We start from the raw sequence: 72089 nt of genomic DNA on the forward strand, positions 1-72089 counted from the left end.
ACAGCATTCTTTGTAATTACTCAAATGGGAAAAAGCCTACTTAAAAAATGTATTTTTAGGGGCTGGGAGTATAGCTCAATTGGTAGAGTGCTTGTCTTCCTTGCACAAAGCCTTGGGTTCAATGCCCAGCATCACAAAAGAGAAAATATTCTTGTGAGGGTAGGGGGTGAGGAGCACACTTGTAAACCCAGCAGCTGGGGTGGCTGAGACAGGAGAATTGTGAGTTCAAAGCCAACCTCAGGAAGAGTGAGGCGCTAAGCAACTCATTGAGATCCTGTCTCTAAATAAAATACAAAACAGACCTGGGGATGTGGCTCAGTGGTCAAGTACCCCTAAGTTCAATCCCTGATACCCCCCCCAATAAAAAAGTACTGGGGATGTGGCTCAGGAGGTAAGTGCCCCTGAGTTTAGTCCCAGGTACTAAAACAAACAAACAAACAAACAAACAAAAAGTAATTTTGAGTTTTTCACCCACCTCAGGATAGTGATACCGCTAGTGATCAGTGACAAGTCCTGCTTCCCCACATGTCGAAGCTTGAACATTAGAGAGAAGCCCGCCAAGGCAAGCGTAGAAAGCAGGGTTTATTTAAAAAGGGGTTGTTATACCAGATCCGCGAACCCCAATAGACCTCCAGGAGCCAAGTCCAATGTAATCACAGAAGAGTCTTTATTGCAAGCCTGAGCCTGGACTCACACCATTTCCATCGCAGTGGTCCCAGGGAGTGAGTCCAAGTCCTTTGTTTAGTGAGATTTTATAGGTTATGGGGAATACTCTATGCATCACAACATCACACAGCAAATCATTTCACACAGTGGGAAAATCAAACAACTTTTAACATTGATTAGCAATTCCTTGGCAGGAACAAGTAGGGTAAGGGTGATTGGTGAGTTCAAGTGGTGGATACATTTGAACTGATTGGTTTAGGCCAGCAGGGGTTTCAAGAGTGTATATGGTAAACTGCAGGGTCCTAATCACGTTATCAATCAGGGAAACTACTGGGAGGGCCGCCTGCATTCCAGATATCTTCCTTGTCTCACGCTGATTGGTTGTTGCTTTGGGTCTTTAAGGTCAAAACTTAGGCCTCAAGCATTCTCTGGTCTTTCCAGGAACGTGCATTGCTGAGTCAAGGACCTCTGGCCCTGCAATCAGGGATATCTGGCTCCCCAGGCCTTTCCTGTTATTCACGGACAAATGACTCAGCAGGGTGGCTATGTGCCCAGGAACACTCTGTGGGTCACCTCAGTTTCTCAGGGTAACATAGACTTCTCCCGAGAGGAGAAGGGGGCCATGGCTGGTGTCCTGGTATCCACAGAAGCGAGGTCTTCTGCCATTTTTATATGTCCTAGGCTTCCTTGGTTCTCCTGTCCTCTTCCCCTTATCTCTCTCTTTCCTGCTTATGTGACTAGGTCCAGGAATGCTTGGTGGGGTGGCCAAAAGGAGGGAAACAGTGGGCTAAAGGGGGAAGGGCAGGATGGAGCAGCCAAGGACATTCCCTGTAGGGAGGGGCAATTCTGGGACAGGTTACCTTGGCAACAGGTTGGAGCAGGAGCAGGTTTTGATAAGGGTGCTGGAAAGGCTAGAGGAAGGAATTAACATTTCAGTCCCTCAGGAGACAGTCTCCTACTTCCCAGGACTCAAAATTGGCCTCCTTGATCCCACCTGACTGGATTTACCCATCTATGCTGACTGCCTGTCCAATTCTGGCTTCAATAGGAAGGCACCCTGTATCAGAGATGTCATGGCTGCTGGATGAGCCAGTTCATGTGTCTGCCAATTGTTCTGAGAATTTGTTTAAAGTTGATCTGACCCCTTTCCAGGGTTTGGCACAATGAAGTCCCCCATGGCTTCCATAAGTCTCCAACTGTACTATCTCACAGTCCCCCCACCTCCTTTCCTAACCCGTTCAAACCTGTATCCATGCCTCCTGTCTTGGTTCTGTCCTAGTGTGAGGATGGCCTTCGGCCTGAGCCTCAGCAACTCCATTTTAAAAACTCCAGTTTGAAACCTGCAGAGTCCCCAGGCACACCCTCAGAGCCCTCCAGTGTGGCTTCAGACAAGTCACTTCCCCTCACATGATAAATAGAGTGAAGCTTCTCACAGGCTGTCCTCCCCTGATAAGAGGGAAAGCCAGAAGATCAGGGTGGAGATCACCAGACCAGTTGCTTCTGACCCCAGGGTAAATGATGTCATGGAGCTGATAAGGATTGCATGGAGGGTCAAAAAGCCCCCAAAATTTAGTATAAATAATAAAGCTGATGAACAGGGATTCAGCCCCCTGAAACAAGGATGCCCTCGAGCTGGAGAGCCTGATGAGGACCTCTCCTGATCCTCTGCATGATCCTCACCTCTGTCAAACTCTACCACCTTGTCTGGACCTTGGTGAGATCTGCAACTCCTCCCTACAACACCCTCCTCAATCAATGGTCCACTCCACACCAGGTTCCAGACCTGGTTACCATGGTCTGAGTTGAGTGTGCATCTGCTGGATTTAAAGCCTAAGGTTTAAGACTTCTGAACTGAGAATGCAGAGGGAATGTCTGTCATTAGCCTGTCATGATTAAGAGTATTTTGCAGTGCTTAGAATTAATCTAGAATTGTTTGCTGTGAATTTATTAATCTAGAATTTTTTGCTGTGAATGGATTATGTCTATTGCAGTGCCTAGCACTAAGGATCATCATTTTCTTGATTAAGAACCTATAGAGTGAGTTGTATTGAGTAATTTGAGTGAATAAAGCATAGAAAGATGCAGAAGCATGTGGACATTCTTTATTTCTCCCTTTGACTGCAATTTTGCCCCCTCGTGATACAAGTTCCTATGAAAAATCCCACTGATCTGAGAACATTCTGGGTTGTTGATACTGCTATACATCAGAGTCTGGCATTGGCCACCCAGGATTTTCCTCTGTGGAGTCACTTTCAGGCTCTGCCTTAGCCAACAGCCTGAGTTGAACACAACCACCATCCTGCCCTGTGCTGCCCTTTGATCCTGTGTCTCTTCCTCCAGTTATTCCTCTGCAAGAGAAGTTCCAGGCTCTCATTGCTCAGCTCCCTGCAGGGAAACTGGAGTTAGATTCTTACCTCATGACACCAGTGATCTCCAGGAGAACCTGGGGCCAAGATGAGAACCATAGAGTGGAATTTCAAAGTGTGCATTTCAATCATTTTAGACTCAGGTAAATTAGTTGAAACTATTGCAACCTTTTCCATGGGGGGAAAAAAACACATTTATTTCCAGATAACACACCTAATAATTGCTTCTGCTTTCATTTCCCATTGGAGAAGGAAAATGCATCCTCTCTATCTTGCCAAATTCCACATTATACAAAAGAGGAATTGATACCAACACCCCAGCAGCAAAAATTCCTGCTTGGAGGTGTGAACGTGCTGGGAAACTTCAAAAGCCTAAAAATAATCAATAAGGAACAAAAGATAAGAGGTAGGAAATAGTTTTAAAAGCTGGGGCTTGGTGGTTTTTACAGTCCTGGCAGAAAATGGAAATGCACAATGAAAAAGGCCCAAATTCTTTATTTAAGAGGAAATACAGCAAGAGATTTCAGTGTGGCAGGCTTCTAGAAGAAAACCAGATAAAGACAGGGCTAGGAAGGTCATGCCCACTTCCAGTGGTGCAATGTATAAGCATATGTTTTCCCCCATATCCTCACTAACATTTATTGTAACTTGTATTCTTGATAATTATCATTCTGATTGGAGTGAGATGGAATCTCAGTGTACTTTAATTTGCATTTTATTGATTGGGTTATTTCTGGTTTAGGTGTTAAATTTTTTGAGTTCTTTATATATGATGGGAGTGGCAAAGACTTTTTCCCCATTCTGTAGGCTCTCCCTTCATGTTATTGATTGCTTCTTTTGCTGGGAAGAAGCTTTGTAGTTTGATACCATCCATTTATTGTTTCTTGATTTTACTTCTTGCACTTTCATAGTCTTGTTGAGGAAGCTGACATGATAGAGAGTTGGGCCTACATTTTCTTCTGTTAGGCACAGGGTCTCAGGTTACATTTTTCTAGGAAATTATCTAATTAAATGTTTGAATGCATTAGCCCAAAAAAGAACCAGCCAGGAGCTGTGGTGCATACCTGTAACTCCAGCATCTCAGGAGGCTGAGGCAGGAGGATTGCAAGTTCAAAGCAGGCCTCAGCAACTGCAAGGCACTGAGAAGCTCAGTGAGACCCTGTCTCAAAATAAAATACAAAATAGGGCTGAGATGTGGCTCAGTAGTGGAGTGCCCCTGAGTTCAATTCCTGGTACAAAAAAAAAAAAAAAAGGACAAAACCCAAGTAGAGTCTGATGGCTTTAGAGTGAATTGATTCAGTTGCTTCAAATGATACTAATCAGCCAGGAATGGTGACACACATCTGTAATGCCTGTAACTCAGAAGGCTAAAACAGGAGGATCACAGGTTCAAGGCCAGCCTCAGCAACTAAGTGAGACCCAAAGAAACTTGTGAGACCCTCTCAAAATAAAAATAAATAGGACTGGAGATATGGCTCAGTGGTAAATTGCCCCTGGGGACTTAACCCAATGCCCCTCCCCCTGCAAAAAAAAGGGAGAGAGACATTAATGGTGCATCAACAAGCCTACATTATTTATCGTATAATCACTTTTTATCTGTACTGCCTTTGTCTTCTCTATTATAAAAATATGAACTTATTCAATTATCTTTTATTAATTTTTATACAACTTGCATAATAGTTGGAAAAGAAAGTTAGTGACTCTTTAGTATTCATTGAAATTCACTTCATGGACTCCTAGTAGTAGTGCTAGTTAACTTTTCTAAATGTTCCAGGTACATTTGAAAATAAAATGCAGTGTTAAGTGTTTGGTGTTTTATCTATTAAATCAATTTACTCCATTGTGTTGTTTTAACACACTTTAAGAATATTGTTCTGATATTTGTTATATTTTATGATTACTGAGATTCAGACTAAAATCTTTTACTGTGTGAAACTGGATCTATTTTTTTCTCCTTGAAATTCTGTCAATTTTGTGTTCTATCAGGCTGTGTTATTTAAGGTATTTTTATAATTTACCAGTATATTAGAATCACTATATGATCCCTGCTATGATCTCACTATTCACAACAAAATTCATATGTTGAAACTTAACTCCTGAGGTGATGGTATTAGGAGCTGGAGCCAGAGGGAGATGATTAGTCCCAAGGGCAGAACCTTCATAAATGGAATTAGTAAGCTTAGAAAAGCCACACTCCCAGCCCTAGGTTGCATTTTTCTTAGAGACAGGGTCTCCCTGAGTTGCTAAGTGCCTGGCTTTCCATGAGGCTGGCTTTGAACCCAGGCTTCTCATGTCTCAGCACCCCAAGCCTCTGGGATGACAGGTGGGCAGCACTGCACTTGGCCAAACTGATAGTTTTGAATATTATTTTTAATATTATGCTGGACCTCTTGAAAATAAACCTGTTTGACTCTCAAAGACAAAAAGGAGGCTGACCTTATTTCGGGGCCAGCAGGGCTGCAGCAGGCTGAGGGTCCCTAGCAGAGGCTGGAGAGGGCTGTCCTCCTGATACTTTTTATATCTTGTATCAGATCTTCCCACAGCTTCACCCAGCTATCCCCAAAGGGAGGGAGGGAACATGACACACCCTGTTAACTAAGAGCAGAGCTGAAATGTTTCCTTAAGAAGGCAACTCCATTGGGGCTGTGGCTCAGTGGGAGAGCGGTCATCTAGCAAGTGCAAGGGTCTGGGTTCAATTCTCAGCCCTACAAAAAATAAAGAAATAAAATAAAGTATTGCAATAATTTACTACTAAAAAATAAATATTAAAAAATGCAACCCCATTGGGACTGAGGGAATGGGGAGGACAGTAGGGCGAGACAGAAAGTATGACCCTAGAGATACATGTATGATGATGTGACTCTATGCCATGTAGAGCCAGAGGAATGAGAAGTTGTGCTCCATTTGTGTGCAGTGTGTCCACATGCATTCCACTGCCATCTATAACTAATTAGAACAAATTTTAAAAAATAGAAAGGAGACCTGAAGAATAGAAGGGGGTCAGGGGGAGTGGGGAGGGAAGGGGGAATGAAATTGATTCAATTATGCTGTTTTATTGTTGCCCATATGAGTGTATCATAGCAAGTCTCACTGTCATATAAAATTATAATATGCCATTTAAAAAGGAAAAAAGAAATGCAACCTCAATCTGGGGAGTCCAGGGTCATCCTCAGGAAAAGAGAAAGTTGAGAAGGACCTGAAATAATATGGATTCCTCTTCTCAGTCCACGGGATGATGGGTCTGCAGGAGTTTGAGGCGTAAGTCCAGGTTAGCACAGGAATCCGGGAAGGTCACTCTAGCTCTGGTGTGTAATGTGCACTAGAAATTCCCCCAACACACACACACACACACACACACACACACACACACACACACACACACACACACTTAGCTCCAGAGAAACCCTGCACAAGGAAAGGAAGGAAAACCTAGAAAGGAAGTTGGGCTCCCACTCGCCACGCTGCCTCCATCAACCCCAATTCAGCGGCAGGACCCATCTTCACCCCCTCCACTGGGGCAAGTCAGCACCTGTTCATGGTGTCCACACCAAGACCTGGGGTCTCAGAATGGCAAGAGTGACGCAGCAGAGGTGGCGAGGCTCTGCCAGCTGCAGAGTCGGGCAAGGTTCTCTTTGGGAAGGCTTCTGAAAGGGAGGGGTCAGAAGCCACAACAGTGACAGAGGAGGAACCCTGGATGGATGGCACGAGAGCTCTGAGCGTCAGGGCAGCTGGGAAGGTGGCAGGAGAAGTGACAGGGCCACATGTGCCCACAGAGGTAGAGATGGCCACCAGGTCAGGCTCATGCAGACCAGCGGCATCTCGAGATGGACTGAAGTCAGAGGAAGCAGGTATCCGCAGGTGTCAGGTGCAGAGTGCAGGTGTCTCCCTAGTACTGGGTTCTCCTCCCTCCTCCAAATAAGTCATCTTCATGGCCTGGCCTGGCCTGGTCTCTGGACCACGCTGTAAACCCTAGTGCAGGGGCCCTTTCCTTCCAGATGTTTGTCATCAATATCCTAAGAATACAAGAAAGAGATTTCTCAGAACAGCTTGAGGACAGAGTGGCCCCAGAGAGACCAGAAGACAATCGACGCCCATTAACATGAATAGCTTCAGCCAGGGATGGTGGAACACATGTGTGGTCCCAAGACTTGGGAAGCTGAGGCAGAGGATTGAAGGTTCTAGGCCAGCCTCAGCAAATTAGTGAGACTATGTCCTGAAATTAAAAAAAAAAAAAAAAAACATTAAACCCCTGGGGGATGGGAGGTACTAGGGGTAAGCGCAGAAGTGCTTTACCACTGAGCCACATCCCCAGTTTTTTATTTATTTTTTTGAGACAGGATCTCACTACTTTGTTTAGGGCCTCACTAAATTGCTAAGCCTAGCCTCCAACTTGTGATCATCCTGCCTCAGCCTCCCAAGTCACTGGGATTCCAGGCTTGTGCCACCAACAAAGAAAATACAAACTATTTTATTTTATTTCATTTTTTTTTTTTGCAGTACTGAGTATTGAACCCAGGGCTTTGTGCATACTAGGAAAAACTCAACCACTGAGTTACACCCCAACTGATTAGTCAGGGTTCTCTAGAGGAACAGAATCAGCAGGAAGTATAATTATAAAAAGGGGCCTATTAAGTTGTCTATTATGACCAGGAGCTGGATAGTTCACAATGGCCGACTCAGGCTGGAGAGCTGGGAGAACCAGTAGCTGCAGTCCAAGAGGCTGAAGCCCCAGAACCAGAGGGATCAATGGTTCTACCCTGGTCTGAGACCTAAGCCTTCTGGAGAACCTCTGTCAGAGTCCACTTGGGAAGAATGAAGAAGCAATAATCAATATCCTATCACAGTAGCAATCCAGAACCCATTCAAGAAGGAGTGAGCTTCATCTGCTGCTGCTTCTTTGTTCTTCCAACTTTTATTCCATCCAAGCCATCTTCCTATTGGTCACTGCTGCCCATACTTAGGAAGGGTCTTCATTTCAGTTAGCTATCCCACATGCCAATCACTCCTAGATACACCCTCATTGACACACTCATAATCCTCTTATTCCTTGGCATCTCTCTCTATTATTCTCCTAAATATATATCTTTTAGTCATAGTTGGACATAATACCTTTATTTATTTATTTATTTATTTATTTATTTATTTATTTATTTATTTATTTATTTATGTGGTACTGAGGATGGAACCCAGTGCCTTGCACTTGCTAAGTGAGCGCTCTACTGCTGAGCCACAATGCCAGCCCCTCCTTAGCATCTCTTAATCCAATCAAGTAAACAATTCAAATTGATCATGACACCAACCCATAAATTTTCTTAATACTCTCATCACAAAAAGAGGTAAAAAGGAAAGAAAAAATACAGTGGAGATAGCACAGCAGATACCTGGCTTTGGGCAGGCAGCCCAGGCCTGGGTGCCATAAGACCTGGCTGGTCACCACTCTCAGCTGTCACCTTCTGCTTGCCCTTCCGAGAATCCCGTTTTATCACCTGTGCATAGACTGCAGCGTCCTTGGCCCTGGGGTCCTCTGGCAATTCCACACCTGAGTCATGACAGACTGGAGCTTGATTCTGTGCCAGGGAAACCTCCAACCCTACACACACACACACACACATACACACACACACACACTTCCACTCACACTCAAACACTCCAACACACTCTCACACTCACACTTACACTCTCACACACAGTCTAACACATACATTCACTCACACTCACACACGCACTCTTACACTAACACACTCACATCCACACATACACTTATACTCATACACACTCTTACACACTCACACACTCTCATACATGCACTTACACTCACACAACTTTTACACACACACTCACACACACTCATATTCTCACAACATTCTCAGACACTCACACATACTCTCACACTCACACACTACAATCAAACACAAACTCTCACACTCTTACACACACACACTCACACACACACTTATTCTCACACTCACACGTGCATTAACACTCATAAACACACACACTCTCACACATGCACTTACATTCACACACTCTTACACACACTCTCACTAACACACTAAAACACACACACTTATACTTGCACTCTCACACTCACACACACTCACACACAAACTCACAATCACACATTCACTCTCACACACACACTGTAATACACACTCACACACATTCACTGTAACACACACTCACACTCACAGACACTCATTCTAAAACATGCACTCACACTCACACATAGTCACACACATGCACTTACACTCATACCACACACTCTCACATGCACTTACACTCACACACTCACACACACACTAACACACACTCATACTTACACTCTCACACTCACACACACTCAGTCACACACACTCACAACCACACACTCACAACTGCAGACTCACACACACTTCCACTTTACACACACATACTCACACATGCACTTAAACTCACACATGCACTTATACTGATACACACCCTCACAAACACACACTCACTCTCTCACACACTCTAATATACTCACACACACTCAGAGTTACACTCTCACACACACTCACTCTCACACACTTACATTCAGCAGACATGCACTTACACTCACACACATGAACTTACACTCATACACACTCTCACACACTAACACACACACACACACACACACTCTCTCTCTCTCTCACACACACACACACTCACACACTCACACACACAGCCAGGAACCCAAGGCCATCGTGGCTACACTCATCATCCCCTCTACAAGGCCACTTCCTGCCATTAAAATGCAGGAGGAAGGAAGCCCAGGATCCAAGGGGAGAGGGAGACATCTGGACCCAGAAAGGTCAGTGCAACCTGCCTCTCTCCATCTCCATCTTCTTCTTCTTCTTCTTCTTCTCTCGTAAGTGCCAAAGGAACAGGAACCCTCCGACTCCCAGGATGAAAAACCCAGCCAGGAAGGCCCCTATGGCGCCTCTCCAGTGGCCAGCTGTGGGCGTTCATTTCCAGAGTTAAGAAAACAAGAGAGTTAAGAGAGGATACTGCAGAAGAGCAGCTGACACACCCATTGCCAGGGGAGGTAGGGAAGGCGCAAGTGTCAGGGGGACCTGGGGCAGAAGCCGCAGAGGGAGGGCGTGGCAGGTCCACTCATTCAAGCAGTGACCCAGGTCCTTCGTGGAGCAGGGGAGATGGGGATGAGCAAGGTGAGGTCTGTGCACAAGTCATCACCAGGAAGAGACAGAAGCTCTCAATCACCAGGTGAAGGATCTCACTGTAGTAGAGGTTGACCCATGTCCAAGGTCTCCAGTGAGACCCCCAGGGACATGCACAGTCACCTGTGTGTGGGGAGTGGCAGGAGTTTCACAGATACTCAGTGTGGCGGGAGCGTCCCCCAGGGGAGGGACAGCACAGGAGGCAGGGCTAGGTGGGGAGGCCGGGAGGCAGCCGTGAGTCCAGGAGGTTTGGTGGGCCATGTTGAACTTCCTCTGAGACTCCAGGGTGGAGGGGGCACATGACCAGGGGTGGGGACTGCACTGACCAGTCAGGCTCCTCCAGCAGCCCCTGGAGGAAGACTGAGAGAGGACGGGTGCACACGGGTCCCAGGCATTCGGGGTCAGTGAAACACCTACTGGGCGCAAACTGCCCAGAGCTGAGCCTGACACCTGGGCTAAGAGGAGAGAAGGATGTGTCCCCTGCCCTCATGGTGTCCCACTCAGGGAGGACTCAGAACCAGAAAGGGATCTTTCCTCTCAGGGGGGATGGCCACGGGCAGCTCCTTAAAGAGGCTGCGCCTTCAGAGCCGGCAGTGGCTTCACACGTTAGGGAAGTCAGCAAGCAGCTGTGTCCCTGTGTGGATGAGGCCACCATCAGGGACACAGGACCTTCTAAGCCCTACATCCTATGGGGACTAGGTGGAGGTTGACCCCAGAGATGACACAGACAAAGGCCACAATCAGATCAGTTTTCCAAAGATGACCCTGGACACAGGGCATGGGGATGGGGTGGGACAGGTCCTGGAAGGCTGCCACTGTTCATAAACACAGCAGCAAAAAAGCCAGGGACCCTCGGGCTCCAGAGCCACCTGACCACTCCCTGTGCCCCTCCCTCCTGCAGCTGCACTCACCTGGGCTACAGAGGTCAACGAGTTGTAAGGTGGCATTTTTCTGGTCCACTGGGTTGCTGAGGACGCAGGTGAGGCTGACATTGGGCTGCCTCAGAGGCAGGCTCAGGGCCAGGGTCCAGGGGTTGGGGGGTCCTGGGGCCCCTCTCTGCTCCAGCTCACTGGGGGGGCCCTGGACCTCCCAGGTTACACTCAGGCCCTCTACAGCCTCTCGGGCCCCACACTCCAGAGTGACATTGCACCAGCTGGGCGTGATGGACGCTGACGTGGTCCGGATCTGGGCAAGGGGCACAGGATCTGAGGAAGGAGGGGACAAAGGAGAGAGCCTCACACATGCCACACATTGTCCTCCAGTGTCTCACTGACCAGAGGCAGGAGCCCTAGGAGGAAGCTGGGAGAACGTTACAATTTCCCCAGAGCTACATGTTGACAAGTGATAGCAGCCACTTTATTAAGCTCATGTGATCTCACTAGATGAAGCAAGTCTAAACTTTTTTTCCCATGAGTACATGATGGCTGAATCCCAGTTTTTAGGGACAATTATTTCTAGAAGATAGGGGTCTTCTGGAAGGGGAGAGGTGTGGGACAGAAGAGCTTGTCTGGAGCCAGGGTCCTGTGTCCTGGGCCTTGAGCTGAGACAGTGCCTGGGACTGCACAGCCCGACTGGGGCAGGACACCAGGCCAGCTCTGGGAGGACCAGAAAGCTCAGGTCAAAACAGGAGACACTGTGGGAGATACTGTGGCTGCAACAGAGAGCACAGCTCTGCAGGCAGTTAGAACGTGACCCTGAATGTGTGCTCCCGACTGGGGCAGAAGGGGCAGATCCACAGGCCAGTCTGGAAATCACACAGGACCTGCACCTGCAGTCCACTCTCTGCAGAGGGACTGCCCTAGGCAGAGATGGACTGTGGGGACCCTAGAGTTGGCAAAATGGATCTTCTGGAACATGGAGTAGCATCACTTCTTCTACCCTATCAAGGCTTGCAGAGCAGGATTTGTGGGGTCTGTGGAAGTGAGGCTGGCTTCTCACTGGCCATACCCTGCAAGGATTGGAGACAGTGAACTACATACATGTGGATTCCAAACGTGGTAGAACATTGTGTCCCCACTGATGTCCACATCTTTATCCTTGGATTCTGTGAATCTGCTAAGTTATGAAAAAAAAAAGCTGAGCTTTAAATAGGATTATCTGCATAATCCCAGAGTCGCCACAAAGACCCTTAAATGTGGAAGCAAGTGTCAGGCATGGTGGTGCACTCCCCCAATCCCAGCAGCAGCTCAGGAGGCTGAGACAGGAGGATCCAAAAATCAAAGCCAGCCTTAACAACCAGGCATGGTGCTAAGCAACTTAGCAGGACACTGTCGCAGAAATGTAGGAAATTTTTTAAAGGCTGGGAGTATGAGTCAGTGGTTAAGCACCCCAGGGTTCAATTATTGATACCAAAAAATAAAAAGTAAGGGTGGAGAAGAAAGGAAAGGAGCAGGTATGAGGGATGCAAGAGAGATCCCCCCTCCCTTTCTAGTTTAGGCAGAGGAGGGGAACACAAGTCCAGGGAGGCTGGCAGCTCTGGAGAGTAGGAAAGGCAGGAAAGGATCCCCTCTAGATCCTGCAGAACAAAATGCAGCCTGCCCACATTTGGATTTTAGCCCAGTGACAACCATGTCTGACCTCAACCTGCAGCATGTTGTGGATACACATTTGTGTTGTTTTAAACCATGATTATGCATTGTTAAAAGAGCAAAGGAAAACTAATGTACAAAATTAGTAAGTTTAGTCTTTCAAAGAGGAGGAAATGTTACTGCAAAAATGGCCAAATTCCCATTTTGTCTCCCAAAACACAGATGTGATTTTCCTCTCTGGTATAAAACCTCAGCTCTACTGTTTGTGATGAATATCTGACATTTAGGTGCCTGAGGAGAATCCTGCAGCATGTGGTCTCAGAGCCTCCTAGTCTCAAGGAAGGAGGCTGGTCCTGGGACTAGGTGAGGCTGTCACTTACCATAAACAGTGAGGTGGAAAACTGCTTTAATTTCTCTCCCCGTCTGAAATATGATCTGGACCCAGTACTGCCCACTGTCCTGTGAGGTCAAATTGTTAATCCTCAGGGATGACATACTGGGCACCTGGACCCTCTGCTTGTACTTGTCCTGGAGACTGAACCACAGTGGATCTTCCTTCCCATTCTGGAGTCTCAGCATGATTGTGGAGTCTGGATCAGAGCCAATGCCCCAGGAGATCTCCTTTATCTTGGGATCCTCTTGCTCCTGGGTCACTTGCAACAAGACGGAACCTCCCCGGATCGCCTTCAGATAAGTGCGGGTTCTGAAACTTTTAATCCCAGAACCATGAGCTCCAGAACTCTTGGCTAAAGTGCTGCCGGCACCTAGGGCATTAGGAAAGAGAACATGGATATTTCCTCAAGGAGAACAAGTTAAACAGAAATTGTCTTCTTAACCAGTTCACCCAGAACCTTCCTTGACCCAGGGAGGCAGCCTTGTATAGTGAATTGGAAGCAATTCTAGGATCAAGTCCTGGTTCTGCTGAAGTTATTTCTGGGTGGGTTACTTCCCTGGACTAACCTTCATTTCCTTATCTGTCTTGACATGGTGACATGAACTAAATGAGACTGTGAATTGAAAGCACCTAGCTCACTGTCTGGTACATGCTACGTGCATAAGTGTAGGAGGTGGCTCCTAAAATGTCACCCAAGGATCCCTCTCTGGTGTTCACACCTATGTGTAACCCTCTCCCACAAAGAGTGTGCACCTAGAAAAAATGATGGGATGTCACTTAATTCAACCATTTTCAACCAGAGCACAGGTTCCTCCTGGCTCACTCCTGCTCCCTGTCCTCGGCCTCTCTCCTGCTCACTCTGGTGAGGCCAGCGGCCATACTGACAGCTGCCCCATGGAGACACCCACGTGGCAAGGTCCTGAGGGCAGCCCCTGGCCAATAGCTAGTGAGGAACTGAGCTTCCAGGCAGCCGCCACAGGGAACTGCGTCCTGTCCACAGTCCCACTGTGATGAGCTCCAAGCAGAAGCTTCCCAGTGGAACCTCGAGATGGTGTCACCCCAGAAAACACCTTGATCTGTTTCTGCAAGACCCTGGGCCAGACGACCCCGCTGTCGAGCAGTGCTGACCCCAGACCCATGAGGGAGAACTCGTGATGTCGCTTTTGGGCAACCAGTCATGGGGCAGCAGGTTGCCCCACAGATTAGAACATTCCTGAAGGTGCGTCCCCTTCCCCTTCTTCTAGAAGGTGAGTCACTCAAGATAGTGTTGGTCGTGCTGTGGAATCGGTTATAAATCTCTGGGACGTGGGACAGGGAAATTCACGTCTCATTCGTAGGACATTGAGAGACAGTGAGGGCGGGGTTCCGCATGAGTGTGGCTCCGCCACCTTAAAGCTGAGCTGAGTCCACCGCATCCTCTCAGCCTCCTAAGGTCCCACACAGGGAAGGGGGACAGAGTCACACCTGGTTTTTCCCTGCAGCAGCTCAAGGATGACCAATGTATTTCACGTTTTGAGACCAGATGATGATGGAAATGTGGAGGAGCAAGTGGAGCAGTTGGTGAACACACGTTCGAGCCACCAAGAGAGAACTTTCTTGGGCAGCCCCTGGAGTCCCCGTCAGTGTTCCTTAGTGGCTGTCCCCTGCATGGCCCTGGACAGCGGCCTCCATGAGCCCTTCCTCTGCCATCAGGCACAGCCCCAGGGAACCTGGAGACCCTCTCTTCTTCCTGGAGACCAGGTAGGTTTAACCTCCAGGGGAAAGCGCAGCCCAACCATCTTGTCCTGGAGGAGGGACAGTTTCTCCTTTCAGAAGCCCAGGCTCCACGGGGTGTGCCACACCCAGGACACACCCCAAATTTGCAGATTTCTCCTTGTGTCACAGCTCTCACTTGTGAGTATCTGTAACATGCCCCAGTGTACAAACGCCACATTTCCTTTTCCCAAGGAACCATCCATTCGCGGGCACTTGGGCTGCTCCCACATCTTAGCTGTTGGGAACAGCGTCTCAGTGAACACACCAGCTTCAATGTTTGGCCCAGAAGTGGGGAGCTGGATGATATAGGAGTTTGGGTTTTAGTTTTGGAGGACCTTCCATTTCTTCAAAATAGCGACATTAATTTACTTTCCCACCAACAGAATCTGAGGATTCACTTTCTGCCTATCTTTGCCAGTGCTTATGAACATCCATCATCAGAATAACAGCCATGGGAACAATGTGACTGATCTCTCCCTGTTTAAAATTCTCATTTCCCTGTTGATCAGAGATGTTGGCTATTCATTTTTATAGGTCCATTGGCTATTCATTTCTCTTCTTTGAGAAGGATCTGTTCAAAACTTTAAATCAAGTCACCTGTTTCCTTCTATCAAGTTACTTAGTTCTTTAAACATTAGGGCTATTGGCCCCATATCAGACGTGTGTTCTGCAGATATTCTCTCCAAGACATGGGCGGTCTCTTCACTCTGTGGTTTCCCTTGCTGTGCAGAAGGTTTTTAATTTGATGCAATATGGTCAATTTTTTTCTTTTGGTGTCTGTGCTTGGGAGTCCTCGTCAAGATATTACCACACAAGCTCATGAAAATTTTCCTTTATGCTTTCTTCTAGAGGTGTTAGAGCTGCAAACCTTATGATTAAGGCTTTTATCCATTTTGAGTTGTTTTTTTCTTTTTTTAAAATTTTTTATTCTAATATTTTATATATATAGCAGCAGAATGCAATTCAATTCATATGACACATATAGAGCACAATTTTTCATGGCTCTGGTTGTACACAAAGTAGAGTCACACCATTCGCGTCTTCATCCATATTCTTAGGGTAATGATGTCCATCTCATTCCACCATCTTTCCTACCCCCATGTCCCCTCCCTCCCCTGTGCCCTGTCTAAAGTTCCTCTATTCCTCCCATCTTCCCATATGCATTTACTGAAGACACTGTCCTTTCCCCATTGTGTATTCTTAGCACATTTGTCAAACATCACATCAACTGACTGAAAACACTGGGTTTATTTATGGAATTTCTTCTTTTTCCATTGGTCAAGGTGTCTGTTTTTGTGCCAGAACCCTGCTGTTTTGATTACAATAACATTGTATTTTCAAATCAGGGAGTGAGATTCAGTTTTATTCTTTTTGCTTTTGCTATTTGGGGTCTTTTCTGATTCCATACAAATTTTTTGGAGAATTTTTTTTCTGTGAAAAATCTCACTGGAATTTTGTAAGAATTCCATTAAATCTATTACAGTTTAATTTTACCCATGGGCCAAAATGTTATTTCATGAAGTCAAAGGTGTCAGAAGTTTTTTTTAGTATTTATTGGTTTCATATCTTGCTTAAAAGGATAGCCCTCCCTTCAAAAGTATGTTTCTCATTTTTTCTAGTTTTTTTCAAGTTCTTATTGTGGTTTCAACATTTATGGTTAGGTTTCAATCAACCAAAGTTAAGTTGGTTTCAGCCTGGTCCCAGAGCTGGGTGGTACAAAAGAGTGGTTACAAGGTTGGACTTCACCTCAGTGAAGTCAGAGTTAATCTAGGTCCCCCATCTTCTGGCTGTGTGAACTTGAACAGTTACTGAACCTCTCTGGCTTCAGTTTTCTCATCTGTGAAATGGGAGTGATGGTGCTTACTTCATTGAATTCTTTGGATTTAAGCAGAAAGAGCTTTGAGCACAGTATTCAATAACTGTGCTGTTCCCATTCGCTGCTGTTGTTATCATGATGGGCATTACTGGACCAGCACCCCCAGGTCAGAACCACACATTCCCAGTTCCAGGTTGGTGTCCCTTCCTCCTGTCTAGCTGCCCCTCTTGGGGGTCTCCTTCTGAGTACAGGAATGGGATGCAGGAGTCACACATCCAGTGGCTTCAATCTCCTTGGTGCCTATAGGTGTAAATGTCCAGCCAGGACTTTCCTGTTTATAAAAGTCAAGTTTAAAAGGAAATTCACTGTGACACAGGCACCATTACCAAGCCCCACAGGACCCCTGTGCATCCAGGAGTCAGGTGGGAAGGTGGAGGGAAGGACTTGTTGTCCCAGGCTTGAATGAAGATTTTAAATTTCATATTATAAACGCTGGTTGCCCATCTTCCCCTTCTTGAGTTGCTCTATAATACAAAAGTATCATATGTTACATTGAAAACAAGTATCCAAGTTGTGAAGTTTTCAAATGAAAGCAAATTGTGCCCCATCCCAAGGTAAGCACTGGAAATGACGTGTGCCCAGAGACACTCCAGCCCTGTGAGCCAGGACATCTATTCATAAATGCTTCTCAACCTTCCCACTGGCCTGAGGTGCCCTTCATTCTTCTTTGGAAGGGGTTGTGACATCCTATGGTCCCCTCTTTAATTAATGAGTAAAATAGAAATATCCTTTAGCACTGTGGTCCAGCCTAATCAGAGTTTAACACATTTAAATATGTAATTCTGGGTGTGAAAATGGGCCATACACCACAACTTCCTTGTTTCTAAAAACTGTTTGCAAGTTGCTTTTTCAGGACGCAGCTTCAGACCTAGAGAGCCAAGAAGAAACAAAAGTCTCCAAGACAAGAAGCTGAGGAACCAAAAGTGGGTCTTGTGGACCTGGGTTAGAAGCCAGGGTACAGCCACAGCTGGAGGAGGGAGCATGGGATCAGAGAGACCAGGGCACTTACATAGAACCCAGAGGTTCCACCAGGCCCAAGATACCTGGTGTGGACCATGCCACCAAGATTCTAGATTCTAGCCAGCTGGCCTTCTGTTTCTCATCCCTGCCTTAAGTCCCTTCCTGCTCCCTGGGGAGACAGAAGTGAGTGTGCCTCCTCTCTCCTTGTTAGCGGAATGACTGTGAAGTTCTTTCTTCTTGCAAAACCTGGTGCCGTGTTGGTTTCTCTGGGCATGGACAGCAGGCACTTGCTGGGTGTCAGTACAGTGGTGCTCAGTAGATTTAAGTGCTCTATTTAATGCAGTACCCAGAGAAACAGCCTGCTATCCCATGGGGAAACAGTGCAATGGGGTGCTCTGACAGCCTGTATTTCAGACCATCCTCAGGGATTTGATGAGGTCATTGTGGTCACCACAGTGTCTGTGTCCCCCTGCCAGCATTGTAAGAGGGTCCCTCAGGGAAGCTAGTGTTTTGTGCTGAACAGGAACCTCAAGGTCTGGCAGAGGCTTTGATCAGCTGGTCTAAAGGGTACAGCTGCAACATGGCCACCTGGGCAAGGTTTGCTGACCACATCTGTAATTACCAAAAAATCCTTATTGTTTTCAATTCTAACTATGTAATTTTTAAAGAATGAATACAATATATACAAGGATCTTATTTTAGCTGCATCACGTGACATCAAATAAGGGTGCACTCCTAGTTAAGAATAAATCAAAATGGATCCAAAATTAGGAACCACATGGTTATATAAAGTTGATGCAATTGTATGTTATGCTCTTATTCTTATTATATATTTTTCTAGATATTTGAGTAACCTATAGTTAATCCATAAAATAATTAACATATGTCTAATTGTTTAATTAATATATTTATCTAGTTGTTTTTCTTCAATAGAAAACACATAATTTATATATTTATTTTACATGCATTTATCTGATACTCTGCCTTTTAGTTACAGATATTTGAAATGAATGTATTTTTCGATAAATTTGCTTTCAAGAGATAAAACAACCATCAAGTAATCTATAACTTTCAAATTATTGTACAAATTTTATAATATAACAAGCGAATATAATTCTGTCTACAGAATTATACGTGGACTTTAAATATAGTTTCATTGAGATATTTCATATCAAGGTACAATAATTTGTTCAGATTCTAAAGTTTTCAAAAATTATTCCAAAGTATAACCAGAAATAATTCTAAAGGGAAAAGAAGATGCTTCAACAGAGAGGAAACACATATTGGAGGTCCTCAGAAGAAAAAAGAAATCATCTTTTGGTAAAACAAGGTCTTTATATTCTAGATTTCCATGATAAAAGAATTTTCCTAAATAGGAAAATCTTCATATTAGTATCTAGACAAGTGATATAGATACGGTACTGACTATAAAAAAATTAGCTGATTAATTCAAGGCTAATTCAGGCTATTTCCCTGATTTTACTGTAGTGATGTGAGCTGAAATTTTGTCCATATTTTGACATGATAAAGACCTATTAAAATATCAAGTTTATTTCCTTAAAGGAAGGTCTTTATTTCCCAATGATTCTTACTGTTTAAGGCAAAGATTAATTTTAGTGAATAAATTCACATCCTTAATTAAACACTAAATATATTAAACTGCTGACTTAGATCTCAATTTTGACAATTCTGTCTGGAGACCAAATTTGATGATTAAAGACACTGCTGATTCTTGCATATAACTTTTGTTTGTTGGATTGTTCTGAGATTTGACAGAATATTTTGTTAGGACTGATGTTCTCCAAATTAAGGTTGTACATGGGTTTTAAACAATGGAAGTTGCAAAACTTGTTGGAAATTCATTGGTAGTATATAAATTATCTGACTGGACTTATTATCCATTAAAAATATGGTGAGATTTATATACTACACCCCACAGAGGGAAGTAACCTTAATCATATTTTCTAAAAGGACAATTGGGACAGCTATTTAAAGGATAATATTCTGAGATATTATGAAACCTTCTCTCAAGAAGAGATTGAGGGCTCCTTATAATTTCCACTAATTAAATTATGATTTATACCAATCTTTTAAATAAAGAAAAGGGGAAAAACAGGACCCTACAGACACATATTAGATCTTACCAAATATTTTAAAATGTTTTCTTAATTGTAATATTGAGAGCTTTACTGTTACTGCACATGATTCAGTACATTAAATCAGATTTTCAAAGACAGAGTTGAAACTTGTCATCATGAAACTGACTGAAAAACCTGACACAGGAAATAAATCTCCCATCTGCAGAGTTTACAACCATGCAGCTCCACCAGCGTGTCAGGTAAGTAAAATCCATGAACAAACTTCTATGGACCCATTTCTCAGGTCCAATTTTAATGTGCATTGCAGGGGACTGGAAAGTCCATCAATGAACCTTGATTAGCTGTACTGACTATAATGGTCAGTTAGACCTACATGTTGATCCTATGGTAAACAGGCTGTCTGGGAGTATCTTTTGAGAAAAAGACCACATATAAGTAACTTAAACCAGCCAATCATGCTGGTCCTTAGAGATGAAGACTATATTGACCTATCTGGACAATTGTCAGAAAGATTATTAAAATAGATTTTTCCTATACAGGCCAGTTATTTATTAAAATATCCACCAATATATTGTTTCCCTAATCATTCTACAGTAGAAATTGACACCTTTGCTAAGAGGATAGATTATGCAAATGTCTTGGCAGTGCAACATAAGATGTCTAGAGATATTGGGTATATTTTAGACTGGCTCCCAGAGTTGACAACCATGATTGTGCAAGGATGCCATAACCCCTGGAGGTTTATTGGTAATAATACCCTCACCCTCAGTGAGATGGCACCCAAAAGGATGTTTTGATGTTTGACTTCTATCTTCAAAATATTTATATTACTGAAAGACCTAATAGACTCCTTAAATGTGAGAATTAAGAAAAAGGATAATGAATATCCTGTAGCCTGTAAGAATACAACTTATCTTACTGTATCACAAGTTATTGCCAGCTAATATTTCAGAGCTATAATATGCTGTAGTTAATGTTCAGGCTTTGAAACAAGTGCATGTCAATTAACCAGACCTAGGCAAGCTTAAATCACTTCCAAGATCCTTCATACTCAGATAAGTGTTAATGAAAGAATTGAAACTAAATTAAAATGCTCTAGAAGCCACTGTCATCAATGTTGTGAATGAGCCCTCTGCATTATGGTTTGTAAAGACTTAAATGCCATGGTAAATAAAAATGTTTATGTTACAATGGCCAAACACAATGTTTCTCATGCAATTTGGAAAAGATAAAGAATCTCCTGATGAGTGTTTCGCACAATAATAATAATAACCTGGAACTTCCAGGTTGATTATGTTATTGAGATAATATGTTTTCTACTAATTCTTTTTGTGTTTCAATAGTGGATCATGATGACCTCGGATCAAGATTCCAGTGTCCAGAAGATATAATTCCCCAATTGCCCTTTTTAAAAATATTAAGAAAGAGGAAATATATCGGGAGCTGACACATAGGAACCAAGTGCCCCTTAGCTTGAGTGATGAGAGTGTGGAGATGTGGCCAGCCAGCCATGGGCTGTGTGTGTGTGAACTGTGGGCACTGAGCACACAAAGTGAACTGAACTGACATTGCCCCTCTGTTTTGGTGTGCCTTGCTCTGATCTTTTTGCTTGCTCTGCCATGATCCCCACATAGGTCATGAGATGAGCATGGCCTCCATAGATGTTGGTCAACCTACTGACAGCAGACACCATGAAGCTAGACTCCATCCCCTGAAGCCTGACCTCTTGCCTCATTTGAATGGCTTCTTCCCAATAAATGTGTTCATCATTATCTCTCTCTCTCTCTCTCTCTCTCTCTCTCTCTCTCTCTCTCTCTCTCTCTCTCCCAGGACCCCTAAGGTCAGAGAACCAAAGAAAAAGGTATATCTCTATCTCTGTGTGGTGATTTCATGTAGCCCAGTTCAACTGGAGTGACCCTGAGTGTTTGGTCAAGGAACACAACAGAATAGTACAAGAAAAATGAACTAAACTATGCCATATGTATGTATGAATGAATATACCACAATGAATTCCACTTTTATGTATGATTGCAATACATTCATACATTAAAATAGGAGTCCAGAATAGTAGAGAAAGTTGGAAGGGGGGAGGGAGAACAAAAAGAGGAAGTACTGGGAAATTATCTGGAACAAATCATGTTATGTACATGATGTTACAATGAATTCCACTAGTAAGTACAATTAGAAAAAGCTAATATCAACATTTTTAAAGCTGTTACCAAAATTCAATTCAGTAGGTCATGTTATGTTTGTTAGCTTTTGGTTTCCTTCTACATACAAACATTCTATTATGTCATAAATGTGATATGTGGCCCACAGTCACCGTCAGTGTATTTTTTCAGTTTCTGTTTTTCAGAATGTATTTTTCAGCCCCTGTTTAACCTCCCATTCTCTCTCCCCTGGCATATTTTCCTACACAATTTTACCCTCTCCTGAAACCTGTGTTACCCTCCATTGTTTTCTTCCACATGTTCAATGTAACCATAGCCACGTGGTCCATAGACACCCTCAGTTTAACAGGCAGCTTGTTCTTTTGGGTGTTGAATAAATATTTGTTTTTTCCTTTTTTTTTTTTTTTAGTTGTAGGTGGACACAATAGCCTCTATTTCATTTTTATGTGGTGCTGAGGATCAAACCCAGTGCCTCACACATGCTAGGCAAGTGGTTTACTGCTGAGCCCCAGCCCCAGCCCCAGCCCCAGCCCCAGCCCCAGCCCCACCCCACTGTTTGTCCTTTTATATAATAAAGACTTCATGGTGCTGGGTTCCCTGGATCTTTCTGAGGAGAATCCAGGCATGTCCCTCATGGAAACTGGACATTCTTCCCAGAACACTGGGGCACTGTTCCTTAGCCTCCATGACATCCCATGCACGGGAGCCCCAGATACTGCTCAGTTTGCTCAATCTTTCCCCAATTGACAGCACCTCCTGTTTTTCCAGGGCTTTGCCAGGAACAGTGATGAGATAAGCAAGGTTCCAGCTGAGGTCTCCGGGGCCATGGGCATTTCAGGGTTTGGAGGAAGGAGCACAGACCAGAGGAGCTTCCTCCAGCTCAGACACCAGGGTTCTGGTTGAGGCCCTGACAGAAGACCTGCAGAGGCCCTGAGGTCCCTGGGAGCCCAGGCTGGGGTGCTGCCTCCTCACCCCTGTGCCCCAGGAACAGGCTCTTGGTCTGTCTCCATCGTCCTCCCCAGGCAGCTCCAGCCCCTCCCTGCTGCTGCAGCCCAGGTGGCCTCAGCTCCCTGGCTATGGTCCCTCATGCAGCCAGGGATGCCCAAGCCCAGGGTCCCAGGTCCTCACCACAAAAAGTCATTTTGCTCTTTCCGTTCATCCTGGGCTCTGCCCACACTGCACTGGTGAATTATAACAGTGCGGCTTTCTCTTTGTTTCCCAAAGGCATCAGAGCCTAACAGCCCCCCAGGACTGAAGGGTCCCAGCTGTCCCAGCACCCCAACTGCCCTCCCTTCCAGGAAACCCAGCTACTCACAGAGCAGGATAATGACTCCCAGGAGCCTGGTGGTCCAGCAGAGGTGGGGGTCTTGTGAACAGTGTCCCATCCCGGATTCCTGCTGGCCTCTTCAGCTGCAGTGGAAACATCAGAAAGGGGAATCCATCAAGAGGAGGAGCTTCCCTACTCTGAGGGTAGAGCTACAGCCAGTGTTAGGAAGCCCATGAGAGTTCCCAGAGGCAACCTCACTCGCTCTAAGAAATTGCAGAATAAATGTACGAATGATGGGAGACTGGATGGACATCTGGTTTTTGACATCTGTTGGCAAGCCCCCTTCTGCAGGCAGAGCCAGCTTGTCTCAGGTAACTACAACTGCCCACACCCACTGAGTGAACAGCTCTTCCCAGACAGCCCTGATCCCAATTCCAGCCTGTGGCCAGCACACAATCTCCCTCTTACAACCAAGCCTGAGCTAAGCCCTCCTGAGTTCCATGACTTTCCTCTGCACTTACTCCATCTATAACTCATAGTTATTTTCTGATATTACAAGAACTGCACCTGTGAGTTGCCTAAGGAAGTAATTGTAGTCAAAAAAACACCAAACTGTAATGGAGAGTGGTAACCACCAATATTTGCACTCAGCTTTGAAGGAGAGGCCTCATGGCTTGTGAGCTCTATTGGTGCTTGGGCAAAGAGAAGCTCTTCCCTCTCTTCTGCAAGCCTCTGGAACTGTTTAGATTTTGGGGTGGGGGCAGAGTTAGGGGATTGGATCCTTCAGAGAGCAGCAGGATAATGGCTGTAAACTATGGGCACAAAAGTCAGTCAATAGATATTCCTTCTGACAGGTGCCAGGGACTTTACAGAACACCACATTTTAATTTTCAATGTGACAGCAATCCTACCATAAGATAAGATGTTGTATCCACAGACACAGAGAGCCCCTGGTTCAATCTCCAGCACCACAAGACAAAAAGCAACAACAAAATATCCTGAACAACAGTGTGTTTGCCACCAAGAGCCAAATAGAAGAGAAACAAAGATCAGGCTCATGGAGCGCTGATGAACCAGCCTACTTCCATGTTAAGATTGGGAGCCATCTCACCACAAAGGCACAAAAGTTTATTTTTGTTTTACTGTAAGATACCAAGACTTCTATTTGGCTTTAAAAAGGAAACAATACAGTAAAGTCGAGGCATTGATTCTACAATTCTGGTTCCCCTTTGTGAGAGCATCTGGTCCCCTCATGGGGACCTCTTGGGTCCACTGGTGTAGGTGTCATGGTTAAATGGGAGTTAGGAACTTAGGAGACTTTTCCACTATCTGGTATATCCATTTTAAAATTTTCTCTGTGTCAGGCATACTTTGGAGATCCTCTCTGTCATTGTGTTTTTGTTTTGTATCTCTTTCTGGCCCTTTAAGACATGGGCAATATGTGTTGGTCTTATAGGTTGTTTCTTGGGAATGATCTTGGCTGAATGGATCACCAATAGTTGTAAATGTCTAAAAAAGATGGTGTTTTACTGTAACAATTTGTTTTTCTAAATGGTTTTCAGAATTATTGTACAATCTTGCCGTTGGAAGTTGATTTGTCAGAGATAACATAATTAATAAGGAGTCTTAACAGTCAAAAACTAAGTTGGATGCACAATATGCTGCCTCTAATGTGTGAGCTCAGCAGGACTCTCAGGAGGATTCCCTCTTACCCCCAACATCCAATCCCTCCTGGGTGCTCCCCTTCCTTTGCCCAACCAGAAACATAGCAATTCTCATTATAGGACTAAAAGACATGAGGTATTTAGTAAGAAAAACATCCAGGTTCTCTCTGTTCACATAGTTAACCTTCACAAGCCAGTTTAAAATCTCCCATTACTATTCTTGTGCTCAGATGTACTCAGTGTTTTTTTATATTGAGATATTTCAGAACTTATAGCCTCAAATGCCCCTGGTATGCTTCTCCTCCTTCTCTGTAGGGAACCAAGAGGTCAGTTTCCCCTTGAATACAAGCACCAGCTTTTCTGTTCTCACCTCTTACTTTAGACCTCTTAGAAATATCTGAACAGCATGTTTCCAAAAAAGCCTTTTGAATAATGAACAGGTTTTGGAGCAAAATTTAACCAGTTTGTCACTTGAGAGAGAAGGAATAAACCTAGGTATGGTCACACAAGGAAGAGGACCAGCTCAACAGTCAGTGGCTTATCTCATAAAGAAACTTAACATCGCTTTGTTCTTAAACACAATAAGTGATTAACTGTGTACTGTAAATAACAAAGTATTTCTTATTAAAATAAAATAATTTGACTAAATTAAAAAATTTACAAAGATTGTTTCATATTAAGAAAAGAGGGTTAACAGATGGAAAAGAGAAATTAAAAACTCTTATATGTGTGAAATAAACAGTCAAGACCCTTTGGGGTTCTTCCTGAGGGTCAAATGTTAATGTGCAAATATAAAACAAGGTTTAATCTATATGTTAAAAGGACAAATATTTCTTAATACACTAATTTACCCATAATGTTGTGTTTACTAAGTTATTTTTGAGTAAATAATCTTGAAGGAATTAAGGATTATATAGCTGTGGTTAAACAAGGACTGTTATTTTAAAATATTGTATTATGTTATTTCTTTAAGAGCTAAATTTGGTGCTATTACTCTGCTTTGTATATTAAATGTGTTTCTATCTTCCAGGTACATAAGTCTTTAAAAAGAAGTTTTAAAAGAACATTATATCAACCTGGTCTTCTCCAAACTAAAGTTGTATGGTAATTTTAGACTTATAAGAATACCACATTTGGGGCCAAGAATATAGCTCAGTTGGTAAAGTGATTGCTCATCTGCACAAGGCCCTGGGTTCAATCCTCAGCATCACACACACACACACACACACACACACACACACACACACACACATACACAGGAAATAAAACAAAACAAAAGAAAAAAACAACAAACAAACAAAAAACAACCAAATTTCTTGGATATTTATTTATATCACTTAATGCTCTACAACTAGCCTGTTATTAATAATATATAAAATTTTATGTTACCATTTACATTGGAGTACAATTTAAATGTTTATAAACTAATGAGACCCTAATCTATGTAAAGGTTAATATTGTAAAACACAAAAGCATTTTGCTACTTTTCTACAAAAGGTTAAAAGTTCTCAGCCTTTCCTTACTTTATGCACTAAATGTTATATCATATTGTGTTAGCTAACATCAGAAAGGGCTCAAGAAATAATATTTGTAAACCTTGTAGAATGGTATATAAAAAAAGAGACAAAGATCAGCTTCAGAACTAGAACACTTCACCTAAAATTTGTGAGGAGCCCTGCCTTACCTGAGATGAGGCTCTGCCTCCCACCATACTACATTCCTGAATGACTCCAAAGTAGGCCAGACTTCAGTTCATTTAAAGTTGTGTTCAAAGGATTGATTTTTGTTGTTAAGATTACTAGGATATCAAACAGGGGATATAATCTATAACTCAGCTAAAATTCAAAATAATTATTATGCAAACTAAATATGTTTTTACTCTTGTGAACTTTATTTTCTATTTTCTTTATAAACTGTTTAACTGTTGCCTGTTGAGGGTTTGCAGAGGTATTGCTTCTAGATCAGAACCTAGGTTACTTTAAGGTAATAAGTCATTACCTACAGGATAGAATAGTACAGACCTCAAGTAATAAAAAGGGTAAATGACTGTAAGGTTATAGACAAATTAAAGTTAAAGCCCAGTACTGTTAATTTAAGACTGGTGAGACTCATTTTTAGATGTTTAAGATCAAGACTTAAAAATTAAAGTTAAATTAAAAGAACCAAAACCATCAATATTTGGATCTTGCCCTCCCAGTCAGTCTGAATCCAGGGAACAGGGAACTTCTCTAAAGAGCTTTGCAACTCTGGGCCACATAACCTCCCAATAAGGGAGATTAAGGAGACCTCTAGAGAACAGAAAGCCAATTGATGCACTTGCCATGAAGAGGAGGGTTATTGGATTATTGGAAAAGGGAGACATCTCTGATGTTTCCAAGTTAAACCACATGGTCAGCAAGACCTGGACCCATCCTAGCGCAAATGGCACTAGCAGAACTAAGACGCTACTCTCAAGTTGCCCCAAGAGTAACTCCATGGAAGCTTAGCTTACTCTTAACAATAGATAGAAACAACAGTTTGACCTGCTTCATTTTAAACATCAAGCAAAAATAGTTAAAACCAAAACACAGCCATTCCTGGACATTTAAAAGGTAAATAGTAATAGTTAAGTGTACCTTACTTAAGATATATACTTATGTTAGCCACACCCCCCCCCCAAAAAAAAAGAGAAAATAAGTAGACTGGAGCCTACAAAGAGAGATTCTTAGAAGGAATGCCTAATAACTCTCAAGTGAAATGGCCAAGTCAGAAGTATTAGTCAGTTTAAGGCCTACAGATCTTCCTAACCTCCTACACAGGTAGGATTAATATCTGCTAACATGATTATCTAGCCCTAAATAACATAAATAAAGGGATCTCTAGTAGACACAGAGGTCATACCAGTAGAAAGATTTTATAAGATCAGATGATATGAAGTAACTTAACTACAGTTCATGGACATGAACATCTATAACATTAAAAGATAAATGTTTTGTTTACATTCCTGATAACTCTGAAGATGTTAAAGATTTACACTCCCAAATAAAGTTCTGGTTCACTCTGGCCTTATTATGGGGAAATTTTCTCAGCCCTCACACCTCTGGGTGAGAAAATATTGACTTCTGTCATCCTCATGATATTCATTGACATGTTCCAGACACTGCAATGTTTGTTCAGTACTCATGATTTTTGTTTCTCTCTCTTAGAAACACCCTTACCCAGATGATTTTACAACTCATTCTTCACCAACTAGACTTCAATATTACCTGACTTCTAAAAGAAAACTCCAAAGCTGTTTGCGCCACCTCACATCACCCCCTCTCAGTTCTGAAGCCACCAGAGCAGTTGTCAGCCCTCTTCTGTAAAGCTAGGGCTGATCATGGTGACCACCACATGTAATCCCAGCTACTCAGGCAGCTGAGGTAGGAGGTTAGTAAGTTCAAGGCCAACCATAAAAAAGTAGGTTGGGATGCACTTCAGCAGTAGAGTGCCCCTGGATTCAATCGCTAGTTATATATATATATATATATATATATATATATAGAGAGAGAGAGAGAGAGAGAGAGAATAAAAACAAAAGCCTGGAGAACAAGATGTCTATAGAGGCCTTGACATTTTTTTTCTTTTTCTTTTTTATTAGAGCTTTAGAGTTATACATTGTAGTTGAGTTGATCCCAGCAAACTCACACATGCATGGAAATGGATTTCAGTTCATGACCCTCCCTTCTCCCCCACCCTCTCTCCCCTCTCCCACTCTCCTTCTTCTGCCCTACTCGACTTCCTTTTGCTCATCTATTAATTCATATTTGATCGGCTCTTTATGTTATCCTATTCTTCTCTCCCTCTTCCCTTGGTTTTAGTCTATCTTCCTCATATGAGAGAACACATTTGACCTTTGAGTTTCTGAGTTGGCTTATTTCACTTAGCATACTATTCTCCATTTCCATCCATTTACCAGCAAAATGCCATCATTTCATTCTTTTTTATGGCTGATTAGAATTCCAGCATATGTATACACCACAATTTCTTAATCCACTCATCTAACATCAGGCATCTGGGCTAATTACAACATTTAGCTGTTGTGAACTGTGCTGGTAGAAACACTGAGGTGGCTGTCTCACTATAGTATGCTGAATTTAGATCTCTTGAGAGATCTACCAAGGAGTGGTATAGCTGGGTCACATGGTGGTTCCATCGCTTGTTTTTTGAGGAGCCTTCATACTGCTTTCCAGAGTGATTGTACTAGTTTGCAGTCCCACCAAAAATGTACAAGTGAACCTTTTTCTCCAAATCCTCACCAGCATTTATTACTGTTCATATTCTTACATCATTGTGACTGGAGATGTAATTTTGATTTGCATTTTCCTGATTGCCAAAGATGTTGAGAATTTATTTATTTATTTATTTATTTGTAATTTGCAAGCCCTTTGCATTTATTCGATTGAGAAGTTTCTGTCTGGTTCTTTTGCCCATTAATTGATTGCAATGTATGAGTGTGTGTGTCTGTTTGTGTGTGTCAAGATTTCTTAGTTCTTTTCATATCCTGGGTACCAGTTCCCTATCAGAGGAGCAGCTGGCCAAGATTTTCTCTCTTTCTGTAGGCTCTATCTTTCTTCTCTTGTTTCATTAGCTGTGCAGAAACTTTTTAGTTTGATGGCCCTCCACTTATTGACTCCTGGTTTTATATCTTGTGCCTTGGGGTCTTGTTAGGAAAGCTTGAGCCAGCATGGTTATGATGGAGTATTGACCCCATGTTTTCTTCCAGCTGTTGTAAAAGACTCCAAGTCTCATTCCTAAGGCTTTGAGCCATTTAAGTTTGAGTTTTGTGCAGGGTGAGGACAGGGGTCTAGTTTCATTTTCTACATGAAGCTAACCAATTTTCCAGCACCATTTGTTAAAAAGGCTGTCTTTTCTCCAAGATATACTTTGGGCACCTTGTCAAATGTCCGACAGCTCTAGGCAGATGGATTTGACCCTGTGTCCTCTGTGGTGTTCCATTGGTCTTGGTGTCTGTTTTGATGCCAATGCCATGCTCTTTGTGTTCATACAGCCCTGTAGCATAATTTCAGATCTGATATTGCCACAGGCCCCTGATCATCTAATTTCAGTCCTCACCTTAGGGCCCTAGTGCCCCTGGCTTCCATGATCATGGTCAAGTGCCAGTGCCCAGCCCTACATCTCCACCCACTGCCCCTGCTGGGCCTCAGCCCCTGTGCTTCACTCTACCAGAATCTCCACTGGCTCCCACACCCACGTGCCAGGGCTGCACTTGTCACTAGGCTCTCACTGACTGCTGTTCCCAGTCTCAGTCAATAGTCCTATCCATACCCTAGCCTTGCCCTGGGCTCCTTCCTCTGCTGACCCCATGGAAGTTGATCAAGCACTTGATCAATCAGATCCATCACTCAGCACCTCACATGTAGTGATTTTATTTTATTGTCAAAAATCCTGGTGGAAAAACAGAGCGAATCAAGCATTAGCTGTTCCTGGCACTTATTGGTGAGGTTAAGGAAGATGAGATCCCTAAGCCATGGCTTGTTCTCAGCTCTCCCCCATTTTGTGGAAATTCTCACCCTCTCCCTGGTCCAGCCCAGGATGTGCCCCTGGATGCTTTCATGCTGTCCACTCTCCCTCCTCACCCTCTACTGCCTGTGCCGGGTTCCTTCCTGTGTACCATGGCACTTGGGGAGGAAGGTGAACTCTTCTCCCACCTGAAGGCACAATCCATTATTAGCAGTGGGATCTGGCACTGCTGTGCTGTATGTGGGCGAGGTTGCAGTGGGACCAGCTGGTTGACCTCAACCTTCACAAGGTTTACTGCAACTTTCCTGATCCCACTTTCCCTGGTAACTGTCTGCTCTGGAGTGGACTTCCTCTGATATGAGTCAGTCCTCCCTTTCTCCTGAGAATGACTGTGTGGCACAGCTTTTTCTCTCCTCTATTAACTACTAATATCGCCTTACAGTCAAACCAGATGGGGAACTATTGGTAAGTGAGGACCCCCCATTAGCCCCTCATCCAGTTGCCCCTCTGCTCCCCCAGCCGAGATGCCTCTTGCCCACCTGCTGCCCTCTCCTTGTTCTCTCTCCTCTCAGAAGCCATGTTTAAAGGTTCTGACGTTGGGTCACTCCACTGTGGATACAAAGCCTCTGGTTTTCCTGTTGATTTTATGAGATCTCTCACCCAATTCTGTTTTCTTCTCAGCCTGTCTCCCATTCTTTCTGTCTATATGAACATTATATTCTTTACAGAGCTACTGACTTACAATTTTCTGTTTTGTTGTGTCTTTCTCTGGCCTTGGTGTTAGTGGAATCCTGGCCTGGTGGAAAAGCAGAAGCACAGTACAATACAGAACAGTGCTCTGCCTCCTCAAGACCCAGGCCAGACTCCTCACAGGACTGGGCCCAAAGACAAAGTGCAGTGTCTGTCACCTCGATTTCCACAGTGGACTCGCCAGACACATGGTTTACCTCTCAAATTCATTTCTTTGCCATTCACAACAAAAGATGAGACAGAGGAAAAAATAACAACTCAAACTGTGAAATGATTCTACTACTTCCCCTCCTTCCAGTCCCCCAGGGACAGACAGGGATTGAGCCAAAGTCAGGCAGTTTCGCCACCTAGTGGCTACACTAGAATTGCCCAAAAGGAATAACCAGGTGAGACTCATTAAAAAAATAATAATAAAATAAAATGAGTTGGGGGATGTTGCTTAGCAGTAAAGTGCTCCTGGGGTAAATCCCCAATACCCTAAAGAAGAAAGACATCAAGAAGTATCTACTGCCTTTCACATCATTCTTGACCCTCCAGTCCCCCTTTCCCACATTCTGATAAATGAGACCTTTCTACACCAAAATACATGTGAAGAGCCACAGAGACAAAGCCACAAACCTATGGCCATCTGATATTTGACAAAGGCACCAAAAATATATTTTGGACAAAGACAGCCTTTTTAACAGGTAACACTGGGAGAACTGGATAGCTATATGTAGAAAAGTGAAATCACACCCCTGTCTTTCACCCCATTCATTCCACACTCATTCAAACTGAAATGGCTCAAAGTCTTAGGAATTAGACCAGAACCCTTACAACTGCTTGAAGAAAACACAGGATCACCTGGCACGCTGAGAGGCGCAGGAGGCTGAGGCAGGAAGATCCTGAATTCAAAGCCAGCCTCAGCAAAAGCGCGGCCATAAGCAACTCAGTGAGACCCTGTGTGTTGAGAGCCACAGCCAAAGGGGCCCCAGCAAACTTCCAGCTGCCGGCTGATGATCCAGCTGCCAGCAAACTTCCAGTTGCCGGCTGATGATTGGTTCACAGTGGCCCCAGCAACATCTAGCTGATTGGCTCCTCTGCGGTGATGTTCATTGGGCTGTTTCCCTGCCCTTCAGACTGCCAGCTGATGATTGGCTCACAGCGGCCCCAGCAACATCTAGCTGATTGGCTCCTCCATGGAGCTGCTCATTGGGTGACTTCTTTGGCTCTGCCCACGCAACCCAGCCAATCGGCCTCAAGAGCAGGAGGATTGTGGGAGGTTGAGAGGCTGGTGTGGGGGAGAGAGGCTGGTGGAAGCCGGTGGTGGCAGTTGGGCTCTGAGGGTTTTTCCCTGGAGCTGTTTTGTTTGGCGTTTGTAGTTCTAAAAATAAAGTTAGTTTCTTTTTGACAAGTGGCTCCTGATTTGTGCCAAGCCAGACTTTGGCATTTGGTGGCCCGTACGGGAGGAGCCAATCAGCTAGATGTTGCTGGGGCCACTGTGAGCCAATCATCAGCCGGCAACTGGAAGTTTGCTGGCAGCTGGATCATCAGCCAGCAGCTGGAAGTTTGCTGGGGCCCCTTTGGCCCTATTTTGTGTTTCTAAATAAAACACAAAATAGGGCTGGGAATGTGGCTCAGTGGTCGAGTGGCCCCGAGTTCAATCCCCAGCAACCCCCACACACACACAAAAAAAGAAAGGAAATAAAACATATATGTGCCGGCACCAACTTCTTCAATAACACTTAAGGCACAAGAAACAAAACCAACAGTCAGTAAGTGGGATGCCATTGAACTAAAAAGTTTCTGCATAGACAAGGAAACAAGAGTATGAGGGGAGAGTCTCCAGAATGGGAGAAAATCTTGGCCAGCTACTCCTCCAATAGGGGATATTAATATCCCCTACTTCCCTAATTTCCCCCTATTTTTCCCCAAGACCCTTCATCCCTGAAAGGGAGATTCTCAAAATCTCCATACTTCAAGGCAAACCTCTAAATGTTTACAATATTTAATAAGAGACTCACTGTGTTAATCTTGGTGAAGTCAAGAATAACATTAAAAATAGAACCCCAAGGGCTGTGCTGTGGCTCAGTGGTAGAGCACTCGCCTAACATGTGCAAGGCCCTGGGTTCAGTCCTCAGCACCACATAAAAATAAATAAATAAAATAAAGGTATTGAGTCCAACTACAATTAAGAAATTAATATTTTTTAAAAAATAGAATCCCAAGCCTATGACAAAAGACATTACATTGAATTTTTGGTTAGTCCATTTTATATAACTTTATATTTTTATAATTATAAAACTATTAATATATTATTGCATATCATATTATAACATCATATAATGAAAGACATTTCTAATAGATTGTCCTTTCGAGGAGACCCTGGCTGGACCTGCAAACCAAGAGTTTTTCTTCCCATAATGAGCTCTCCTCCCAGCAGCAAGGAGAATAGTTGGGCCCAGACCCTGGGATGTTGGGTGCTGGGATAATTCCTGCATGTTCAGGCACACCCCGAAACTTCCCGACCCAACTGAAAATACCTGTCTGCGGGGCAGCTTGTTCACAACTCTGATCCTGGGGCTGGACTCTTCTGACCAGCAGGGCTTCTGTGTTGTCCAGTGCCTTTTAGGCTAGAAGATGGATGAGCTGGTTCCACAGGCAGCTGCCCTGGGAAAGACTGGGTAACACCCGAGGCTGAACCACGTCTGCAAGTAATTTTTCAACAATTCTTTGAGTGAGCCTGGACAGCGTACTGGTCAGCTTGCCTATGATCACGTGCTTGTGGTTTAGTAACCAAGGCCCGCACACATGCTCCGTGAGGTCACTAGCGGATGCTCAACAAATATTCACACATATTCCTCTTTAAACTGGAATCCTTTACCTGGATTTGTAACTTCAGTTTCAAAATTGCTGGCTGCTGCAGGGCATGAGGGCACATACCTGTTATCCCCCATCCCTGGGGGTGGGGGGCCTGAGGCAGGAGGATTGCCAAATTCAAAGCCAGACTCAGCAACTTAAGGAGACCCTGCCTTAAAATGAAAAATAAAAAGGACTGTGGGGTGTGGAGATGTGGGGATGTGGTTCTGTGGTTAAGTGCCCCTGGAACAAAAAAAAAAGAAAGAAAGAAAGAAAGAAAAAGAAAAGAAATGCCGGCTGCTTTGCTACTAGACCAGAGTCATCGACACTCCCTGTAGAACTGCATTTTCCTAAGTCTCCTCACAAAAAAAAAAAAACAAAAAAAACTAGGAACAGGAAACACCTGATAGACATCACTGTTCCTCCAGCTAGCTCCTGTCTACAGCCACTGTAACACATTTACATTGAAAGAATCAAAACCAATGTGTACTTTAATGTACTTGACGATTCACATTGTGAATTCTTTTTTTGTTTTTTGCAAAGAACTTCCACAATCTTTTACTACCAAACTTATCAAACTTATGCAGGGTTAACTCTTTAACCCAGCTAAAAGCAAAAACCAAATCTCCATGGAAATCCAGACCTGTAGAGATTTTCCTTTAAAAAAATATGTATCTGCATATTTTACAAATATGTGAAATTTTCCAATGTTGCAGGAAAAAAATTCCAAGTGATGTCAATCCATATTAGAAGAATCTGGCAATCCATCTCCACGTAAAAAGAAAAAATAGAACCATCTTCTCCCACAATCAGGAAACAGATCCTTAGCCTGGGGGCCACATTCCTTGAAACTTGCCAAAGGTCCTAGAGCTTCCTCCAGGAAATGGCCTGAAGGCCCCCAGAGATGAAGTGGCCTTTTCTAAGCCAAACCACCAAAGACCCTGTAATTTAAAGTCTAACCTTTCAGCTAAAAATGCTCACAGAAAGCACCAAAAAGGTGCATCTCTTCCCTCCTGAACCACAGAGGTAAGAGATCAGAGAGAACCCAGTATTTTTTTTTTAAATTTGTTCTAATTAGTTATTCTTGACAGTAGAATGAGTTTTGACACCTGGTACATAAGTGGAGTACAACTTTTCATTCTCCATGTGATTCTACATGATGTGGAATTAAATCAACATAGGCGCACAGGGTGATAATGTGCAATTCATTCTGCTGCCCTTCCTACGCCATACTCCCTCCCCTCCCTTTACTCTCCTCTGTCTAATCCAAAGTACCTCTCTACTACACCCCCCCCCCCATTGTGAATTAGCATCCACAGATCAGAGAAAACATTCAGCCTTTGGTTCTTTAGGATTGGCTAATTCCAATTAGCATGGTGGACTCCAGTTCCACCCACTTACCTGCAAATGCCATGATTTCATTCTTCTTTAAGACTGAATAATATTCCATCGTGTATACAAACCGCAGTTTCTTTATCCATTCATCTGTTGAAAGGCACCTAGGTTGGGAGAACCCGGAATTGGACCTCATCTGTCTTATGAGAAGTGTGCTTATTTTAGGCCCTGCCACCTTTGCCACCTTGGGTCTTCATCTCACTGTGCCTGGAGGGTTCAAAGGAAGAAATGGTTGGAGTCTATCTCTGATGTCCCTGGCTGGGCTGCCTGGTTCTCTGCTGCTTTATGGAAGTCCTCTCCCCTTATACAGGCACTTAAGAATAAGGACATTTTCACCAGGTGTGGTGGCACTCACCTGTAATCCTAGCAGCTCAGGAGGCTGAGGCAGGAGGATCCAGAGTTCAAAGCCAGCCTCAGCAAAAGCAAGGCACTAAGCACCTCAGTGAGACCCTGTCTCTAAATAAAACACAGAATAGATTTGGGGATGTGGCTCAGTGGTCAAGTACCCCTGAGTTCAATCCCCAGTACCTGCCCCCCCAAAAAAGAAAAAAATTTTCAGTGACTTCATACCTGACAAATACTTCAACAGCAGCTTCTCAAAACCACCCCTGTAGAAGAAGGGACACCCCTCCCCCTTGGTCAAGGTCACAGCTCCTTCCAGTCATGGGCTTCTTAATAGATTTCTGCAGCAGCTCATTAGCTTTAGAAAAACATCTACACCCAAAGAACCCGCTCTCCACAGACAGCAGGGATGGATGGGCAGTCTGCTGTGCAGGAGGCCGCTTCCTGTCCATGGCCCTTCTGAGCAGAAGATCCCCAGAGCAGGAAGACAGGCCTTCAGATTCAGCCAAGGCCACACTGCACCAGGAACTCTCCAGCCCCCGCCTTACGCCACTTAGGGGCTTGATGGGCCCAGACAGTGAGCTCAGCATTGAGCAGGAGGACATCCTGATAAACCTCCGTGACCCGGATGAACAAAACCTTCTAAGTCTGTGGACAGCGCTTTATAAATATTTTCCAAACTGCGTGGAGGTGGAACAGGTCTCTAGACGCTAAAGCAGAGCCCATGAGCCTGACTGGGTCCATCACAAGGACCTTGACCCAGGATGACAACCTTCACATCTCTCATGTCACATGTTTGGGTCTATGTGAAGGCTGGGTGTGGAGGTGGATAAAAAGTATAATGTCTTCATTCTTCTGCGACAGATCCCATTAGCTCTATAAATCACGGTTTCCCAGACTGTCCGCTGAGCAGCTTCTTCCAACTCCCTCCACAGCCGACCGGCATGAGGCATGGTTTATTTCACTTCTCTCTCTCCAGCACCCCAACCCTTCCGGGTTGTTTCTTATTTGTGTGTTTTTCTTGTTTTTTTTTTTTCTTTTTTGGAACCAGGGGTTGAACTCAGGGGCACTGAACCACAGAGCCACATGCCCAGACCTATTTTGTATTCTATTTAGAGACAGGGTCTCACTGAGTTCTTTTTAGAGGCTGACTTTGAACTCGTGATTCTCCTGCCTCAGCCTCAAGAGCTGCTGGGATTACAGGCCAGTGTCACCACACCAGACCCCCAGCCCTTTAAAAATATTTTATTTAGAGACAGGATCTCACTAAGTTGCTTAGGGCCTCACTAAATTGCTTGAAGCTGGCTTTCAACTTGCAATCCTCCTGCCTCAGCCTCTCAACCTGCTGGAATTACCATTCACCACCATGCCTGGCCCCTGTCTATTTAAAGATAAGATCTCACTATGTTACTGGTGTCAAACTCCTGGGCTCAGGAAATCCTCCCATCTCAGCCTCCTGAGTGGGGAGACTACAGGCACGTGCCACACACCTGGGTCATTTAGTGTTTATAACACAAGGGGGGATGGGGAAGGAGCGCCCCGACTCTCCTCTCCTTGAGGCAGTCTCAGTTCAGAAATCTCTTCCCTGGATGATCAAGAGCCAAGGGCAGACACACTGGGTTCTCAAGGATCCCCAGTGGGAACCAACCCCATCCCACCCAAGCAATTCTCTCAGCCCCAGCAGAGACTGGAATTTAAGGAGCCAAGCCTTGACCCTCCCCCTGCAGGACCCCCTGAGTTCTCACCTGGGCACATATCGCCCTGGGACCAGGCTCCCAGTCACTGAGTCACACATTCTCACAGTGGAACTTCCAGCCCAGCTATGAATCTGCCACCCCCTCAGGGACATGGAAGGTTCCCCAATGTGTGTTAGCTGGTGGTCTTTTCTGATTTGTGAATTATCTATACACATTGGATATCTGCTGGGGTCCTGCCCTAGTGGGGTCCAGGGAATACTGAAGGATGAGTGATGTCGGCCAAAAGATGAGACAGGAGCCGTTCCATTGGAGCAATCTCCAGAGAGAGAGAGAGAGCTCTAATGCAGCTTTCTCTGGGTCATCTTTTATTGCAATTTTTCTCATAATTATACATTCAGAATATGTCATTGATTATACAATTTAAAACTTTTGCCAAGACATGACATTTCCTTAACCATGATTAGGGGTACAAAAAATGTAACATAAATTTATATTTTTCCAGGATATGACCTTTAGTTATTTAATTATTAAAAGTACAAAATCTTTAATAAAATGCATCACTAATTTAGATTTTTCAGATTTTCCCAAGATTTACTATTTTCCCCAAGATATGCTATTTTCTTATTAACTAATGCCAAACTATGTAACCAGACTGTAAGTCTCCTAATCTGTCATTAATCTTGAAGTTTAAAGTACACCTTTACTTTATTTCTAATCCAAAATTCCCATCTAAAAAAGTCCCCTTAAATCTTATAGTTAAAATATCCTAAAATTTATAAATAATTTTTTATTGGTTGTTCCAAACATTACAAAGCTCTTGACATATCATGTTTCATACATTAGATTCAAGTTGGTTATGAACTCCCATTTTTACCCCAAATACAGATTGCAGAATCACATCTGTTACACATCCACATTTTTACTTAATGCCCTATTAGTAACTGTTGTATTCTGCTACCTTTCCTATCCCCTACTATCCCCCCTTTAAATACATCATAAACCCATACAACTAAAAACTTAAGAATTTCTAAATCCAAAAATCTAAATAGGATAGTATTTCTAATATTATTCTAAAAATATATCTTATAAAGCTACTTTAATTAATTCCTAAATTTATTCTCATAAAACTGGTTGAGCCGCTTTCTCAAAGAGTTTCTTTGTTTCTCAGTCAAGGTGCACTAGTTCTCATATCTTTATAATCTTTCTCAATAGAAAGTAAGTTCTAAACATCAGTCCACTTTCCACCAATATTAACTATGCTCATCATAAATTCCTATATAAAGTAAAAAAGAGTTTATAAAAAGAGAAGAATATATCCTTCTATGTTTTAACTTTCCTAAATGTATAATATAACTTTCCTCAATCAAGAATGAGACTACATATGGTGGGCTTTGTAAAATAAACATAATGATCAGGTTTTCTAAGAGGCCGGAAATATGAGCTTGGGTTCTAGTTGATATAATCAATGTGGTGCCTAAAATTCTTGTGACCTTTCAGAGGATGATTGTTGTCCATTATCAGACTTGTCCTCAATGTACTGAGATAGAAGAACAGCCTTCTACTTTGTCCTTGATATGCTGAGGGGTAGTAGAACAGCCTCCAAGGCATGAACTACCTGTTATGTTCTAGCCATCTGAAATTTAATTTGTTTGGCATTTAACATACTCATGCCTCCTGTCAGGAACATGAGCATGAAAATGAAGAGTCCCAATTATATAAAAAGGGTCTCATGATTTCGGTTTCCCACCAACCAGCGCGGCTTTGCCAGCATTCATCCTCACTGTGACCCTGTCAAGACAGTGGGAGAGCGGCTTTGTCAGGACTTATTTTCACTGTAACCCTGTCAAGACAGTGAGTGGGGGATCGCCTTCAGCAGATATCCTCTGGGGATATCCCGGGGCATCTCACCTGGGCTTACCTTTCCAGATGTCATTCTCTTACCCTGGGTTTCTCTGGCTCTCACATCTACCTGCCCTGTGGATGCTCTGGGAGGGAAACCAAGAGACTCCACACTCCTCCAGAATCACCTGCAGCCTCTGCCCAAGTGTCACTCAAAGCCGCCTGCAGCGCCACCTCGTGGCTGAGGGCCAAACTGCAGGTGGGGTTTCCTGACAGGAGGCCCTCCACCCTCAGGTCACCTCCATGGAACACACCTGTAATGAGTGCCTACTGGGTGCCAGCAGCTCTGGAGCACAAAGACAGAAGCAAACTCACTGTCCCCGAGTGGCCCAGGGGTGGTGGGAGAGAAGCAGAAATCCCGTCAGAGCAGGGTGTGAGGGCTGCTCTGAGGGAAGCAGGTGTCTTCATGAGGAGGAGGCAGCTATGGCTGGAGGTGCCCTGTGAAGGGTCAGATTTGTCAGCATGGAGCCCAGTGGAGACTCCAGGCTGGAGACTGTGGAGGACCCAAAGTATCTGAAACCATAAAATGAATGACATCTGTTCCTTCTGCCACAGTCAATCACCACAGCCTCAGTGTCTGGACATGGACCCAGCTTATTGTCTCCCTGTGCTGGAGGTCAAGATCTGAGGTGGAATAAAGTCAGGATGTCTCCAGGTTGTGTTCCCTTCTGGAGACTCTAAGGCAGAATCATTTCTTGCTCATTAGGTTGTTACTGTAATTCTGTTCTTTGCTGTTATAAAACCCAGGTCCTCATTTCCTTGCTGGCTGTAGCTGAGGGCCCTTTATGAAGAACACCCCCACTCGATGTGGTGTGCTCAAGGCCCAAGCGAATGGGGAGAAGGGTCAAGATTCTTCATGACAAGAGGCATGTGTTCTCCTGGGCATTGGCCTCCCCCAGTCCCTTCTGAGGGACCTAGCTTAATCCAGGGGATAAGAAATGACTCCCATCCAGGACAGACTGTGGCAGGGGCCTGAATGATTTCCAAATGTTGAAAGGGGCCAAATGCGAGAGAGCCTATGTCCAAAACTCTGGGGTCCAGACAGGCTCCTTAGAACAGGAGGCTGAGAAGAGAGATTTGGGAAGATGGAAGGATTTCAGCAGGTAGGGGTGGGTGTGGGGCAGGAACAGGGAGAAGGCAGGCAGAGAGATGTGTGTGAGCACAGAGGAGCTGACTTTGGGCTTGGGGGCAGAAAAACGTCAGGGGGTGAGGGTCAGGAGGAGGCCTGGAGAGGGCTGGCTCAGAACTTCCCACAGCTTCGCACATCAGAGCCCACAGCAGCCTCACTAAGGGGCGTGGGGGGGGCACTGCACACCCACTCGCCCCAAGGCAGGGAGTGTTGGTGTAGATTTCCTAAGACAAACCCTGTGTTGGGGTCAGAGCTAGGAGAAGAGCAGGCTGAGGAGGGCCTGAGGAATGTGGATTCCTTTTTGCACTTGACATGGAGATGAGTTTGCAATAGGCAACAGCTAAGTTCAGGTGAGCTATGGCCCTGTGTCTCCTGTGTATTAGACACTTCCCCAACACCCCCTACCCCTCCCCCATGCACACAGACACACACTCAGACACACACAGAAACACACACAGAGACACACAGCCTGACACCCAAGGGAGTCCTACACAAAGTCTGCAAAGGAGCCTAGGATCCCATCATGCATGCTGCCCCCACCGACCCCCAGTTCAGCCTGCAGAACCCATCTTGATTTCCTCCTCTGGTCAAGGTCCATATCTCTTCACTGTCCCACCACCTGTGCCGATGTTCCCACAGGACACACCAGTGACACAGCCGAGGTGGTGAGGATTGCCACCTGCACAGTCAGGGGGGTTTGCCTTGGGAAGGCTTCTCAAACTGAGGGGCCAGGGGCCAGGTCAAGCACAGAGGAAGAGCCCTTTCTTGGCTGGCATGAGGGTCCTGAGGGTGGGGGCAGCTTGGGGAGGCGTCACAAGAAGGAACAGGGCCATGTGTGCTCAGGAAGACGTGGACTCTCCAGGGCCATCTGGAGCTGGACTGAACCTGGAGCAGGTGGGCGTCTGGGTGTGTCAGGCGCAGAGCACAGTCTCTCCCAAGTGCCGGCTTCTGCAGCTTCCTTCAATGAAACCGTCTTCATGGCCTGTCCTCGGTTAAGGACCTCACTGTAGACACCAAGGGCAAGGCCCCTTCTCTTCCAGATGTTGTTCATCAATTCCTGGGAAAGCAAGGCACAGTGTTCCTCGGACACAGTGTTCCTTGGAGGGGAGAGAGCCCCCCCTCCCCCCGAGGTACTGGCCTGGATACAACACTCAGTACAGTGAACTGCCTATGAAATCTCCTTAACAAACCAGCACAGGTTTGTCAGTGATGGACTTTCTTTGTTAATCATGTTGGTGTTACATGAATAGGTCAAGATCAGTGGGAACAGAAATAGTGTATGCCTGATTTGGGGGAGCCCTAGGCTGGGCGGTGTGACCTAGGGGTGTCCAGGCTGGTCACCACTGCCAGCTCTCACTTTGTCCTTGTCCTGCCAAGACTCCTGCTGCACCAGCTGTGCCTAGTTGATATCATTGTCCTCGACCTCATGGCCTCCTGCAATCCTGGACCTGAGTCATTCCAGGTTGCAGCCGGATTCTCCAGGGAAACCTCTACCTGTACCCAGTGCCAGGAATCCAAGGCTGTCACCTTTACCCTCCTCATCTTCTCGACAAAGCCCTCCTACTGTCAGGAAAGTGTAGGAGGAAGAGAGCCCAGGGCCAAGGGGAGAGGGAGGTTTCTGGGCCCAGGAGGAGAAACACTACCTGCCTCTTCTCTTCTCCATCATCTTCTCATGGATCATCCAAAGGCAGATTCCAGCTGCAAGGATCAAAATCACAGCCACGTAACCCATTCGGACGCCTCCCATGAGGACAGCTGGGTGCTCTCCATGTGAGTCTGTTTCCCTCCCAAGGAGAGAGTGAAACACGTTAAGGCAGAGAGAAGATGAGGTTCACTGTGACAAGGGAGACAGAGAGAGGATGGAGAAAAGTTGGAAGGGGCCTGGTGCAGAAGCCGCAGAGGGAGGGCGTGGCAGGTCCACTCATTCAAGCAGTGGCCCAGGTCCTTCGTGGAGCAGGGGAGACGGGGATGAGCAAGGTGGGGTCTGTGCACAAGTCACCACCAGGAAGAGACAGAAGCTCTCAATCACCAGGTGAAGGATCTCACTGCAGTAGAGGTTGACCCATGTCCAAGGTCTCCAGTGAGACCCCCAGGGACATGCGCAATCACCTGTGTGTGGGGAGCAGCAGGAGTTTCACAGATACTCAGTGTGGCAGGAGCGTCCCGCAGGGGAGGGACAGCACAGGAGGCAGGGCTAGGTGGGGAGGCCCGGGAGGCAGCCGTGAGTCCAGGAGGTTTGGTGGGCCATGTTGAACTTCCTCTGAGACTCCAGGGTGGAGGGGGCACATGACCAGGGGTGGGGACTGCACTGACCAGTCAGGCTCCTCCAGCAGCCCCTGGGGGAAGACTGAGAGAGGACGGGTGCACACGGGTCCCAGGCATTCGGGGTCAGTGAAACACCTACTGGGCACAAACTGCCCAGAACTGAGCTGGATACCTGGGCTAAGAGGAGAGAAGGATGTGTCCCCTGCCCTCATGGTGTCCCACTCAGGGTGGACTAAGACCCAGAAAGGGATCTTTCCACTCAGGGGGGATGGCCATGGGCAGCTCCTTAAAGAGGCTGCACCTTCAGAGCCGGCAGTGGCTTCACACGTTAGGGAAGTCAGCAAGCAGCTGTGTCCCTGTGTGGATGAGGCCACTATCGGGGGCACAGGACCTTCTAAGCCCTACATCCTATGGGGACTAGGTGGAGGTCGACCTCAGAGATGACACAGAAAAAGGCCACAAACTGAACTATTTTTCCAAAGATGACTCTGGACATAGGGCATGGTGACGGGGTGGGACAGGTCCTGGAAGGCTGCCCCTGGCCTAGGGGGAAGGGCCTGGAAATGAGGGATATTTAAAGACAGTCGTGAGCTGGATGCCACCCCACACTTCTGGATTGGAGTGACCAAGGGAAGGCAGTGCTCTTCATAAACACAGCAGCAAAAAAGCCAGGGACCCTCGGGCTCCAGAGCCACCTGAGCCCCTCCCTGTGCCCCTCCCTCCTGCAGCTGCACTCACCTGGGCTACAGAGGTCAAGGAGCTGTAAGGTGGCATGTTTCTGGTCCACTGGGTTGCTGAGGACGCAGGTGAGGCTGACATTGGGCTGCCTCAGAGGCAGGCTCAGGGCCAGGGTCCAGGGGTTGGGGGGTCCTGGGGCCCCTCTCTGCTCCAGCTCACTGGGGGGGCCCTGGACCTCCCAGGTTACACTCAGGACCTCTACAGCCTCTCGGGCCCCACAATCCAGAGTGACATTGCACCAGCTGGGCGTGATGGACGCTGACGTGGTCCGGATCTGGGCAAGGGGCACAGGATCTGAGGAAGGAGGGGACAAAAGGAGAGAGCCTCACACATGCCACACATTGTCCTCCAGTGTCTCACTGACCAGAGGCAGGAGCCCTAGGAGGAAGCTAGGAGCATGTTACAAATAAAGCACAATTTCCCCAGAGCTACATGTTGACAAGTGAAAGTAGCCATTTTATTAAGCTCATGTGATTTCACTAGATGAAGCAAGTGTAAACTTTTTTTTTCCCATGAGAAAATGATGGCTAAATCCCACTTTCCAGGGACCATTATTTCTAGAAGATAGGGGTCTTTCTGAAGGGAGGAAGCGTGGGACAGAAGAGCTTGTCTGGGGCCAGGGTCCTGTGTCCTATGTTCAGTTGAGCCAGTGCCTGGGACTGCACAGCCCGACTGGGGCAGGACACCAGGCCAGCTCTGGGAGGACCCAGAAAGCTCAGGTCAAAACAGGAGACACTGTGGGAGAGGCCGTGGCTGAAACAGAGAGCACAGCTCTGCAGGCAGTTAGAACGTGACCCTGAATGTGTGCTCCCAACTGGGAGAGAAGGGTCGGATCCACAGGCCAGTCTGGAAATCACACGGGACCTGCACCTGCAGTCCACTCTCTGCAGAGGGACTGCCCTAGGCAGAGAGGGACTGTGGGGACCCTAGAGTTGGCAAAAGGGATCTCCTGGGACATGCAGCAGCATCACTTCTCCTACCCTATCAAGGCTTGCAGAGCAGGATTTGTGGGGTCTGTGGAAGTGAGGCTGGCCTCTCACTAGCTACTCCCTGCAAAGATTGAGGACAGTGAACTAGATACCTGTGGATTCCACATCTTTATCCTCAGAAAGTGTGAATATGCTAAGTTATGAAAAAAAGAGCTGGGCTTTAAATAGGATTATCTGGATAGTCCCAGAGTCCTCACAAGACCCTTAAATGTGTAAGAAAGAGTTGTGCATAGTGGTTTACACCCCAAATCCCAGCAGCTCAGGAGGCTGAGACAGGAGAATCTGAAGATCAAACCAGCCTCTGCAACCTGGCATGGTCTTAGCAATTTAGTGAGAATTTGACTTAAAAATATGAAGGAATAAAAAAGGGCTGGGAATATTGGTTTTCCAACATTCAGTGGTTAAGCACTCTGGGTTTCAATTCGTGGTACAAAACAAAACAATAAGCAAAAGAAAACAGGACAAAAACCAAAACAAGAGGAAGGAAAAGAGCAGGTATGAGGGATGCAAGAGAGACGCCCCCTCCCTTTCTAGTTTAGGCAGAGGAGGGGACCACAAGTCCAGGGAGGCTGACAGCTCTGGAGAGTAGGAAAGGCAGGAAAGGATCCCCTCTAGATCCTGCAGAACAAAATGCAGCCCTGCCCACACTTGGATTTTAGCCCAGTGACAACCATGTCTGACCTGACCTGCAGCATATTGTGGATACACAATGTGTTGATTTGTTGATTTAAGTACGATTATGCATTGTTAAAAGAGCAAAGAAAAACTAATACACAAAAGCAGTAAATTTAGTCTTACAAAAAGGAGGAAATGTTACTGCAAAAATGGCCAAATTTCCATTTTGTTTCCCAAAACACAGATGTGATTTTTCTCCCTGGTTTAAAACCTCAGCTCTACTGTTTGTGATGAATATCTGACATGTTGGTGCCTGAGGACAATCCTGCAGCATGTGGTCTCAGAGCCTCCTAGACTCAAGGAAGGAGGCCGGCCATGGGACTAGGTGACACTGTCACTTACCATAAACAGTGAGGTGGAAAACTGCTTTAATTTCTCTTCCTGTCTGAAACATGGCCTGGGCCCAGTACTGCCCACAGTCCTGTGAGGTCAAATTGTTAATCCTCAGGGATGACATCCTGGGCACCTGGACCCTCTGCTTGTACTTGTCCTGAAGACTGAACCACAGTGGATCTTCCTTCCCATTCTGGAGTCTCAGCATGAATGTGGAGTTTGAATCAGAGGCGAAGCCCCAGGTGATCTCCTCTATCTTGGGATCCTCTGGCTCCTGGATCATGTGCAACAAGACTGAACCACCCCGGATCGCCTTCAGATAAGTGCGGGGTCTAAAGCCTTTAATCCCAGAACCATGAGCTCCAGAACTCTTGGCTAAAGTGCTGCAGGCACCTAGGACATTGGGAAAGAGAACACGGATATTTCCTCAAGGAGAACAAGTGACACAGACATTTTCTTCTTAACCAATCCATCCAGCACCTTCCTTGACCCAGGGAGGCAGCCTTGTCCAGTGAATTGGACCCATTTCTCAGATCAAGTTTAGTTCTGCTGAAGTGTAACCTTGGGCTGGTGACTTAGCTGGACTAGACTGCAGTTTCCTTACCTGACTTGAAGTCAGGGTATGAACTACAGGAGGCCAGGGATTGACAGCTCCCAGCACATCGTCTGGCATGTGCTAAATGTGAGCCATGCTAACAGATGGAGCGATACCTCATCTGTCTTCAATTGTCATTTCCCTGATAATTAGAGATGCTGAGGATTTTTTATAGCTCTGTTGGCTATTCATTTGTCTCCTTGAGCAATACTCGTTCAAATCTTTTCTCCATTTTTAAATCAAGTTACCTGTTTCCTTGCTATTATGTTACTTAGATCTTTATACATTAGGGCCATTGGCCCCATATCAGACATGTGGTTTGCAAATATTCTCTCCCAAGACATGGGCTGTCTCTTCACTTTCTTGTTTCCCTTGCTGTACAGAAGGTTTTTAATTTGATGCAATTCTGTCAGGTTTTGCTTTCGGTGTATGTGCTTTGGGAATCTTCCTCAAGAAATTACCACCCAAGCTCATGGAACTTCTATGTTTTCTTCTAGAGGTTTTATAGTTCCAAATGTTATAATTTAGCTTTTCATCCATTTTGCATTTATTTTGCATATGATGTGAGTTAGAATTGAATTTCCTTCCTCTGCATGTAGCTCTCCCATCTTCCCATATGCATTTACTGAAGACACTGTCCTTTCCCCGTTGTATATTCTTAGCCCATTTGTCAAACATCACATCAACTGACTGTAAACACTGGGTTTATTTATGGCATTTCTTCTTTTTCCACTGGTCAATGTGTCTTTTTTGTGCCAGTTCCCTGCTGTTTTAATCACAATAACATTGTATTTTGAAATCAGGGAGTGAGACACATCTAGTTTTGTTCTTTTTCATTTGTTATTTGGGGTCCTTCATGCTTTCAAACAAATTTTAGATTTTTTTTCTATTTCTGTGGAAAATCATTGGGATCATGATAAATTTCATTAATTCTATTACTGTTTATTTTGCCCAGGAGCCAAAATGTCAGTTCATGAATTCAAAGGTATCAAAAGATTTTTTATACTATTCATTGGTTTCATATCTTGCTTAAAAGGATAGCCCTCCCTTAAAAATATGCTTCTCATTTTTTTTTCTAGTTTTCTTCAAGGTTTTTTGTGGTTTCAACATTTGTGTTTAGGTTTTGATCAACCCACAATTTAGTTTGTTTCATCTAGTTTCCACCCCTGGATGATATAAAGAGTGGTTACAAGGTTGGACCTAGTCTGAGTTAGTCTAGGTCCCCCATCGTCTGGTTGTGTATAATTGAACAGTTACTTAACCTCTCTGGCTTCAGCTTTCTCATCTATGAAATGGCAGTGATGGTGCTTATGTCATTGAATTCTTCTTTGGATTTAAGCAGAGAGAGCTTTGGGCACAGTATTCAATAACTGTGCTGTACCCATTTGCTACAGTGGTTTAAGTTCTCGCGACTAAAAGGCTCAGGGGTTACTCCAGTTGAATTGGGCTAATTGGGTACACAAAATAACCACACAATCGACACAAATACCTTTTTCATTGGGGTCGCTGTGAGGGCTCCTCTGACCTTAAAGGTCCACAAGAAGATATAGAGCGAGAGCACGCGCTGACCCCTTTTATTGAGGGAAGCTATTCAAATGAGACAAGGGGTCAGGTTGCAGGGGGCTGAGTCTATCTTCATGATGTCCACTGCCAGCAGGTTGACTGACACCTGGGTAGGCCACACCCAAGGGCACAGTAAGAGAAGGGGACACACAAGGCACTTCCATGGAAGATTCTATCCTAAACAGGGCAAGGGGTTGTATTACAAAGGAACAGGTGAGCACAGCTTCACCCATGGGGCTGTAGCAAGACACACCCATGCACTAGACACCGACCCTGGAACCCAAGAAGGGTGGGGAAAGCTCTGCCACATTTCCGTGACTGAGCACTTCAGCACCCAGCTGGGGAGTGTGACTCAGTCATGTGTGAGGTTGGTCTCCCACATGCTGCTGCTGTCATTATCTTGATGGCCATTACTGGCCCAGCACCCCAGGTCAGAACCACACATTCCCAGTTCCAGGCTGGTTTCCTTCCTCCCCTCCAACTGCCCCTCTCGAGGGTCTCCTCCTGAGTACAGGGATGGGATGCAGGAGTCACACATCCTGTGGCTTCAATCTCCTTGGTGCCTGTAAGTGTCAAGGTCCAGCCAGGGCTTTCCTCTTTATAAAAGTCAAGAATAAAAGGAAATTCACTGTGATGCAGTCACCATTACCAAGCACCACAGGACCCTTGTGCATCCAGGCGTGAAGGTGGGAAGGTGGAGGGGAGGACTCATTACCCATACCTTGAACTAAGATTTTAAATTTTATATTCTTAACTCTGCTTGCCCATCTACCCACATCTTGAGATGATCTTTAATACAAAAGTATTGCATGTTACACTGAAAACAAGAACCCAAGTTGTGGAGTATTCGAGTGAAAGCAAAGTGTGCCCGTTCCCAAGGTAAGCACTGGAAATGACGTGTGCCCAGAGACACTTCAGCCCTGTGAGCCTGGGCATCTATTCATAAATGCCTCTCAACCTTCCCAGTGGTCTGGAGAGGTGACATTCATTCTCCCTCTGAATGGTTTGTGACATCCTATGGTCCCCTCATTAATTAATGAGCAGAATAGAAGTATCATTTAGCACTGTGGTCATCCAGTCTAATCAGAGTTAAACACTTGTATAAATGTGTAATTTTTGGTTGACATTGGGACATAAAACTGCAGCTTCCCCTTTTCTAAAAACTGTTATGCAAGTTGCTTTTTAGGGCCTTGAGACCTAGAGAGCCGAGAAGAACGAAAAGTCTCCAAGGATGAGAAGCCGAGGAACCAGAACAGGGACTTGTGGACCTGGTTAGTGTTAGAGTCTGTAAACAAGTCTGGATGGCACCTGGCAAAATGCCAGAGGGAGTGGTTTGTGAAGTAACACCAGCGAGCCATTAAGTGTGGAGATTTCTTATTGGTTGACTGCTGTATCTAGTTTATGCTAATTAAGACAAACTGTGTGGAATGTATATATACCGCTCCTGTCCTACAATACATGGCTTCCACTCCTGCTGTATCAATCTACACAAGTTGTTCGTCACCCCCCGGATTTTGCTGCAGCCGGACTGCGGCAGGTTAGAAGCTAGGGTGCAGCCACAGCTGCAGGAGGGAGCATGGGGTCAGAGAGACCAGTGCACTTACAAAGTACCCAGAGGTTCCACCAGGCCCAGGGCACCTGGTGTGGACCATGCCACTAAGACTCCCGACACCAGCCAGCTGGCCTTCTGTTTCTCATCCCTGCCTTAAGTCCCTTCCTGCTCCCTGGGGAGACAGAAGTGAGTGAGCCTCCTCTCTCCTTGTCAGGGGAGTGACTGTGAAGTTCTTTCTTCTTGCAAAACCTGGTGCAGTGTTGGTTTCTCTGGGCATGGACAGCAGGCGCTTGCTGGGTGTCAGTATAGTGGTGGTCAGTACATTTAAGTGCTCTATTTAATGCAGTGCCCAGAGAAACAGCCTGCTATCCCATGGGGAAACAGTGCAATGGGGTGCTCTGACAGCCTGTATTTCAGACCATCCTCAGGGATTTGATGAGGTCATTGTGGTCACCACAGTGTCTGTGTCCCCCTGCCAGCATTGTAAGAGGGTCCTTCAGGGAAGCTAGTGTTTTGTGCTGAACAGGAACCTCAAGGGCTGGCAGAGGCTTTCATCAGCTGGTCTAAAGGGCACAGCTGCAACATGGCCTCCTGGGCAAGGTTTGCAGACCACATCTGCACAGGTGTGAGCAGGGAGATGTCCTTGGGCAGGAGATCTGAGGACACCAGCCCTGAGGTCCCCCTCAGGAGCAGAGGCAGAGAAGACCAGGTCAGGGGAGGAGCTGAGGAGCAGGATTCCTTCCCTCCCTTGGGGGCTGAAGAAATGACCACAGGGACAGCTCAGGGTGTCCTCTCTTAAGGACCCCTAAACAGGCTCCCCAGCTGTGACTCCCTGTCAGGTGACAGGATGGGACAGGTCAGGACGAGAAAGAGCAGAGGCCTTGCAGTGGCCACAGAAAGCCCTGTGTGAGTGAAAGCCCTGGGTCACCCTGAAGGGTCTTCAGAGGTGAGCTGTTGAGGCCCCTCCTGTTACAGAGCAGGGGGTCCCCAGGGGAGTGGAACAGGTAGCAGGGGACAAAGTACTTGGACTGGCCGAGCACAGCTGAGACTTCTGTCTAATCCACGGTTGGACAGCCAGCCTGGCCAGATTCCACTTCCTAGAAGAGGGAACCACAATACAGAGGAGGGTCAGCCTCAGCCTGTGGGAGGATCTGCCCCCAAGTCCCAATGGTGGGTGACATCAGCAAGACAGAGAAGGGAGGCAGAGAGGGGAGGCAGCAGGAGCTCTCTGACCTACAGAAGATGCTCATCCTAAACAAAGAAAAGAGGAGCCATGGAGCACATGGACTTTACCAGGTAGAGTGTGAACTTCATACTACAAAATTAAAAATGCAACCGTGGGCATAGAATATGGTTCCTCTGTGTGTCCTATCCCTATCTCCATGTTCCCATGCCAGGAGAATTTCCCTGTCAACTCATGCACGAAACTGCCAAACTGCCATCCTTGCTGCCCTTTACACTGTCTCCGTGTCTCTCTTGGGCCAATAGTGACCCGGAAACTTCTCCATCTCCCTACCAGCAGATGGGGGGCAGCATTCATTAAATGCTGTTGCTGTCAGTTTGGGGGAGCCACCACTGCAGTGTGGAAATTCCAGGAAGCAAGCTGTTCTCAGTGTCCACTTCTCTTCCACACTTGCCCTTCCAAACCATGGGCAGGAAAGGGCTTGCTATGTGAACCATGATATGGGCAAGTTCTTCACCACCCTCACCATCACTCCTTCACCTCCATCTCTCTCCCCCAAGCAAGGCTGAGTGAACAGGGGACAATCCAGAAACCAAAGAAAAATGCAACTGTGGAACTTCAGGCTTCCAGAAAGGATGCAGAGCAATTTAGGGGTGACGCTCCTTCCACGAAGAGCCTCTGACCATCTCCTTGCAAGCTGCTTTGCTTCATTCAGCTGCACAGAGGTCAGGCCTGTGGGGGGACCAATTCCAACCTTCCCCATTTCTGTTGACCTTGAGAGAACCACCCTCTTTGTCTGGGCTCAGGCTGCAAATCCAATAATTGGGAAAGTCAAGTCCTCCCTTTCCTTCTCCCTTCTTCCTTGTCCTTCCCTCCTGTTCTTCTCCTTCCTTTTGAAATCTTCCACCCCCACTGCCTCAGAAGAGAGCTGCACATTTAACAATCCCCAGTTAAACAACGCTGTAGAAATGGGAAGAGTGTGCATTTTGCTGTTCCAAAGTTGAGCTATTTAAAAGGGACCAGTTCTCTACCACTGGCAGCTTGTTGTTCAGTTAATAAGTCTCCTTTCACAAGTGCTCCCTCAACCACCAAGCTCCAGGTAATTTCCTGCAAGTTCACTTAGTGGCTGGGATTGATAAAAAATCAGATTGAAAGTCTTCACCAAAAGTCACTTCACTAGGTCTTCTTGTTTTCTCATTAGTTTTTGTTTTATTTCTTCATAAGAGCAAACACACAGTCCATGATGTCATAAGTGTCACATGGTTTTGGCTCACATGACTCAGTCATTAGGTCAGTATTTTTTCACTTCCTTTTACTTCCCACCCTCTCTTTCTCCCCTGCATGTTTTCTGCACAATTTCCCCTCCTTAGCCTGTGGGAGCTACCACTGTTTTTTCCCACATGCTCAACGTCCCCATAAACATGTGGGTGTGTAGAGGCTGCTTGTCTTTTATATAATAAGGACTTCATGGTGCTGGGTTCCCTGGATCTTGCTGAGGAGAATCCAGGCATCTCCCTCATGGAAACTGGACATTCTTCCCAGAACACTGGGGCACTGTTTCCTTAGCCTCCATGACATCCCATGCACGGGAGCCCCAGATACTGCTCAGTTTGCTCAATCTTTCCTCAGTTGACAGCACCTCCTGTTTTTCCAGGGTTTTCCAGGAACAGTGATGAGATAAGCAAGGTTCCACCTGAGGTCTCCTGGTCAGGGGCATTTCAGAGTGGAGGGAAGGAGCGCAGACCAGAGGAGCTTCCTCCAGCTCAGACACCCAGGGTTCTGGTTGGGGCCCCCACAGAAGAGCTGCAGAGGCCCTGAGGACCCTGGGGGCCCAGCTGGGGTGCTGCCTCCTCACCCTGTGCCCCAGGAACAGGCTCTTGGTCTGTCTCCATCCCCCTCCCCAGGCAGCTCCAGCCCCTCCCTGCTGCTGCAGCCCAGGTGGCCTCAGCTCCCTGGCTATTGTCCCTCATGCAGCCAGGGATGCCCAAGCCCAGGGTCCCAGTTTGTCACCACAAAAGGGCCATTTTGCTCTTTCCGTTCATCCTGGGCTCTACCCACACTGCACTGGTGAATTATAACAGTGCGGCTTTCTCTTTTTGTTTCCCAAAGGCATCAGAGCCTAACAGCCCCCAGGACTGAAGGGTCCCAGCTGTCCCAGCACCCCAAATTGTCATCCCTTCCAGGAAACCCAGCTACTCACAGAGAAAGATAATGCCTCCCAGGAGCCTGGTGGTCCAGCAGAGGTGGGGGTCCTGTGAGCTGTGTCCCATTCCGGCTGCCTGCCGGCCTCTTCAGCTGGGGAGGAAACATCCGAAAGGGGAACCAGCAAGAGGAGGAGCTTCCCTGCTCTGAGGGCAGAGCCACAGGCCAGTGTTAGGAAGCCCACCAGAGTTCACAGAGGCAACCTCACTCGCTCTAAGAAATTGCAGAATAACTGTACGAACGACCAGAGCCTGCATGAGAGAGAGAGAGAGAGAGAGAGAGAGAGAGAGAGAGAGAGAGAGAGAGAGAGAAGAAAAAGGAGAAATTAACAGATATCAGGTAAACAAAAAATGAGAATTTGTCTGTAAGTCCCTTGCCTATAACAAATGCTAAAGAAGTCATGCAGACTGAAATGAAAGTTATTAGATAATCAATAATATCCATATAATTTGTATTTCTCTAATTGCTGGTGATGATGAACATTTTTTCATATATTTGTTGAGTGATTGTATATCATCTTCTGAGAAGTTTCTGTTCAGTTCCTTGGCCTATTTATTGATTGGATTTTCTGTTTGTTGTGTGTGTTACAATTTTTGAGTTCTTAATATATCCTAGAGATTAGTGCTCTAGCTGATGTGCATATGGTAAAAATTTGCTCCCATTCTCTGTTCACCTCACTGTTTCTTTTGCTGAGAAGAAGCTTTTTAGTTTGTATCCATCCCATTTATTGATATTTTATTTTATTTCTTACACTATAGGAGTCTTATTAAGGAAGTAGGGGCTTAATCTGACATGATGAAGATTTGGGCCTACTTTTTCTTTTATTAGGCAAAGAGTCTCTAGTTAATTTTGAGTTTTGTGCATGGTGAGAGATAGAGGCTTAATTTCATTTTCCAGTGTTCTCAGCACCATTTGTTGAAGAGGCTATCTTTCTTCAATACATGTTTTTGGTGCCTTTGTCTAATATGAGATAACTGTATTTATGCGGGTTTGTCTCTGTGTTCCCTATTCTGAACCATTGGTCTACAAGTCTGTTTTGGTGCCAATACTATGCTGTTTTTGTTACTATTGCTCTGTAGTATAGATTAACATCTAGTATAGTGATGCCACCTGCTTCACTCTTCTTGCTAAGGATTGCTTTAGCTATTCTGGGTTTCTTATTTTTCCAGATGAATTTCATGACCACTTTTTCTATTTCTATGAGGAGTGTCATTGGGATTTAATTGGAATTGCATTAAATATGTATAGTTCTTTTGGAAGTGTGGTCACTTTGACAATATTAATTCTGCCTATCCAAGAACAAGGGAGACCTTTACATCTTCTAAGGTCTTCTTTAATTTCTTTTTTTTTTTTTTTAGCATTCTGTACTTTTCTTTGTAGAGGTTTTCACCTCTTTCATTAAGTTGATTCTCAACTATTTTATATTTTTGAGGCTATTGTAAATGGAGTAGTTTTCCTAGTTTTTCTTTCAGAGAATTCATCACTGATGTATAGGAATGCCTTTGATTTATGGGTGTTGATTTTATATCCTGCTACTTTTCTGAATTCATTTATTAGTTATAGAAGCTTTCTGGTGGAATTTTTTGGATCTTCTAGGTATAGAATCTTATCATTGGAAAATAGTTATAATTTGAGCGCTTCTTTTCCTGTCTGTATCCCTTTAATTTCTTTTGTCTGTCTAACTGCTCTGGCTAGAGTTTCAAGAACTATGTTAAATTGGGCTGGGGTTGTGGCTCAGTGGCAGAGCACTCGTCTAGCACATGTGAAGCCCTGGGTTTGATCTTCAGCACCATGTAAAAAAATAAAATAAAGGTATTATGTCCAACAACATCTAAAAAATAAATATTAAAAAAAGAACTATGTTAAATACAAGTGGTGAAAGAGGGCATCCCTGTCTTGTTCCAGTTTTTAGAGGGAATGCTTTCAATTTTCTCCTTTTTGAATGATGTTGGCCTGGGGCTTAGCATAGATAGCTCTTGTAATGTTGAGATATGTTCCTGTTATTCCTAATTTTTCTAGTGTTTTGAACATGAAGAGGTGCTGTATTTTGTATATTGCTTTTTCTACATATATTTAGATAATCATATGACTCTGATATTTAAGTTTATTGATGTGATGAATTACATTTATTGATTTCCATATGTTGAACCAACCTTGCATTCCTGGGATGAACCACACTTTATCATGGTGCACTGTTTTTTAAATAGTATTGTATTGTATTCGATTTTCCAGAATTTTACTGAGAATTTTTGCATCTATGTTCACTAGAGATATTGGTCTGAAGTTTTCTTTCTTTGATGTCTCTTGCCTGGTTTTAGAATCAGTGCTCATAGAATGAGTTTAGAAGTGCTCCTTTTTTTTTACTTCATGAAATAATTTGAGGAGCATTGGTATTAGTTCTTCTTTGAAGGTGTTGTAGAACCCAGCTGTGTATCCATCTGGTCCTGGGCTTTTCTTGGTTGGTAGGCTTCTGATGGTGTCTTCTATTTAATTAATTGAAATTGATCTGTTCAACTTGTGTACATCATCCTGATTCAGTTTTGGAAAATAATATGACTCTAGAAATTAGTCAATGCCTTTGATATTATCTATTTTATTGGATTACAAATTTTCAAAATAATTTCGAATTATCTTCTGAATTTCTGTAGTGTCATCATGATATTTCATTTTTCATCATGGATGTTAATTTGTTAGTCTATGTATTTTGATTGGTGAATTTAAACCATTAACATTCAGGATTATTATTGAGACATGACTTGTATTCCTGGTCTTATTTGTTTATTTTTGGTATTTAACTTGACTTGGTTTCTTCTTTGATTGGTATTTCCTTTAGTGTAATACCTCCCTTTGCTGATTGTGTTTTTCATTTCTTGAACAATATTTCATTGTTGTGTTTCATTTCTTCCTCATGAAATATTTTGCTGAGTATGTTCTATAGTGGAGGCTTTCTAGTTGAAATTATATTAACTTTTATTTATCATGAAAGGTTTTATTTCATCAACAAATCTAAAGCTTAATTTTGCTGGATATAAGATTCTTGGTTGGCATCCATTTTCTTCAGAGCTTGGTATATGTTTTTCCAGGTTCTTCTAGCTTTCAGGGTCTGGGTTGAAAAAACTGGAGAGATCCTAATTGGTTTCCCCCTATATGTAATCTAATTCCTTTCTCATATGGCTTTTAAAATTCTCCCCTTATTCTGTATGTTAGGCATTTTCATTATAATGTGCCTTGGTGTGAATCTGTTGTGATTTTGTACATTTGGCATCCTGTAAGACTCTTATATTTGGTTTTCCAAATCATTCTTCATTTTTGTAAAATTTTCTAATATTATTTTATTAAATAGATTGTTTATTCCTTTGGTTTATAACTCTATGCCTTCCTCTATGCCAATAATTCTTAAATTTGGCCTTTTTGTATCATCCCACAATTCTTGAATGTTCTGCTCATGGTTTCTTACCATCTTCACTGTGTGGTCAACATTCTTTTCTTTTCTTTTCTTTCTTTTTTTTTTTTTTTGCTGGTATAACCCATTAGAGTATTTTATTGTTGTTTGTTCAAAACATTACCTAGTTCTTGATATATCATATTTCACACTTTGATCCAAGTGGGTTATGAACTCCCATATTTACCCCGTATACAGATTGCAGAATCACATCAGTTACACTTCCATTGATTTACATATTGCCATACTCCTGACTGTTGTATTCTGCTGCCTTTCCTATCCTCTACTATCCCCCCTCCCCTCCCCTCCCTTCCCCTCTTCTCTCTCTACCCCCTTTACTGTAATTCATTTCCTCTTCCTGTAATGTTTTGCCGAGGATTTTTTGGAGAGATGGTTTTCTAGCTGCAAATTCTTTTAACTTTTGTTTATCGTGGAAGGTTTTAATTTCATCTTCCATCCTGAAGCTTAATTTTGCTGGACATACAATTCTTGGTTGGAACCCATTTTCTTTCAGTGTTTGAAATATGTTATTCCAGGATCTTCTAGCTTTCAAAGTCTGTGTTGAGAGATCAGCTGTTATCCTGATTGGGTTACCCCTAAATGTAATCTGCTTCCTTTCTCTTGTAGCTTTTAAAATTCTCTCCTTATTCTGTATGTTGGACATCCTCATTATAATGTGTCTAGATGTGGATCTCTTATGATTTTGCACATTTGGCATCCTGTAGGCTTCTAGGATTTGGGATTCTGTCTCATTCTTCAAGTCTGGGAAGTTTTCTCGTATTATTTCATTGAATAGATTTCTCATTCCTTTGATTTGGATCTCTATACCTTCCTGTATCCCAATGACTCTTAAGTTTGGTCTCTTTATGTTATCCCATATTTCTTGGATGCTCTGCTCATGGTTTCTTAACAGTCTTGCTGAGCTGTCTATGTTCTTTTTAAGTTGAAATACTTTGTCTTCATTGTCTGATGTTCTATCTTCTAAGTGTTCTACTCTGCTGGTAGTATTCTCAATTGAGTTTTTAAGTTGGTTTATTGCTTCCTGCATTTCTAGAATTTCTGTTTGTTTGTTTTATATAACCTCTATTTCCCTGTATAGTTGATCATTTGCTTCCTGGATTTGTTTATGTAATTCATTGTTGAAGTGATCTTTCATTGTCTGATTTTGCTGTCTAATGTCTTCCTTGAGATTCCAGATCATCTGAAGCATGTATATCCTGAATTCTTTATCTGATATTCCATCTGCTGCAGATATTACCTCTTCTAATGTTGAGTTGACCTGCATTGCTTGTGGTCCTTTCTTTCCTTGTCTCTTCATACTATTTGCATTTCTTTCTGCTTGGTGAAACTGTTGTGTTATTGAATTTTCCCCCTATATATTTGTATTACTCTTGTGTAGTTGCAAAGTCTCCTGCGCAGGCATGGGCGGCGGCTCTGCTCCTCCTCCAATTGGGGCAATATGCCTACCACACCGGCAGGCCGCTGGGCCTGTTCTGCTGGTTGGTAGCAGGTGCGCCTACCTTGCAGATGTGGGCGGTGGCTCTGCCCCTCTGCGGGCCGCTGGACCTCTTCTGTTGGTGGTCGCATTTCCACCTACTTTGCAGGCGCGGGAAGCAGCTCTGCCCCTCAGGAGGCCGCTGGGCCTGTTCTGCCTGTGGATCGCAGATCTGCCTACCTTGCAGGCGCGGGCGGCAGCTCTGCCCCTCCATGGGCCACTGGGCCTGTTCTGTCGGTGGTCACAGTTCCGCTTACATTGCAGGCATGGGGGAGGGGGTGGCTGTGCCTCTCAGCAGGCTGCTGGGCCTCTCAACATTCTTTTCAAGATTATATATTTCGTCTTCATTGTCTGAAGTCCTGTCTTCCAAGTGATCTCATCTGTTGGTGATGCTTTCTATTGAGCTTTTAATATTGTTTATTGTTTCTTTCATTTCAAGAATTTCTGTTTTTTTGTGACCCTTTATCTCCTTATTAAAGTCATCTTTTGATTCCTGTATTTGCTTATGTAGCCCTTTATCAAAATGATCTTTTGCTGCCAGTATTTGGTCTCTTCTATTATCCTTTAATTTGCAGAAGATTTTAATTATGTACATCCTTAACTCTTTCTCTGTCCTTTCTTCTGCTGTGCTGGCCATGGATTCTAATAATGTAGTATTATTGGTTTGTTGGGGGCATTTTCTTCCCTTGTTTTTTCATGTTGTTTGTGTGTCTTCCCTTCTAGCTCTGTGGATCTAAGGCTTTACAGTTTTTACCCTATAGGCTTAGAGTGTCTTTGCAGGTTTCCAATACCTCTCCTTTAATGGGGAGAACAATGTGAACAGATGCCAATACAAACAATATACAACCTTAACCCAAATAGCTGCTCATAAGATGTTTATAATTTTGTCACAGTATGCAAATAATGGTGAGTTCAATTATTATCTACAATATGTACAGTAGGTTTGTGAAATGTGTACAGTTTCTGATTGTGGAAAGAGAACTGGGGTGAGGAGTAGGATGCGATGTTGAGGGTGTAAGAGGTAGGGATATAGAGTTATTAGATCTTGGAAAACATGAAAGAAGAATTTAAAGAAGTTGGTTAGTAGCAGGAAAAGAGAGAGAAAGTGATTTTTGGAAGTAAGTGGGAAAACAGTAGAATGTAACAAACAAAAAGAAATCAATATTAGGAGAAATAAAACTGTAATAATAGGAGATAAAAGAATACACAACACCACTGTAATATACTATTCAGACATCCCAGTCCTCAATAGCCTAATTCGTAAAAAAGTACTTGGTTTCACTAAGGTTGGGGATATGAGAGCAGGAGAAGAGAAAGAGAGGAAAAAAAATTCAAAGGAAGATATGAGGATTGTTTTTGTTGGAGATCAGTATCTTTCCTGCTTCCCTTCTCATCTGACAGGTGGGGTTCTCTATTGTTTGCTGGTATCTCCACCCTCAGGATGGTGAACGTTATTAGGGTGTGAGGGTTGGTCTTGGGGGTGTATCTTTTGGTGGTAGGTATAGTACCTGCTGGTCCCCAATGGGAGACTGCACCCCAAGGATCTCCTTTGGGGCCTGCCCTTGTGATGTGGGTGCCTGGTCTTATCTCCTTATATCACCTGTAGGCCTCACAAATCCTGGTCTCTACTTTAGTCTCTAAACTGTATCTCACTCACCCCCTCCCTTTCTCTCTGGAGGTCTTGTAGGCTGTGCGCTGGGTGCTGCACACCTCTCATGGAGAGCTGTTTTATATTGGGCTGTTCAGGACCCGTCTTTGTGACCTGGTTTTGTGAGCCATGGACTGGGCATAGCCACAGGCAATGTGCCAGGTTAACAGCTGCCAGGGAGGGGGGCAGTTGGGGACTTTCAGTACCTTGGTATGGTATTGCTTCTAAGCCCGAGCTGGTGTTCGTAGTTGGAAGTTGCCCCCAAGTAAATATAGTGATGAAAGTATCCCAAGATGGAGGTGACTGCTTTCAGTGATGCGGTGTCCAGTCAGGTGGGGCTGGGAAGTGGCATTGATTGGTGGGTTCAGAGATGCAGCTCTCTGGCCTGCAGTATTTTGGCTGGCGGCTATCTCCAGAGCCAGTGCAGTGTCCCCAGGTGCAAGCTACCCTGTATAGGGGACTGTGGCAGTGGTTGCAGTGCCCCAAGATGGAGGCAACTGGAGGAGCCCCATGTTGGTAGATGGGGGCGTCCACACAGGAGTGGTGGGAGGAGATCCTGCATGTGAGCTGTGGCTGGGTGTCCTGCATAAAAGCGGTGGCTGGGATTCCTGTGCGGGTGGGCAGCCAAGAGTCTTGTGCATTTGCTAATGCTGATGATCCTACTCAGTCACCCAGAGGACCTGCATGGACCAATGGCTGGAAGTCCTGACCTGATGCAGAGGCCTGGAGACTTGCATAGCACAGCAGCCATGATTCCTGCACTGGAGCAGCTGTCGGGGGTCCTCGGGTGATCACTCACAGAGAATCAGTATTCCCACTACTTGAATCCCAGGTCCCAGAGCGACATAGAACGCAGCCTCCCTCTAGCCCGCAATCTTGGACCCTCTCAATTTCCTTCTTTAGTGTTCTGTAGTTTTCATTGTAGAGATCTTTCACCTCTTTTGTTAGATTGAGTCCCAAGTGGTTTTTTTTTTTTTTTTTTTGAGGCTCTTGTGATGGGCTGGTTTTCCTAATTTCTCTTTCAACTGATTTGTCATTGGAGTGTGGAAACACCATTGATTTATGAACGTTTCTTTGGTATCCTGCTATTTGTTGAATTCATTGATGAGGTCTAGAAGTTTTCTGGTAGAGTTTTTTTTTTTTTTTTTGGTGGGGAAGCTTCTAAATAAAGAATCATGTATTGGAAAACAGAGATGGTTTTACCTTTTCTTTTCCTATTTGTATCCCTTTAATTTCTTTCTTTTGCCCAATTGCTCTGGCCAGAGATTTGAGGATTTTGTTGAATAGAAATGGTAAAAGTGGGTATAACTGTCTTGTTTCTGTTTTTTGAAGAAATGCTTTCAAGTTTTCTCCCTTAGAATGATGTGGCCTTGGATTTGATATAGCTTTCACAATTTGAAATGTGATCCTTTTATTCTTATTTCTTGTAGTGTTTTAATTATGAATGGATGCTGTATTTTGTCAAATGCTTTTTCTGCATCTATTGAGATAATCATGTGATTCTTGTCTTTAAGTCTATTTATGTGGTGAATTACATTTATTGTTTTCTGCCTATTGAACCAAACTTGCATTTCTGGGATGAAACCCACTTAGTCTTGGTGCACTATCTTTTTATTGTGTTTTTGTATGTGAATTGCCAGTATTTTATTTAGAATTTTTGCATCTGTGTTCATCAGGGATGTTGGTTTGAAATTTTCTTTCCTTGATGTGTCTTTGTTTGGCTTTGGTATTGGGGTGATATTGACTTCATAGAATAAGTTTGAAGAGTTTCTTCCTTTTCTGTTTCATGGAATAATTTGAGGAAGATTGATATTAGTTCTTCTTTAAAGGTCTGGACGACCTTGGCTAAGAACTCATTTATTCCTGGCCTTCTCTTTGTTGGTATGCTTTTAATGGCTTCTTCAATCACATTACTTGAAATTGATTTGTTTAAATTTTCTATGTCCTCCTGGTTCAATCTGGATAGGTCATATGACTCTAGGAATTTACCGATGTCTTCAAGACTTTCTAGCTTATTGGAGTATAGATTTTCCAAATAGTTTCTGATTATCCTCTGTACTTCAGTAGTGTCTATGGTGATATTTCCATTTTCATCATGTATTTTAATAATTTGAATTTCTCTTTCTCTTGGTTAGCTTGGCTAAGAGTTTATTTTTTAAAAAAAACACCAATTTTTGATTCATTGACTTTTTTGAATTGTTTTTTAAAATTTCAATTTCATCAATTTCAGGTGTGATTTTAATTATTTTCTGTCTAGTGATGAAAATTTAAAAAAAATTATTAGTGTTTTTAAAAAATTATTTATTTATTTTTATATGATGCTAGGATTGATCCCAGAGCCTTGTATGTGCTAGGTGAGCACTCTACCACTGAGCCACAACTCCAGCTCCTCTACTGTCGGAGTCCAGCTCCAACAGCGGGGTCTCAGGAGACGAATGGATGGTGAGGAGTCGGCGAAAGAGGGTGGAGAAACAACACAGACACCAAAGTGAAGGTGCTGAATCCCCATCTTTACTTGTGAAGTTAATCATATATACTTTTCATTTTGGCAGGCTCACAGTACTTTGTGGTTATAAAACAGGAATCATTATTCAAAGAAACAAAGTATTACATAGCTACATTTAGAATAGAAGAATGTATCTTGGCTTATGCATAAGCAAGCGTTTTCCTTTCAGTTTGTGTTTTGCTTTGAGCTGTTTCTGCTTAGCTAACTTTTAATAATAGTTAGAAATGTCCCAGACTATTGGCCTATACCTTGACTATTCTTTCTTTACTTACTGACTGGAACTGGTGCCACGGTTACAACAAGTGGTTAACTTGAAAAAAGAGGCTACTAATTTTAATCAAACAAGAGTAAGAGCACAAACCATTGTGCACAGGAAGAAGAACAAGTTGCCCAGTACTAAGCACTAATCTGTCTTCTTAACATTAATTCTTCTTCTCTAGATTTTAATTTAATTTCTCAAAAACTTCCTTGACAGGAATACAGGGAGTTGTTCATTAGACATTAACAATTTATGCTCCACAGCTGAATCATTGCATTTAGAGCAAACAGATCTATTCTTTAGAAGTAGTTGCATTAACTGGGAAAATCATGTTTTTTCCTTCATACTTAATGGTCATATGAGAAGTCGTAACTATACTTATTAAAGGAATACAAAAACAAACCAGCCTATTCCCAGAAACATACTGTGCTCCTCCAGAGGATGGACGCCTTGCGCCATCCACCTCAGTAGGGCCTTGCCATTGCCTGAGTCAGGGGAGGGGCGCAGCACTCTACCACTGATTTTGATGTTGATTTGTTCTTCTTTTTCTAGGATCTTGAGAGGTAATGTTAGATTATTTATATGGTATCTTTCTGTTCTTTTAATGTATGAGCTCAATACTATGAACTTTCCTCTTACAACTGCCTTCATAATGTCCCAGAGATTTTGATATGTTATATCATCATCCTCATTTACCTCTAAGTATTTTTTATTTTCATCTGCTATCAATTCATCATTCAGTAGTGAATTATTTACAGTCATTTCTATTTTTTGTCTTATCACTTATTTTAATATCATTCCATTATGATCTGATAAAATGCAGGACACTATCGCCATAATTTTTGTATTTGCTAAGAGTTTCTTTGTGTTCTAAAATATGGTCTATTTTAGAAAATGTTCCATGTGCAGCTGTGAAGTAAATGTATTCAGTCACTGATGGAAGATATATGTGTTAAGTCTAAATTATTAATTGTATTTTTTAATTCTGTGGCTTCTTTATTTAGTTTTTGTCTGGATGATCTTTCTAGTGATGGAAGGAGCATGTTGAGGTCATCCAGGATTATTGGGTTGTGGTCTATTTGACTCTTCACATGGACAAGGTTTGGTTTGATGCAGGTAGATGCTCTGTTGTTTGGGGCATAGGTATTTCCCAAGGGCCTCTCCAGTCAAAGGAGCCATCAAAGATGAGAGCAGTGTCATGCTGAGGAGGAGGCCGCTCCCTCCTGCTTAGGGCCTGGCTGAAGAGCTGCCCTGTCTTGGCATGACTGTCACTAGAGGTCACCATCTCCATCAGGCAAGGACTGCTTCTCCACCCCCAGACTTCAGAGCCTGCACTGGACCTTGCCACCCATTGTCAAAGCCATCCAACCCTCAAGAACAACTACAAGGAGGAAAAGTGTACTTTGGTCTCATGGTTCTAGAGATCTATTCTGTAACTGGCCACTCTGGATCTGAGAGGAGAGGCGGAACAGCACAGCAGTGGGTGTGGTGGAGGATGGTGGCTTAGTTCATGGCGATTAGAAAAGGAGCAGGGAAGGGAGAGGAAGGGAGTCAGGAAGGGGAGAGGGAGAGAGAAAATGCAGCAGGGACAAAATAGAGTTCAGGCCACACCCCCAGTGTCCTCCTTCCTCCCTCCACTTCCCACTGCCCTATCATTATCACCCAGCAGTTCATTAAAATCATTAATCCAACAAATGGATTAATCCACTGATGAGGTTACAACTCTCATCATGTAATCACTGCATAAAAGCTTCACTTCCAAACCTTGCTGCAAGGCACCAAGCTTTCACAATATGATCTTTTGTGGGGGACATTAATGTTCCCCCAAAACACCTGTAATAAATTCCTTCCGTAATTATCAACTTTTTCCTATTTCTAGGAACAAAAGACATATCTTTTAATGGTTTTCATTTTAACCACTATCATATCTAATGATGTTGATGACAATTTTCTGATCCCTTTGTGCCCTTCAGGTCCACTCATGTCCCCAAACTGAGGCCAAAGAATTAGGCTCATGGACTTGGGTTTCACTCTCAATTCCTACCCTTGAGCAAAGAAAGCAAGTAGTATTGGATCATATCCTAAAATTAAAAAAAAAAATAGTGAACTCACATTAATATAAATTAATGACTAAATAGATGAATGAGGAGTAAAAGAGAAAAGTTTTCCATGCAGTAGAATTAAAAAATATGTAAGTAGAGTTTCCATTCTTAAGGAGATGGAGCATAACATCTTTTCCTTAAGTGTGTGCTGCCTGCAAGGTCCTTCCAAAGAGTACTGTGTGGGAAGAGGGAAGAAGGACAAGTGCACAGTGGAGCCATTTGACAAGCACTGCCTCATTTAGGTAATAGAGATTGGGATTATTATGGACGTTGGAGAAGACCACAGAAGTAAAGTACCACCACGTTGCATCAAAGATACAAACTATCTCAGGACTTACTACTGTTGATGCCAACCTTGATCATTACCTGGGGTTTTGCCTTTGAGTACTTTTTATTCCTGCTTTGAATGCCTACCCTACTTCTAAGAGAACTCTCTCATTTTCAGATGGTTTTTGAATTGCTGTTTAGGTGTACAAATGTTTGGTAGGAAGGGGTTCCTAGCTTTTATCAGATCTCAGAAGGGGTCATGATTAAACATGGAGGTGTCACAATCATAACAAGTCCAGCAAGGAGGCTTTTTGGTCAATCCCAGCTCAGTCAGTACTCAGCGAATATGGACTGATCCCTCAGGGGACTGTGTGATTCAGAATGTGGCACCCCAGCGATGGCATCCTAACATACTGATTACATTAAACACCTTTGGGGACCAGAAGATGCTGGAAGAGGCTTCTCTTTATCTACTTACAGACAATGCCACCGTGTCATTCAGCTTTTCATTGCTGTGACCAAAATACCTGACAAGAACAACTTAGAGGAGAAAAACTTACCTGGGGCTCACAGTTGCAGGGATTTGAGTCCACGGTCATCTGAATCTGCAGCTCTGGCTCTGAGATGACACAGAACATTGTGGTGGAAAGGTGTGGTGCAGGACAGCTGTCAGCTTATGGCAGTAGGACAGCAGGGAGGAAAAGAAAGAATCCCCAAGGACAGCACCACCCTCCAGTGAACTGCTTCCTCCAGCCACACCACTCAGTAGTCCATTCATATCATCAATCCATGAAATGGATTAGTGAAATGGATTAATCCACTGATGAGGTCGTAGCTCTCATAATCCAATCTTTCCACCTCTGAACATTGGTATGTTACCTAACACATAAGCTCTTTGGAGGACACTTTTAAATCAAGCCATTATACCCACCAAAGGGGAACGGTGGGTGTTATGATCTTCAGCCTTCTTACTTAAATATTAACCAAGGAATGTCATCGAATTTATATTATAGAGGAAGAGATTGAAAAATGAAAGCATTTCCAGATTCCAGAGAAGTTGGTCCAAGATCCTTTATGTTCTTCAGGGCCCATTCATCGCCCCTAAAATTCCTTTACTTACCTTTTAGTCACCTATATCCCCCATTTCTCTCTGTGCTGTGAGGAAGGGTAGCTAAGTTTCTGAATCTCGTGTGTTATTAGGGTGGAAGGTGAGTACCTCCCCTTAATGTGATGCTCTATGGAGATAAATAAATTTGTTTTTTATATTGTTAATCTATCTATTGCCAATTTATTTCAGCAAACTCAAATACTCAAAGGCTCAGGGGGTGGGGAATGGGAAACTCTCATTATCCCCTCAGGTAACAAGTGAGGGAAATATGAGTTGACTGCACAGGAAGGTTACCTCCCAGCGGGGTGATAATGAGTGCAGAACTCACATCAGATGACTGGTTAAACCTAACTGTGAGATCAGGAAGGGCTCAAGGGAAGAGCCTGAGAAAACCTCACAGGCAAGTGAGCACTTGACTCACACCTTAAGCTGGGTCAGGATTCCAAAAGGCCACTCACTGCGGTAGTCAGCTATTTGTTGCTGTTACAAAATACCTGAGAGGGGCTATCTTTATAAAGGTTTGTTTAGCTCTCAGTTTGGGGAAGTTCAAGGGCAGGGCATGGCACTGGCTCAGTTCTGGTGAGACCCCTCTCAGCTGAGCACCTCTTGTCAGAGGAAATTATGGGAACACATGTGGGAGCAAGTGATCACATGGTCACATCTCACAGGAAGCCAGAGAGAGCCACTCAGGTCAGGCATGGGACTGTAAAGCACCTCACTCTGAGGAAATCTCGCTCCAGGAGGCCAGTGTTTCCTTCTGAGGGCAGCACCCCAATGTCCTAAGGACCTCCCACAGTGGATACCACCTCAACACACCTTAAGACCAAGTCTCCAATACATGGACCCTGGGGACAAACCACTATTAATTGTAAGAAATAACTGAAGACACCCTAGAGGACAGGGACTATGGGAAACAAAGAGGTAAGGAGACAATTTCTTTCTGAAAACATCTGCTTGGATTTCAGTCACATGTGTTACACGATTTTTGCCACCAGAGTATTCTGCCAAGAGAGTACATGAGCACATGGCAGCCTTTTTCCTGATGCCACTAATTTTCTGAAAAGTAAAATAATAAATGTTGGATTAGGTTTTAAATGGACACTATGTGTTGGACATTCCTGTTAGGCACTGAGTCCTATATTGTTTTATTTTATTTACTCCTCGTAGTGCTTGATGAAGTCTCTGCCATTGGCTCATGAACAGTCAGTGGTACAATGAGGTTGTGTGACTTGCCTGAGGTCACAGGGCAGGGGGAGGAACCCAGGCTTCCAATCCCAGCAGTCAGGTGCTTAGCTGTGAGTGTCAAAGGTGAGAGCCAGGCAGGAAGTGCCCTCCAGGGTCTAATCCCCTGCCCTGCAGCAGCTCAGGCTGTCTCCACACTGCCCCAGGGTGACCACCCTACTTTTCAGAACAGGAAACCAGCTCAGGAGGCTGAGTATGTGAGGGGGAAAGGAGACACAGACATAGCTGGGGGGAATGGGCTTGCTGTTGACTTGGGCCACTTCTCAGTCCTTTAAAGCAGGCTCCACGAAGTCCGGGACTGAAAATCCTCTCCAGGGACAGATGTTGTCTCTGGTCCCAGGAAGATGCCTGTCTCCCATCTCAGCTCCCCTGGGCAATCCACCTCCACGTCTTAGAATCTGTCTGCAGGGCAGCAGGGGAGGAGGCTCTCCCTCTCTCCTCTGAGAACCATCAGCTTCAGTTTCAGAACATGGACACTCAGTCCTCAAGTGTCCCCATGTAACCGAAAGCTCGGTCCCTGTCCCCAATGCCAATCAATGCCAATTTAATAATGAGGACACAGTTTTGAGAAAAAGGAAAAAGAAGGTTTATTGCTTTGCTAGCAAAGGAGAGACACAGGGGACTCCTGTCCCAAAGTCTGCCACTCTCCAAATCAGAAGGAACAGAAGGATTTTAAAGGAACTTCAAGGGTTACATTCCAGGTGTGCTCTGGTAGGGGACCCCAGGGTGCCCTGATGGTGTGTTAGGATTCACTTTTTAATTTTTCAGCAGGCATCTCCTTACAGTAGTGGGTGTGTTCAAGGGCAATTAACTAGGGGAAGAAAAGGTAACACTGTCTCCCAATCTTGTTAGGAAGGGGAGAAGGGAGAAGAGAGAGAAAAAAACTTTTTTTAAAAAAATAAGCCTTAGAGCAATGAGGAAGGTGGAGGCACATCCAGAAGGTGAAAGTACCACTGTTCCACCCAACTTCCCAGTGGCTCTGCGCCTAGGCTTGTATTACTTCTCAGGGGATCCAAATTTCAGACCCAAATAATTCTCTTTTTAATCAAGAACTTAGATCGCCTATACCAGGTTCCCAGCCCAGGCTTCTCCTCTGGGCTCTTGTTGCCCTGGGGCTTGGGTCTCAATCACTGTGGGTGCATCTTACCTGCCGCCCCGGTTATCCACCTGCCATCCTTCCCAGGTTCTCTGGCTTTACCCACTCTCATCATCCCCTGCAGCACACCGCGAGCCAGAGAAAGAGAATCCTGCGCTCCTGGGGTGCCACCCGCTGGCCGCTCCTGCCCACTATCGCCACCTCGTGGCTGAAGACCAAACTGCCGGTAGGGATTTCCTGACCGTCCTCCATCAGGGCCACCAACTCCAAACTGTCATGAGCCCAGACTGCTTGCCGATGCCTGTGCAGCACAGTGACAGAAGCAGAAATCCCATGGGTGCCTGGTGTGAGCGCTACTCTACAGGAGACAATTGCCTCCGGAGAGCAGCCCCCGTGAAACCTAAATAAGGCAGGAGGGAGTCCTGGAGGAGGAGGCAGGGGGCTGCAGAGGGCAGGAGCAGAACCACCAGGAGGTGAGGGGGCTGCAGGGAAGGGAAGGGATGGGTGTAGCTGGGAGCCCTGAGGCCAGGTCTCTGCCCCTGACAGACACTGTAGCAGAGGAGGCTGGAGGAGGCTGAGCCTCCTCTGACCCCGAGTGTCCTGAGGAGGTGGGAAGCTGGCCAGGACAATGACCTTGAAATTGATAAAGAGAAAAAGGGCAAATATGAGCTCCTTCTTGCTTTAAAAAAATGCCAGCTGCATGCCCATCTGATGGGAAGGACAAAGAGGAAGTCACTGAGCCCGTGGCCTGCCTGGCACGTCACAGGTCCATCTTCACACAACCCCAGGGAGTCACACAAGGCTGGGGTCTCGGCACAAGGGATAGAAGCAAGCAGAGATGCTGAGGGATCAATCAACTCCCTCCACAGGCCCTCCCAGGTTTGCTTCAGCATCCACAGGGCTGATGGGAGCTGGGGGGACGGGCCTCCCCACCAGGAGCTGAGGGGACGGGGCTTGGCAGCAAGGCCTGATGGAAGCAGCAGTGTCCACCCAGGGCAGACTCAGCTAGGAGGAGGGTGAGCAAGAGGGAAGAGAACCCAGGCCGCAGGGCACCGAGCTACAGCCAAGCAGCCCAGGGTGAAGGCCAGCAGGGGCAGGATGGGACGGAGGCCCAGGTCACAGGCCAGGTCAGCACGATGAAGACAGAAGAGCCAGGACGAACCCCTTCCCCCTCCCCTCAAGGACTCGGGGTCCAGGCCAGGCTGCAGGGTCGTGGCCTGTCCAGGGAACGAAACCCTGAGGCCAAGGCTTCCCACTGGCCCTTCAGGTGGTGGGGGCCAAACACACTCATGCAGGCTGTGGGGACGATTCAGCCCCCGAAAACCTGTGGGGGGGAAGAAGAGGACTGAGATGAGTGTCCTCTAGAGAAGAAGCTCCCGAGAGGGGACCAGCCCTGGGCAGGCAGGGGACTCCTGCAGCAGCGCTCACTGCAGATGGAAGGCCCAGGCTCTGGTAGCTCTTTTGAGGAGGTTCCGGGCTACAGTCCATGCGCAGAGCTCCGTCTGCTTAGAACATCTGCTCCTCTGTCTTCTAGCTGCTGCTCACAGAGGCCCACCTCTGCCCAGCCTGAGCCTTACAGAGCCCCACCAGCCCAGCCTGACCCCCCAGCACCTGACCCCTGCTCCATCACACTGAGACCAAGACACGAGTCCAGGCTCAGGTCTGGACAGGGGCCATGGGCCAGGGCCGTGGAGTCTCTCTCAAACCTGAGACCACAGACTCACCCAAAACTCAGTGAACAGGCTCCCCATCTCCCAGGCCTCCCGGGGAGCCAGGAGCAGAACTGGGCACAGATGGCACTGGAGCTCAGTCTGGTTCCCCAGCACAGTCCAACTGGTGCTGGAGTCCTTCTTCCTCCTGGGAGAGTTTGCTCCCCTGGGGCCATCACCTCTATCCTCTGGGCCAGAAGACTGACAGGTGCCCCAAGGCCCCAGGTGCCTGGTGCTGGGCATTTGCCTCTCCCAGAGGCCTCATAAACTGCTGGCACCCAACCTGGACACTTGAGGCCAATGATCTGCCTGGTCCCTCATCGTCCAGCCTTGTCCTACAAGAAGGAGAAAGACCTGGGCAGAGGGTCCCTTCTCTGTCCACAGCACACGCTGTGAGTGTTCAGTGAACCATGCCAGTCCAGCCCTGCCTGTCCAGGGGTGATGAGGGCCTGATCACCGTCCTCTCCTCTTCCTGTCCATCTCTCTTGCTAAGCTTCCCTACTGAAGCCTGTTCCTGAGCCCTTAAGAATTTTTAGGACCATTCTTGTGACTTTGGACACAATGTGACTGTTACAAAAAGACCCACTTGCAAAAGGGCACAAGACACTGCAACTGAGGACTGGGGACACAAAGGTGACTTTTAGAAGGACAGAGCATAGAAGAGAAGGGGGTTAACTCACCCAGGCTGTTTCTCCAGGCCTAACCCTGTCCACCTCCTGGCCCCGGACAGCTCACCTGGCTCCACTTTCCAAATTTCATTCTCTCACCTCAACTTCTTTGAAAAAATGCTCAGAAAACCTTGAGTGTTCCTTTTTCTCTGAAATGCTGACTGAAGACGGCTGGGTATTTTAATGCAGGTCACAGACACCCACTTACTGCTCTTCACAGCCAGGACCTCTTGAAGGCTGGGGAGGTGGGTGGGTGGCAGTGGAGGAGGGGGCTCAGCCTGGGACAGCTCAGGGCTCTTCCCAGGAGCAGGGCCACCTTGTGGACAGGAGACATTGAAATGCCTACACTCTGTCCTCAGGGCCCAGGGCACCCATGCTGGTGGCAGGAAGCGCAGGGAGCAGGAAGGGAAGCTGGTGGGTGCTGGGACGGGAGTGGGGAGAATCCTCCAATCCCAGGAATGGAGCTGGGTCCACCCACAGAGGGAGGGCAAAGACGAGACCTGAGCTAGTGCCCGCCTCGGCTGCGCCCAGTGCTGGGGCTTATACTCGTGTCTAGTGCAATCCTGTGACTCAGCCACTCTGCCCCACCTGCCTCAGCCACAGAGACGCACCTGTTCACGGCACCCCTGGACCAGGTTGCTGTAATGTTGAATGAAAGAAGCCAGAGACAGGGACACCAATCTGGGACCAGGGATGCCACTCAGTGGGAGAGCACTAGCCCAGCAAGCTCAAGGCCCTGGGTCCGATCCCCAGCCCCACAAAAAATAATAAATAACACACACCAATCACACATGTGTGAGTGCCAGACTCTGACAAACCCACACCTTCATGCTTGTGGATGCCACGCTGAGGGGTCAAACTGTGGGAAAAACGAGGAAGTGGTTATCTCAGAGGGGAGGGGGAGGTGCTTGTTTGCTGGGGACACAGATTCTCAGAGTGATGGTGCTGTTCCATCTTGTGTCATGTGGTACTTTGGTTGATTTTGCTTTATAATAATTCCTTTGGCCTGTACATTTATTTTAAAGTATTTTTCTGTTGTGTTATTTTCACAATTAAAAATGCTTTAAAAATACTGTTGAGGACTTTTATTTATTTATGTTTCAAGATGTGGTTTCTTTAAATTGCCCAGGTTGGACTTGAACTTTCGATCTTCTGCCTCAGCCTCTCTTGTAGTTGGGATTACAGGTGCATACCACCACAACCAGCTGTGTTGGTAACTTTTGAGCATAAGTGTTTCTAAGATTTTTGTTTTCTTCCTCAGGACTTATCACAGATGTGGGTAACTAGGCACACAGTATGAATATTTTACAGTTCTTGAGACACATTATACACAATATTGTATCTCACCATTCAGTTTGCATTTCAGTGACTGCTAGTAAGTTAGAACATTTTCCCAGGTGTTTGTCATTTTCTACTTTCTACCATTGGATAGCCAGTCATATCAGTAAGGTGCCTCCTCAGCATTTTGAAGGAGCAGAAAGATGCATGCAAAGATATCCAGGAAGGCCGGATGTGGTAGCACACACCTGTAATCCCAGAGACCAGGGAGGCTGAGGCAGGAGGATTGCAAATTCAAGGTCAGCCTTAGTAATTCAGCGAAGCCCTAAGCAACTCAGTGAGACCTTGTCTGTAAATAAAATATAAAAAGGGCTGGGATGTGTCTCAGTGGTTAAGCATCCTTGGGTTCAGTCCCCCATACCAATAAAACAAAACAAAATAAAAAAGAATACAAAACCCAACAAACCAAGGAGGGCCAGGGGTAAGAGAAGGAGGCAGCCAGGCCCGGCTTCTGGAACCTGGGATCCCACCAGCTGGCATCCCTTCCCCCTCTGCAGCCACAGGGCTGTGCCCATCTTTTCTGCTGGGCTCCCTTCATCCTGGGTCAGCTGGAGCAGCAGGAGGGGCAGGGTGGAGAGGCAGAATGAGCTGACTTCTCCCCTGCTGCGGGGAGCTGGTCCAGGACCTGCAGACAC

At 45.0% G+C, this 72089-nt stretch overlaps 1 protein-coding gene and 1 pseudogene across 1 annotated transcript; both read right to left on the reverse strand.

The window, feature by feature from the left end:
• Positions 1 to 10421: 10421 nt before the first annotated feature.
• LOC144368749 (CD48 antigen-like) lies at positions 10422 to 52822 on the reverse strand. The gene is made up of 4 exons (XM_078027856.1): positions 52573 to 52822; positions 13122 to 13505; positions 11125 to 11418; positions 10422 to 10573 (listed from the first exon to the last, which is right to left on the reverse strand). Exons 1-4 carry the CDS (start codon positions 52640 to 52642, stop codon positions 10422 to 10424), a joined length of 900 nt encoding a protein of 299 aa, XP_077883982.1. The 5' UTR covers positions 52643 to 52822.
• Positions 36058 to 36700, reverse strand: LOC144367807 (uracil-DNA glycosylase pseudogene; annotated as a pseudogene).
• Positions 52823 to 72089: the final 19267 nt, after the last annotated feature.

This window comes from Ictidomys tridecemlineatus, chromosome 11 (assembly GCF_052094955.1).
Source record: "Ictidomys tridecemlineatus isolate mIctTri1 chromosome 11, mIctTri1.hap1, whole genome shotgun sequence".
In the NCBI taxonomy this organism is placed as follows: Eukaryota; Metazoa; Chordata; class Mammalia; order Rodentia; family Sciuridae; genus Ictidomys; species Ictidomys tridecemlineatus.

Coding starts and splice junctions, on each gene's coding strand:
- LOC144368749 (XM_078027856.1), bottom strand. CDS start 52,642: ATGGGACACAGCTCACAGGACCCCCACCTCTGCTGGACCACCAGGCTC. Junction 13,506..52,572: donor GGGAGGCATTATCTTTCTCT/GTGAGTAGCTGG, acceptor CTAATGCCCTAG/GTGCCGGCAGCACTTTAGCC. Junction 11,419..13,121: donor TTTCCACCTCACTGTTTATG/GTAAGTGACAGC, acceptor CTCCTTCCTCAG/ATCCTGTGCCCCTTGCCCAG.